The sequence below is a fragment of the Protopterus annectens genome, chromosome 4.part1 (genome assembly GCF_019279795.1).
Source record: "Protopterus annectens isolate FY-2018-M chromosome 4.part1, PAN1.0, whole genome shotgun sequence".
Classification (NCBI taxonomy): Eukaryota; Metazoa; Chordata; order Ceratodontiformes; family Protopteridae; genus Protopterus; species Protopterus annectens.
Window position 1 is genome coordinate 342,122,594 of NC_056734.1, and position 72,089 is coordinate 342,194,682.

The window sequence follows — 72,089 nt, forward strand, 5'->3', positions numbered from 1 at the left end:
AGGAAAAGTGTTAGGGGGGCATGATTAGCAAATGCCAATTGGTCTTCAGTGCACTATCAACATTTAAATGCCAGTATTGCATTTGAGGTCTGAACTGAAACGATTTAGTACTCCATGTTTGACATAATCTGTAGCAGCTGCTTACAACAAATGTAGCAAGCAGTGTGCTACACTTTAAAAGGAAAATATATATTTTTTTCTTTTCAGAAAATCCAGTTCCTGGACTTCAGAAATGAAGTGCTTTAGCACTCTTTGTATGGACTGCAGCTGCTGCTTGCTATAAATGTTCAAATGTACAAGGCCATTGCAAGTTTTTTTCTCCCCAGCTTAGAGATGAGAGGGTGTGCCAGATGTGGAGATAGGAATGGGCACAAGAACAGCTAGCTATACGTCTGATATTGGTAGTTTGTGTCAAAACTGTTTACATTTGCTTGTATTTAAGCCGCACATTTGTGCAGGCTTGCTCTCAGTTTACCAGAGCTGCTTAGTGTTTGGCATTTTTAGCCAGAAGTCTGGAGTGCATCTGAACAGAAATCCAAGTCATCCACTGAAATAATCTAAAATAAGTATAATTTAAGCCTTTATTGGCGGTCTGTTTTATTGAACTGCTGCTTCATTTTATTGTTCTTTTTGTTTTGTTTTTTTTTTTTTTGCTGCTGCAACTGCTTCATTCTGCACTTTGTATCATTGCTACTTCTGCATTAAATAACATAGGCTACATTCAGACTTGCTGAATGTAAACTGCTTGATATCACTTGAGCACTAAAACCAGCCATCTTACATTAGGAAGGCCTCCCTGCACCCTTGTGGCAGAAATGTGTAGCTCAGGACCCAACTGAGTTAGGGATTGCTGGAATAAGGCATTGTGTGGGGCTTTCCTATAAGTAGTTTGTGTTAAATCTGTTCAAAGTTGCTTTTATTTAAGCCTTGCATTTGAGCAAAGCTGCACACCATACAACTGGGTTTAGCATTGCCGTGTAAAGATGCAAACGCCTAGGAAGAACATTTTCCCCTAGATGTCTGCTTATGAAGCTTCCCAGACTCTCCTGCTGCACTGTGAGCAACTCAGTTGTGCACTGAGAAGCATTGTCACAGTTTTCTAACACTAGCTTACTACAGATTAGACACCTTGGTTAATCCTAAAGCAAAACCTGGTCTAACTGGCCCACTCCCTACTATTAAGGTATAATCCTGCTACAATGGATGGTCAGTTTTCCGACATTTCTTGACCAGCCTGATTGATATGGGCTTCCTGAGGTAATGTAGTATTTGCCTTATGTTTGCTGACAACCACTTACTCCTAAATCAAACACATACAATATGTGAGAGATGTATATACACTATGAATTTGGAATCAATTCTCTCACTTAACAAAATGCCAGACATGAAATAGGTTGTCAGCACACATGCTTCACCTTCGGCACATAACAAGCACACAACCCATAAACCAATATACATGGAGGTACTCACTAGAAGCCTACCAAAAGATCTGAGACCTCCCACGAGCAACCATATCACACTTCCTGGAGCATGAACAGATCCCACTACACATAGAAACACACATACAAGTGTCTCAACAAATAAGCCCCTAAGGCAAAACACCTCAAAGCCCAATGTCCTAGTCACAGGCGATTCCATAGTGAGACACACAGATGTCTCCCCTCACCAGGCTGGATAAGGGGAAGGTCACAGTTAGCTGCCTGTCAGGTGCTAGTATCCATCAAATCATGCATGAACTCAAGTCACTAAACAATAATTACTGCTATGACTCAGTACATGTTGGGGTGAATAGCTTGAGACGTACCACTCTGAACTATATGAAGAGGAACAGGACTGAATTCTCTAATTATGTGTCCCAGGCAGGTATATCCCTACCGTTAAGTTGCATTTTACCTTCACCCAGGAGGATGCCACAATACAGGCAAAAATTTGCTTAGCTTTTTGTGTCATTCCAGTTGGATCGAGAACCTGTCAGCCTGGGAAGACATGGTCAATATACCATGCTGCTTTGCTAGAGATGGTCTTCACCTGTCTCCTCAAGGCTTTCGGATACTGGCAAAAATGATTGCCTACCCCATAGTGCCTTTTTTGGGCAATGTCAAAACAACAAAATTCCTGATGTAAAAAAATCCACTCCAGAAAAACTCAAGGTTATGCTGCTTAATGCTAGGAGCCTAAACAGAAAACTGCACTCCCTGGAAGCACTCCTCACCTTGGAAGATGCTGACATCTGTGCAGTCACTGAAATTTGGTACAAACACTCAGAAAGCACCTGTCCCCTGACATACAAGGCTACAAAGCCTGCCACACATTCAGACACCAAAACGAGCATGAAAGAACAAAAGGAAAATGTGTATCCATCATCATTAAATCCAACAACACCTCGAGACTGGTTAAACAGTACAACTATCTTGTCGCTCTTCTTAAGTGCATTAAAAAGACGTTGGAGCTTGGTTGTTTGTTTAAGAAGTTTATTGTATGCAAATACATCAGGATGAATAGCAGGAATGTTAAACTTAAAATATCTAACTGACTGACTACATACTTGCATGCTTACACTCCAGCTTGCACATGCTCAGTACTTACATGCATGTGCTGACTCACTGGAAAGCTTCTTAAAGTTATATCACACACACTGATCTACATCCTCCCTGTTTACTGAGCTATCTCATATAAACAATGACATTTCAATAGGCTTGCAATTATACAGACACTAATAAAGAAAAACAACAGTTGCTGTGTATCTGGAAGTAGGTTTTCAGATGTGACTTGATCTCATGACATAATAGTTAGGAGTGGGTTTAGCAAAGGGGACAGTCACTGGGGAATGTTCTGCTTGTGGAATTTCTGGGATTTTCTCAGCAATGGGGATTGCTAATGGAAGGTCCTCCGGAGCAGGAACATTGGGCAAGTCACTCTGAGAACTAAAGTCTTTGTCACAGGTAAGATGCTGGAACACTGGTTTGGACACGGTTAAATGCTTCCAATTTTGTCTGAATTCCATTCCTTGTGATTCCACAATGCACGATCTTAGCTCTTGACACAAACTTTTCACAAATCCGATGCGATCAAAACCTTTTGATGTCTGCATCCTCACTATTTCCCCTTTTTGTAAAGAACTGAGTGGTTTTCTGCTTTTATTATAGTAAGACTTCCGGGACAAACACTTTTTCAACAGTTGGGCTTTCGCGGCTTGGTTGTTTTTAGCACATGGAACAAATAAATTACTGCTGATTAGTAGTGTGGTTCTGGTTTGTCTCAACATAAATGTCTGGGCGGGTGAACCAATATGTTTATCACGAGGAATGCTTCTGACTGAGATTTAATAAGTTGAGGAAAACATCAGATTTGTAACGTCTGGATTTCGCGAGCAGCTGTTTTGGATTTTGAACTGCATGTTCAGCCAAGCTGTTTGACTGAGGGTATTCAGGACTACTCATAATATGAACAAAGTCCCACGTTTCTGCAAATCTCTTAAACTGCTGACTTGTAAACTGTGCACCATTGTCATAAATAACTCTGTGTGGAATACCATGGACAGAAAAATGTCACTTCGGCTTAGTAATGATAGTATTGGAAGTTAGGTGTGGAAGTAGGTCAATCTAGAACCAATCTGAATAAGAGTCTACTAACACCAAGTAATGTTGACCATTCCACTCAAAGATATCTGTGGCTACAGTCAACTATGGTAGTTCAGAAATCTGGCTTAACTGAAGTGGTTCCTTTTGTTGATGCGGCTTTGTACTATTACATACTGAACAAGATGAAAGCACTTTCTCATCATCTCTTGATATAAAAGGCCAAAATACTAGATCTCTTGCCCTTCTTTTTGTAGAATCAGTGCCTGGGTGGCCATGATGCAAGATCTTAATATACTCTTGGTGCAAGGATTTTGGAACAATCACTTTAGGACCTTTCATGATGATACCATTGTCTAACAAAATCTCATCTCTGTATGGAAAATATGGTTGCACTTCCACTGGTAAACAAGAATGCTTTGAAGGTAATCCTTGACTGATAAATAGGTTTAGCTTCTGGAGAATTGGATCTAAAGTTGTGTGAGTTCTGAGCTCGTCAAGATGTGTGGAAGAAAAATTTCTGACTTCCATGACTTCAAAATCAAGTTGCTCATTGTTATGCTGTTTTCTGCTTTTTTCTGGGTGATCTGGATAAAGTATCAGCAAGATAAATAAGTTTTCCTTTTGTGTAAACAAGATTGAAATTGTACTGTTGCAATTTGAGCATCATACATTGCAGTCTAGCTGGAGCTGTATGCACAGGCGTTCTCAAAATAGTAACGAGGTTGGTGATCAGTTTCAATTTGGATAGGGTGACAATAAATATAATCATGGAACTTCGAACATGCAAACACAACTGCTAAAGCTCTTTTTCAGTCTGGGCTTATTGCATCTCAGTTTGGGTAAGAGTTTTTGATGCATACGCTACTGGTCTACCCTCTTGAAGAATGACTGCAACTAGACCAAACTTAGAAGCATCACAGGAAAGAGTAACTGGTTTGTGGACATCATAGTAGCTGAGAGTTGGTGGGTTGACAATTCTCCATTTCAGGACATTAAATACTCTTTGATGCTATTCTGACCATGACCAAATTACATCTTTGCATGTCAGCTCTCTGAGCGGTGCTGAAAGTTGGCTTAAAGTTGGAATGAATTTGCCTAGATAGTTGACCATGTCAAGAAAACATTGTAGGGCTTGGACATTGTCTGCAGTTGGCATCGCAACAATTGTTGTTTGCTTGGAAGGATCTGGACCTGAACTGGTAAACAAGTGACCAAAATAAGTGACTTCTTGTAACATGAATTTGCACTTCTGAGGATTCAGCCTAAGATTCACTTCACAGACTATTTCCAGATCTTTCTTGAGGTTTCTGTCATGTTCGGCTTCACCATTGCCTCATACTAAAATATCATCTACTATAATAACACAGGGATAGCCTGAAAATATTTGCTCCATCGCACGCTAAAAGACTTCACTGGCAGAATTTATCCCAAATGGCATTCTCAGAAATCTGTATCTTCCAAATGGTGTACCAAATGTGGTTAACAATGAAGATTTTTGGTCAAGCAAAATTTACCAAAAGGAACTCTTTGCATCAAAGACAGAAAAAACAGTGGTATTTGGCATGAGGGCAGCAATCTCTTCGACTGTGCACATTGGATGATGAGGTCTTTTTAATGCTTTGTACAGATCTCTTGGATCAATACATATTCTGATATCATTTGAGCTTTTCTTATGACCTACCACCATGGAGGATACCCACTAAGTAGGTTCTTCTACTGGACAAATTACTCCTAGCTGCACCATTCTGTTTAGCTCAGCTTTGACTCTGTTCTGTTCTGCATAGCTACTGGAACTTTTTCTGTTGGTCTGATCACTGGCTCACCTCTGGATCTAACTTCATAGAGTACACAACTGATAGTTTGCCTAGTTTGTCTGCAAAAATATTAGCATACTCAGAAAAAGTAGTATGGCCAAAATTTGAACTGCTGTCATGCAGGCTTAAATGGTGAACTTCTTTATTAAGTGAAATCAGTCCCATTTTCAAACTGTCTCAGAGGCCTAATAATGACTGCATGTGTCTCTTGACTATGAAAAGCTGCAAATCATAGCTATTCCCAGCAGAGTAACATGAACGCACTTCTAAGCCTTTGGTTTGAATCTTTTCACCACCATAAGCAACAAGCTTCACACATTTTGTCAAATCAAGTTGTTCTGTAGCTTTTACTCTAGCAAATGTCTCTGCTGATGTAACATTGCACTTTGAGCCAGTATCTACTTTGAACTCTACAGGACTCCCATTAATCCAAACAGTCAAAAGATCTCATTCTTTGTCCACAAATCTACTGCATTAACTGTTTCACCAAGCACAGACACACCATCAACATAAAAAGTAGGGTCACAGCTTTCTAATTGATCAATTTGCCTCTTGGAATGCCCTCTTTTAATAAAAGAATGTGCCTTATTTGATTTACAAAACCTTTTGAAATGATTCCACTTATTGCAAAAATAACACTGCTGACCAAAAGCTAAGCACTTTTCTCTTTTGGGTTCATAATTTCCACCACAATTACGACAGTTGATTATGAAGCTAGGTGGGGGCACATGTTTTGACTTTGCTGACTCACCCTTATGCTTCACTGAGCATGCTCTGGAATTTGCTGGAACGACTTAGAGTTTCTCTGGGACTGTTAAACAACCTGCAGTAGCTGCCATGTGCTTTGGGCTGTTTCTTTTAAACACATGCTGCATATTATCAGTATGAGCTTTGTCACTGTACCTTCCACAGCTGTTCTCATTTGTAAGCATATCTCTGTACTTTTCTGTAAGCTCGTATATCTGACAAATCTTAATAGCCTTATTTAACATTAAATCACTGTCTTGAAGCAAAATCTTTCTCACTATGTCATTATTAGTACTGCACACAAGCCTGTCTTTTATCAATTCATCTCTCAAATCACCAAATCTGCATGTTTTAGGCTTGTTTCTCAAGTCAGTTATATATGCTGCAAAAGTTTCACCAGGCTTTTGATTCCTTCTGTAAAATAACTGCCTTTCCATTGTAACATTCATTTGAGAGTTAAACATCTCTCTAAATTTATGTTTTAAACACTCAGGGTCTTCCCTTGTTTCAGCTGGTAGCACTATATGACTGTCTTTCCCCTTCCCTGCAAACACAGCAGACGCATACACAAATGAACACTCTCTTTCAATGGCCTCTGAACCAGCTAAATTAAGCAGAATAAATGCCTTTGTATGTGCATTTTTGTCAGAAAAAAGCATCCTGTATGAAAATATTGCATTCCTGCTCAAACACTCCAATTTTCTGCAATATTGTTATCAAACATAAGCAGTGCAGGTCTGCAAAATCCTTCTGCCATGCCCACAGATAATAGTCAAACACAATGCAAAATGTCCCTTGTAATTATGTATGAACATTCACACACACCAGGTGCTTGTAATAACATTCAAATGCACAATAAGCGTTTCAAAATGCTGTACTCTGCGAAATATGCCTTGAAATAACTGTACTTTGTGAAATATTCTTTTAAACAACTTTACTTTGCAAAATAACTGCACTGTAATATGGCACACACTTGCAAACACTTTGCACATTTCAGATATGTTGAATAGCTTTATTTAATACAAAAAAGTAACACATAGAGAAAAAAATACAGTCATTTTCCCTTTTTTGTACATTTTATGTGATTTGGATATTGTCAAACATTTTCATAATTATTTTGAATATTTTATCAATATGTCACAGTTTTGGACATTTCATTTAATAAGAAATTTATTTTGAGCATTCTGAGTGTTTTGTTTTATATTTATAGCAAAAGAAATCATTTAAGCAAGTTTTAGTACCCAGAATTTGTTTCTGACCTGTTTTGCAAGTTGTTTGAGCAGTAAGGATGATCCACTGTTGTATATTCCTCCAACTTTAACCAGTTGCCTCATGCCTGTAACCCTGGATCCAATTCTGGCACTATCTTGTTCTTCTTATGTGCACAACCCAATATCTTAATTATGAGTAATTTAAACTACCCCACCATCAACTGGGAAAACTACTCATGTACCAACTCATTTGCTCAACATTTTCTGGAATTCATAAATTCCAATGCCTTGGATCAGCTTGTCCACACTCCCACCAGGGGCATCAGTATCCTGGACCTGGTCATTACCAATATGGGTAACTGGTGTTCCAAGTCAGAGGTCAGCTCCTCGCTGGTCAGATCCAACCTCAAGCTAATCACCCTAGACATCCATATACCACCCCCGCCCCCCCATTAAGGAAACCACAATCAAAAACTACTCGAAATCCAACTTCATGCTTCTTAAGACAGAAGTGGCAAACTTCATGACACCCATGCAGATGGAAAATAGAGGTACAACTGCTGAATCTTACACAAATGCACTGTATAAGTACATACACGAGTGCATGGATCATGCCATCCCCAACAGAACCAAGATGCTATCCTCCAAAAAAGGAAGCCAATCTGGTGGTCCCCTGCCATAAACAAACTCTACAACAGAAGGAAGAAGCTGTTGCATAAAAGAGTAAAATCCCAAGATTGGAGGAACTCACTGGTCAGCCTCAGCAAGAAGCTGGGATCCCTCATAAAATCCTCCAAACCAGTTATGAAAATAAAATCACCACTGATTCCAAAGACAACCACAAAGCATTCTACAGCTATGTCAAGAATCTCAATGGCAACACTCAGATCTGCTCTGAGCTACAGCACAATGGCGCTAAATATACAGAACCAACCGATATTGCCAACATCCTGACAGATAGGTTCAGTGCTAACTTCACCCCCCTCTCTCCCCTAAAGGGCCCATCTTGATACCAGAAGAATGCAAAGTCCCTGTAATCATGGATGAACAAGTAAAGACCGCACTCTCCAAAGCCAAGAACACAGCATCGCAGGCTGTGTACTGCATGAACTACAGAACGAACTGGCACCACACCTAAGTACCATGTTCAATCATAGCCTCACATCAGGCTATGTGCCTACTGAATGGTGCACAGTGATGGTTATCCCACTCCACAAAGGGGGTGCCACCACAAACCCCAGAAACTGCTGCCCCATTAGCCTGATGAGCCTGGTCTGCAAGGCCATGGAATGTATCATCTTGGAGCTTATAAACAAAGAAATATGTAACCTCCAAACCCTGGGCCCCACTCAGTTTGGGTTTGTAAAAGGTAGATCATGTCTACTAAACCTGACTGACTTCTTTGAAGCAGTCACCAGAGCCATAGACGAGGGCAAGGTAGTGCACACAACCTATCTTGACCTCACCAAGGCTTTTGATACCATCCCCCACTCTGAAATTATAGATAAACTCACTAAACAGGGCATAAATCTCTATGTCACAAGATGGGTGGCCAACCGGCTCACTGACAGAACCCACACAGTAAAAGTAGCTGACTCCAAGTCCGACTTCAGACCAGTGATGAGTGGAGTACACAGGGTTCGGTCCTGGGTCATCTCCTGTTCGGCATCTACTTCTCTGAAGTGCAGGCCAACACAGAAGGTCTTTGGCTAACAAAGTTTGCAGATGACTGCAAACTGGGAGTCATGATAGAATCACCTAATGATGTAGACATTCTACAAAAGGGCCTCACAGAGGCAGATGTTTGGTGTCAAAGTCATGGCCTCAAGCCTAATGACAAGAAGTGCATTGTCATCCCCTTTGGGAAAAACACAGTACCCATGAACTACCACATAGGTGGTAGCTCACTAAACACTGAAAGTGTGATAAGAGACCTTGGGACACAGGTGGACAGTAGTCTCTCCTTTGATAACCACATCGCAACAGTAGTCAGGAAATCCTTCTACGTGGCACACCTCATCACAAAAGGGTTCTCCTCTAGAAAAAAGGAGGTCATTGTTCCTCTCTACTCATCCCTCATCAGACCCATTATAGAGTATAATGCCCCATTTGGCATGTATCTCACAAGACACCTACAACAATTGGAAAGGCCACAGAAATACCTCACTAAGAGGATTACCAGCCTCAAACAGATGCCATACACAGACTGTCTCAAAAAACTACAGCTCTACTCCGTCGCATATCGCCTACTCAGAGGCAATCTCTGCCTAATATACAAAGCTATGTCAAACCCATAACTGTTGGCCATGCTAAATCTCTCTGAACCACACACTCCAGGGATCTAAACTTTGTCACCACAATAAACAGAACATGCTGGAGGGATAGATTCCTGTCCCAGAGACTTCCCATACTCTGGAACAAACTACCCATTCATGTCAAGCAAAGCTCCTCATTGGCCCTCTTTAAGAAAAATCTTGATGACTGGATGGGAAATAGAAAATTCACCCAGGGGATCACTTCTGTGGCACTGCTCGACAGGGGCACAGGAAAATAATTTTCTTGGGTGGCGAAAGCCAGGGAACCTTTTTGGCTAGTCTTATATAGGCCCCAAGGCTGATAGCCTAGTACTTACCTATGAACCTGTAAGAAGACATAGAGGTTTGAGTATTCTTTTAAGTAGTTTATTGGATACAGATACATCATGATGGATGGCAGGAACATTAAATTTAAATGAACTATGTAACAAACTGACTGACTACATGCCTGCATGTTCACACTTTGGCTGCTCACTCAAAATGGCACTCTAGCTTGCACGTTTTCAATACTTACATGCATGTGCTGACTCACTGGAAAGCTTCTTAAAGGTATATCGCACACACTGATCTACATCTCTGGAGCTACTCCAGGCCCAAATAACTGTAGATAAAGCACCCTACCACATCATCATTAGCTACAGATCCCCACCATGAACCAAGAGAAGCACACTGCCTACCTCGACTTGCTAGAATCACTCCCTATACAGCCAAATGTTTTGGTCATGGGAGATTTCAACTATCCTTCCATTGATTGGGCAACATATATGAGCACAAATGCAATTGTCCTGAGGTTTCTGGAATTTCTTAACTCAAATGGTCTGGAAGGGTAAGTCTACACCCCTACAATGGGCTGGAATGTCATGGACCTGGCAGGGAGCACTGCACTACCCCCTTTGTGTTGCCCTCCCTGGTAAGGTCAGACCATAAACCTGTCCCATTTAAAGTAAAGATCAGACCTGGCACTCATACTGGAGCAAAATAAAACTGAAAAATTTCTCAAAAGCAAACTTTAGCCTACTAAGCGTAGCTATAAAACATTTCAAGCTCCCTGCTAACACAGCCAACAATGACTGGTATGCAGAGGAGTACACAAATGCCCTGTATAGACATTTAAATAATTGTATATGTTCGGCTGTACCTACCAAGATCAAAACCAGGTCCTCCCGAAGAAGCAGGCCACCCTGGTGGACCACATGTATAAATAGGTTATATAACAAAAGGAAAAAACTATTATATAAGAACAAGAGGGAACTTATTCAGCAGGAGAAGAATGCCCTCCACAGCTTGAACAAGCAAATCTGATATCTTGTAAAGTCCTATAAAGCTAATTATGAGGCTGAATTAGTATCTCTAGCTAAAGACAGCCATAAAGCTTTCTTTAGATATGTCCGAAATCTTAAAGGGAATGCCCAGATATGTGCCAAACCTATGGTGGATGGTAACATTCATACTGTATCTAAAGAAATTACCAACATGCTGGCAGAGAGATTTGGTGCAAATTTCACCCTCATGTCCCCACAGCATCCCTGTCACTAGTCCCCTACATAGCATCTCCAAAGACCAGCTCATATCCATCCTTTCCTAGGCCAAAGACATGGCCACTATGGGACCAGATAACATCCCAGGCTGATTATTAAACAATCTAAAGAAGACCTAGTGGAACTGCTTGGTACTCTCTTCAACCATAGCCTGAGCACTGCCTTTGTTCCAGCAGAGTGGAGAACAGCAACAGTAATCCCCTTACACAAAGGGGGCCCATCAACTGACCATGGGAACTATATATCAGTAAGCTTAAACAGCTTTATCTGCAAGACCATGGAAAGAATCATCATGGAACTCATCAACAAGGACATAGGCAACCTCCAAACTCTAGACCTGGCTCAGTTGGGTTTTGCTAAGGGCATATCTTGCTTATTAAACTTGGTGGGCTTCTTCATGAATGTCACCAAAGCCCTGGATGAGGGCAAAGCAGTACATACCGCCTATCTTGACTTAGCCAAGGCTTTTGACACAATCTCCCACTTGGGTATCCTTGAGAAACTTTCCCAGCTGGGGATTAACCCAAATGTCACTAGATGGGTAGCAACTGACTCACTGACTGAATGCATACTGTCAAAGTTGGGGATTCCACCTACGAGTCTATGTTATAACATCAAAGTCTTAAAACTTCGAATGTTATAATATCGAACCCTATGCACCGAACGCTGAAAATAGCGAAGCTGCAGAATATCAAATACTTTCCTAGGGAAAGTATTTGGTGGGCTGTTTCTGCTGCTTTGTTATTTCCTCGACTGTGGAGCGAAGGTTACAGACCAGGTTAAGGTAAGTGTGCAAACGAAGGTGAGTGTGCGATAGGGACCTTAAGGTTAGGGAGCGGGTAAGGGGAGTATGCGATAGGGACTTTAGGGTTAGGGAGTGGGTAAAGTGAGTGTGCGATAGGGACTTTAGGGTTAGGGAGTGGGTAAGATGAGTGTGTGGTAGTTACGGACTTTAGGGTTAGGGTTGGGTGAAGGTAAGTGGATAGCTAGTAGTGTATGTATGGTTTAGTGTAGGGTTTTGTGCAGTGTATGTGTGTGGATTATTTATTTTGGTGTGCTTGTGTTGTGTGTATGTGTGTCGGAACAGCAATTTTTTTTTCCCTGTGAAAAAATTAGCTATTTTCAGTGTTCGCTGTTCTGGTGTTTCAATGGAAATGGTTTGTTATTATAACATTTGAAGTTTTAAGACTTCGATGTTATAATATAAACCCCACCTCCACCAGTAGACCAATTGCTAGTAGTGTACCACTGAGATCTGTGCTGGGCCCTCTACTACTTGGAAGTCCAGGCAAAAGAAGATGGCTTGTGGCTTACCAAGTTCACAGATGACTGCAAACTAGGAGTAATCATTGAGTCCCACCAATGATGTTAACATATTACAAAAAGAGCTAACATGGACAAATGACTGGTGCCAGAGCCACAGACTAAAACGAAATGCAAAAAAGTGCATCAGTATCCCCTTTGGCAAAGAAGTAGCCCTTGCAAATTACATTATAGACAACACTCCCAATAAGAACAAACACAGTGGTGAGACACTTGGGAACACAGGTTGATAGCAATCTAAACTTCAATCACCATGTGTTCATAGTAATAAGGAAAGCCTTCTATGTTGTGCATCTTATAAGAAAGGACATCACTTTCAAGACTAAGTACAATTCTACCTTTTGCATGTACCTCACCAGACACCTGCAGCAACTGGAGAGACCACAGAAGTTTCTAACCAAGTAAATTCAGGGCCTCAAAAACATGACCTACATGGAAAGACTGAAAACATTGTCTGTACTCTGTATCCTACAGGCTGCTAAGAGGTGACCTGTGCCTGACCAACAGAGCAATCTCTGACCCTGCCTAATGGAAATGCTGTATGCCCACAAATCAAATGGGACAAAAGTCACTCACTCCAGGGATCTCAATCTAATCTGTGACATAAACCGAACATGCTGAAGTGATAGATATGTCTCTTAGATATTGCCGCTCCTCTGGAATGCACTCCCACTTCATGTGAAAGTAATGTTCCTCAATGACCCTATTTAAGTGCAACTTTGACAACTGAATGGAAATCCATAAATTCATCCCGGGGTGGCACCTATGTCCATCATGGACATGGGCAGTCAGTGCTGATCAATGATTCACTCTGCTAACAATGACCATCTAACTATGGTCAACTAGAAAACAAGGGTATTACATGACTACGCTTGGGTGGGAGGATGGCATAATGGTTAAGGTGTTTACCTTGCAGACACAAGGTGCAGGGTTTGATTCTCACATGGGTTAATTGGCTAGGTTTAAAATGGCCCACAAGGGCAGTTAGCCTAGTACTAATCTATGAACCTATGAACCTATGAACCCTAGGGCCATTACCCTAGTTACCTCCTATGAACCAATGAACCTATAAATTTCAAAGTGAGAAAATGCAGTTATCATAACTGAATCCTACAAATAATTAGCAAATGAAATGTAAGGTTATTAGCACTATATGAGCTCTGAGCACAAGTCCAAAGGAAAAAAACTGCGTAATAAAAGTCAGTAAGTTCAACTGTTTGCCAAGTAACATGCATTGATATAATACCAGAAATTCTCTGAATTCAATACGAGTATAACCAAGAGTAGAATGATGTTCCACCAATTCAAACCCAACATAGATGGAAAATAAAATCCAAATATACTAAACTCGAATGTTCAATCTAGGTACATATTCCTCGTTAATCCAACAGCCATCAACTCAATAAGTGTCCATAAACCATGACAGTTGTTGAAGTTCAAATATTACAGTCTTGCAGTTTGAAAAATTCCAGTACAAAACAATGTACAAATCTTATAGCAGGGTCCTAAGGAAATACCAGGCAAGGAAACTTACAACCTCTAGAAATAGGCACTTGCTGAAGACACATTAACTGGAAACCCTCAACAGTGGGCCATAGGAAACATGTCATTATAATTTTGACATGCTGATTGTAGTAGTAACATATAGCAGAATAGACAACTTCATAAATACTTTATTATATCAAAGATCGGATCTATCTTACTACGTCGACAAGTCAAAACGCCGACAACAAAATCACCGACACCACATAACCGACATTTCACAAACACGAAACCTCACATGCCCGACACACCATAATCCCGACAAGCAACAAACAAAACAAATCCCCGGTCCAAAAAGCACACACACAACACAAGCACACCAAAATCCTTACAAACCAACACTAAACCTCACATACACAACTACCTACAACCTTAACCCAAACCCTAACCCTAAGGTCCGCCACTATCGCACACTCACCTAACCCGCGCCCTAACCCTAACTCACTTAACCGCCTAACCCACAAACTATCACAGTCGCACACTTACCTAGCCCGCCCTAACCCTAACTCACTTAACCCACCCCTAACCCACAAACTATCACAGTCGCACACTTACCTAGCCCGCCCTAACCCTAACTCACTTAACCCGCCCTAACCCACAAACTATCACAGTCGACACTTACCTAGCCCGCCCTAACCCTAACTCACTTAACCCGCCCCTAACCCACAAACTATCACAGTCGCACACTTACCTTACTCGCACCCTAATGTCCGTCACTACCGCATACATACACAGCCTTTTCCCATGTCGATGTTCTCAGCGTCGGGGTTTTGATCCGTCGGTCTTCTCCGTTTTCGATCTTCTGGCGTCGGTGTTCTCGCTGTCGGCGTTCTGACTTGTCGACGTAGTAAGATAGACCCCAAAGATCATATATGCAGTGCACACATCCCAAAACATACAGTAAGCCAATTCCACATAACAAAGAAATGCAAGATTTATCTGATTAAGTTGAAGAAAGAGCTCAGAGCACTAATGTGAAAAAGAAAAAAAAATGTCTTTAATCTTTAAACATGCAAAGGACTGACATACTGTCCCACCTTTAGAGGCCATTAAATAGTTACCCCAAGGTGAGGTGTGCTCCAAAGCAAACTCCTAAGTTGAAAATAATGCTACCAATTAAGTGTCCTTAAGCCTTGCCTATTTCTTCAGTCTGCAAAAGTAATGCATGTGTTATCCTTTTCATTCAACATATCACTCCAGAAAAAAAACTTTCTCCATCCAGTTGGACCATAGGCTCTCTTGTTGGTCCACTGTATACTCTAGATTGTTCCATATTCTGTCCCAGCATCTGTACTGTCTGGTATCTTACATAACCATTTCCTAACTATCTTCTGCAAGCCACCTGGATTCCAAACTTGCCTTCACTCCACTTATTCCGTACTCTGCATAGAATGAAAAATTACTAGCATCTCGTGTAGTTCTTACACCGTGCTAAGGTGAAGCCTGGCCTGAACATAATACTACATCCATGCTAACTTTTCATGTTGCTAAAGATATGGGAGCCGGAATGAGTTTATACAGTAACTATTAGAAATGTGTGGACCCACATAAATAAGTCCCATAATATGGAGACTGAATGGCTGGAAAAATGGACTTACATGTGTCAAGTATGAGATTGTCATTCCTCAGAATATTCCCTTTCCTCCAAGGTATGATGATCTCTGAGTTGGTATATATAAGGTTGTGAGGTGTGGGAGTGTCTCCCCTGCAAACAACAAGTTTAAACAAGAAGAGCAATGTTCATTCATAATAATGTTCATTCATAATAATGTTCATTCTTCATGCGTCTCCTGCATTTTTGGTCTTCTTTTTTATTTTGGTATTTTGGTACTCAGTGTTACAAGTGCCTACATTTTAATAGGTTCCCTATTATGCATTATTTAAGGAGTCTTAGAATGCCTAACAAAATCTGGAAATCTCAAACCATAGGGTGGGAAGATATTAATTAAAAAAAAAGGAAGCACATTTTCAGTGCCATAATTCAAGCTAATAATTGAAGGCTTAATAATTTCCAGCCACTGATTTTTCTCCCTGAAAAACTTTACCACAGACTAAATGTTACACTCCGTTAGTTTACTGTAGGGCGCACGATATGCCCCCCCCCCCCATATGAATGGCACTCCATTAACACCATCCTGGCAGATGAACATATTCTGTTTAGGGAAAAAATATCCATGATCATCTGTATACCTGACAGTTCTCCAAGCATATAAAATATGTCAGAAATTTTAAAAAGGCATTAACTTGGGTTCTCCAGCCACAGCATGTAATCATCTGTAAATTACCTTGATTAATTACTGGTGAAGTTTATAAGAGTTATCCCCAATAAACAGCACTATATAATATATAAAAGGAGGACATCAGAAGCCAGTGAGAAGAGAAGAGAAGAGAAGAGAAGAGAAGAGAAGAGAAGAGAAGAGAAGAGAAGAGAAGAGAAGAGAAGAGAAGAGATAAACAGTATATCCAGCATGTGCCACTTGTCAGAGGACAGGATAGGGAGAAGACCCCACTAGTAATAACGTGTGCTGCTTGTTAAAGTACTGCTTGTTAAAGTACAGGATAGGGAGCAGACCCCACTAGTAATAACTTGGAGTAGGGGTTGGATGTAGAGTAAGTTACAATATTTTGTAATATTAAAACTTCCTAACTGCCTCCCATTTAAAATCCATTCAGAAGGAATTAAAGGCCTTACTTAAACTCATAAACAAGTCACTCACAAGAGTAGAACTCGCTTGACTCAGCTTCAGAGCATTGAACGATAATTGTAACAAAATTACTCCCATTGTCTACATGCTCTTCAGCCCTATTGAGTATGTTGAGTCAGTCTGGATATCATTTTCTCTAACCACCCAACCTGGCTAAAATTTTGATCTCTGTTACTAATAAAGAAATGGATCTGTAGTTCCCTGAGACTGAAGAATATGTGTTACCATTACAGAAAGTAACAATATTAGCTATTGACAAGGAAGTCTGCCAGTTGGCTTAGAGGGTTAAGGAACTATTAACAAGCTGTTTCCTGTGGTCCAGAAGTGCAAAGTTTGATTCCCACAGCCTCTAATGCCCAACTGTGTGAGTCTGAGCAAGTCACTTAACAAGGCACTGCTCCTCTACTAACTGTGAAAAAAAAGGTCTATGGAGATCACTGCTCTACCCTGGAAAAGAAAGAGAAGTAAATAATAAATGAAATAAATAAATGGGACATAATCCCATTATTGATGAACTCTATAAACAGAATTACCTTGTATGTTCCAAGTTTTCACTGAATAATATTATAACACCCCCACTGGTCACTTGAAAACAGGGGCAGCTCTGTTTGGAATCAGTGCTTGGACAGCCACACATTGGTAACACTAATATCTATTTCCCTTAACTTGTTGTGCTGTTTTGTGATTTTTAAAGTTAGTTATGGGGTTAGTGGTCAGATTACCCAAGAGATTACGCTTGTCTGATAGATGGAGATAAGGCATCCTATTTAATCTGCCATTAAAGAGCATGTCCGATGCTCTCTTGAATGCCTTTGTGGATTCTGTCTCTAACACTCATTCTGGTAGTCTTGTCCATCGATATACAACCATTTATGAAAATAAGTTCTTCAGAAATCCAGGGAACATTTAGTCCTAGCAAGTTAATGTATTTGCCACCTTCTAATCCCTTTATCTTTCCTGTACAGCACAACTTCTTCACAATCCCATGATCTGTGGAACCAATATCATGCCCACTGTTTTTTTCTGGCATCCAGAGAGTAGTACACTCACTGTATGATCATGGCTTTTCTCCCTCCATGTCATTATGTTTTTACTAGAGGATTAAACTCTATGGGAGGCAGATTATCAGCAAATCATAAATGCCAAGAAATGTGTCTTGGACTTGTTTAACATCTGGGTCTCATCCTGCCCCCCTTTTATCTATAGGGTCACTATTACAGCTGAGGTGTTCCTTGCTCTAATCTTGTACAATGAAAATTACAATTTAATTTGTCAATGGGAAGGATATGAACAGTACATCTAGAAGAATAACACAAAATTAACCAAGATCAACCAACCAATGATTTTAAAATACCTAGAAAATCAAATGGCCAGCACATTGTGCTTATCTGATACATTTGAAATCATTTTTTTTACCACTAGTTCAATACACAAAACCATCTTAATATATCACATTTATAATCCATATTTTGTTATTATTATTATTGTTACAAAATGAAAACAAAACAAAGAATCCATCCACCCCATGCTGTTGAGTCACATCTGCCGTCTATAGTGACCTTATGAACCGCTGCCACCATTCATTTTACTATGGCATATACTGAATCCACTGTGGTGCAGCGGTAGCATTGTTGCCTCACAGTAAGAGGTTCTCCCGTTTGATTCTCAGCTGGAGTGCAGGGAGTGCTTTCTGTGTGGAGTCTGCATGTCCTCCCCGCGGTTGGGTGAGCGTTTGAAAGACGTGCATACATGGGCGTGCCTTCATTGAAGGTTGAATGTTGAGCTGGCACCTCAGCATTTCGTCAAAATCTACTGCCAATCATTAGTGGACCGGAGTTCTGCTGTGGCAACCCCTAACTGGGAAAAGCCGAAAGACAACAACATATACTGCACACTCACTGCTTATGCAAAAGAGTTGACTAATACATAAAAAATTAGCACTGTTTTGTAGAACATGATTATATTTGCTTTTCTCATTTTGTGTGTGTGTGTGTGTGTGTGTGTGTGTGTGTGTGTGTGTGTGTGTGTGTGTGTGTGTGTGTGTGTGTGTGTGTGTGTGTGTGTGTGGGCTACCTAACTACACTTTCTGTGAGTACTTGATGGGGTCACACCCCATCTTAAAAAGATGGGGAAAACTTCAGCAGGTGGTAACTGTAATACTGAAAAAGTTGTATATAGGGCCTTGTGTAATGACTGCCCTGGGTAAGACAATGAAACTGAAAAGTAAGATCTCAGGTCATATTTCTGACATCAGACATAAATGCCAGAAGAATACCTTATCCAAACACTTATTAGAACACCCCAGACATTCTGGTTTTAAATTTATCATTCTGGATTGTGTGTAGATGGATGAGCTTGAAGGGAATGTCAGTGTTGTTTTGGAGAAAAAGGAATTATGCTGGCAGTTGAAATTAAATGTATTCAGTATACCAAGACTTAACTGCTATTGCTCTGTTAAGAGTGCATTGAATTTATGTATGCTACCACACAATCTGTGTGACTGAGCTCATCAACAAAGTTTTAAGACCATGTCCTTCTCACAGCCGAGTGATGCTTAAAGACATGCAGGTAGGTGCGTGCATGAATGGGTGTGCCATCCTTGAAGGTTGGGCATTGCGCTGGCAACTCGGCACCATAAACATCCACTGCCAATCATTAGCGGACAGGAGTTCTGCAGTGGTGACCCCCTAAAAGCCGAAAGAGTTTCTCTGTTTTTTGTGTGTACTGATCATATAATGCTTTTTTACTTGAAAGGTGAATGCTTCAGTTCTGTGGTATGGCAGGTGGAATCAAATGCTGAATTTAGCTATATGAATTGTTAAGTGCTGCATTCAGAGTACAAAATAATGATGTAAGAAAGATATATTGATTTGGTACCCAAAAAGTAATGCCTGAAAATTATATGGAGTGCTTCACTGCATGTGTATTAATTCTTGCTTCTAACAGTCTGTTACTAAGACCATAACACTTCCTTTATGAACCTCTGAAAAACATCTGAATGATGTTATTACCAAAGGAAAATAACCAGTTTTATTACCCTGTAGATGGAAAAAAAACTTTGCAGTGGCAAGTTCTCCCTACCCCTTGTGCTTAAGTAACCAACTCCATGATCACACAGATAAGAACAAGGGAGAAATTTTCCAAAAGAAAGGAATCACTGAGAGCTCACACTTAGAAACCACACAGATAGTGATTTCCTATGGAATACCACCATAATGGAATTATAATTTGCTGAGTCGAACTCGCCCATGTGGCCCCTTATCCAGTTTAAGGTTGAAAAAAGCGTACTGAAACAAACTGAACCTCAAATACGCTTGTGCTGGACCCACATATGATCCTAAAAATCAATTTAAATTAAAACAGACGTGTTAATATTTTAAAACACCTTTTTAGTGGAAACTGTATCTTAGGATACAAGACTTTTTATAAAACATACTAAGATTAGACATGCATTTGTTCTGTATAGCAAGTTATTCTTGGTTAATTTGCCTCCAGATGGAAAAAATGTTAGGGTTTAAGTGAAGCCTTTTTACAGGACAAGTACAGTAATGGCTTTGCACTCTATAGCCAAGATGAGAAAATGAGTTTAAAGGAAAAACTAGACCCTTTGATGAGGTCATTTTGCTACAGAAGAAAATGAACAAATGACCACTTGTACAGTCTCAGTACAGTGCGATAACACAAATTATTATGTTATCTGTTTGAAGGGGTGAAGCAAACAACACTGACAGGTCATGATGAAAGGAAATTGCCAGACAAGTGATAACAGCTTTAGGGCAATGCATTAATAGATGTGCAGGTCTGTGTTAAAAAAATATCGCAGCAACTATTATCTTAAATGATTTCAGCACTGTGACTAAATATAACTAAATATTGTGTTTATGTGAAATCCAGAATATAGTTGATAAATAAGTAAACAATGGTTTTGGAACCCAGATAACTGAAAGCAGTGAAACACTTCTGTTAAGCACAACTGACATCAGTTAATGGTGTCTTTTCTGAGTTTGGAAAAGTGACCAATATCAGTGTGCTTTCATTTGTGCTTAACAAACATAGTAAGTAGCTCAAAACATATAAAGTACAGAAACAGAAACTTAAAAGTGCTTTTCCTCTGTGACAATGCCATAAGAAGTATAGTGCCAATACTACAGTCTTTTGGGATTAAAGTTATTTCCTTTAAAATTCATATGTATGCATTTACCTATTTAAAAATAAAGTGAGATAGTGTTATGTAAGGTTTGGTACTGTGTGTACATGAAAATTAGCTGCACTTTCAAGTACTGTTTGAAGGTTCTTGAGTTTAAAGGGCAGATTCCAAACGACTTGCTGTCAGTTAAGTGACATATTCTGGTATACGTCTGCTTTATATATAGGGCTTGCATTAGGTGTAAGTCACTAAAACCAAGAGCAAGTCTTTTGGAATTTGGCCATAAATGTCACACTCAAGTTATGGTGTTAAATAACACTTGTCGTTTTTTACTTTCGTCTACTCTGGAAAACTCATCATGAAATCTTAGCAAGAGTAAACAATGCAGTTGTTTTTGTTAATTACAAGAGCGTTTTAAAATAAAATGTTATATGTTTGTGAATCTGTTTACTACAAACTATGTCTAAATATTTCATTATACACAACTTTTTTTTTACGTCTGGCCATAGTATTTATGAAGTATCATTAGAAACAATCAGTTTAAAAAGTCAACTGTATAGATAAAAAGCTGGATCTGTCCATGAAACCTCTGTGTATTCAAAAGGAATACAGCCTAGCCATATTGCATAACCTTATGTGGTTTTACACAGTGTTATTATAACTGCTTACTTTCAAGGGAAATGGTAGAGGATAATGCATGAATGTGACACTTAGTAAACTGTAAGAGGGAATGCTTGAGAGGAATGATGTTATAACAGCTGTAAAGACAGCATGGCAAAGTGTATTGGTTTTATTCATTAACATGGCAAATTGTACTGGTTTTATTCATTATTCCTCTGTTTTCCTTAAGGATTATGTAAAAGCACAATCTGTCCAAAAGCATCACTGAACTCTTTTTGTCATTCAGTTTTTTAAAACAAACAAGGCAATAATTCCTACAGCATTTGCTTACACAAAATGTTGTTAACTTTTGAAACAGTCTCATACTATGTATGTATAACTATATGGGTCTACTTCATTTGAACGAAAGACCATTTGACCTAAACCCATTTGATCGAAATTTCATTTGATCGAAAACCAATATTCAAGGCAAATAACAGGGATTTGTCCCCCTCCCAAATGTCGTGCGACCCTGGAGTTGGTATTTATAGTTAGGGGGGTGGGGGGGCAGTTTAAAATCTGTATTTTTTTGTTATTTTCTTCTTTTAAAGGAAACTAGGTGGGGGGCTTCACCCCCACACCCCCACACACCCCCTAACTATATATACCAACTCCAGGGTCGCACGACATTGAGGAGGGGGACAAATCCCAGTTTTATGCCTTGAATACTTGTTTTCGATCAAATGAAATTTCGATCAAATGGGTTTAGGTCAAATGGTCTTTTGATCAAATGAAGTAAACCCATATTATATATATATATATATATATATATATATATATATATATATATATATATATATATATTATACTGACAATTAATAATCACTGTATATCTATGGTATATGTGCTGTGATTTAGCATTCTTTGGGTCTGGTTTATGGCTGAGAGGGGAGCTCAGCCTAGCTCATTTTTCTGGCTATCAAATAAATAAATAGACTAAATTAATAACATTTTTTAATAACACAATTTAGCAGTGGAGTAAGGTACTTCATAACCATGTAATAGTTTCACATGTACAATAATCAGGTTTTCTGGGATGCCAGATATGCTGTTCAGTGACAACTTCTCCCTTCCTTACACAAAAACCTTTTGTTACTCTGCCTCCCCTGCCTTAGCTGAAGGCATAACTTATATTGCCAACTAAAAGACCTCCCTTCCCCAAGCAAAGACCAAATACAACCATATACATTGCTATCATTTATTAAAAGGATTAAATACACAAATTTAGCAACCAATTCTTTGTAACAAAATTACATTCAAACACCCAAACTGTAAATTGTATGTATAAATGACATCAAAATTAACTGTTTCCATTTATTGACAGTTGGCGTCCCCCTCTCTCTGCCCTGGCCAAAACTCCCAATAATCTGGGTGGCTTACACAGTGACTTCTCAGATCCATCATAAATCATGACTTTACCTGCCCAGAATAATCTGTGACTCAGAAAAGAAAGAGGGATGGAAGGGGAAAAACAAGACTGTGAAAGGTCTTCACCCAATGTTGATGACAAAAAACTAAGCATTTAATTAAACGTTGCTTTTTAGGGTGGGAGGAAGAGGAAGACCAGGTCGTAGCTGAACACCTGAGTGATCAGACCACACATGATGTTGGGGGATATGGGAAACACTCTATGGTCAACTAAAGCACCTCCCTCCCCTCCACAAAGACCAAATACAGGTGTATTCATTGTGACCATGTATTAAAAGAATCAAATACATAAATTCAGCAAGCAACTGTTTGTAATAAATGTATGTTCAAATACTTAAATTGTGTGTTTAACATCAAAATGAATTGTCCCCATTAATTGTGGTTTGTTGTCCCTCTGCCTGTGCTGACCAACCAACTCTTTGAGTAATGTGTGTGTGTGTGTGTGAGTGTGATGGCTTTTTTTCTGAGAGTCTGCATGGCTATCCAATATGATTTGTAATGATTTCTATGAATACAATGTTTTACTCTATTGACAAAATGAATGTTTGCCACAAGTTTTAATAAGTTTCCCGCCAAAATGTTAAGGGAGACAATCTGGGATGTGGGCTGTCTCATGCACAGTGTCTATGAGTTTCCTCAGAAGCTTCACTCACAGAATTTTCACAGAGAAACTGAAAGCAGTTAGTATAAACATTGACAAGGTTATCACACTAACACACCACAGATTCAGGAAAAATACTCTATTCATAAAATGTGTCAGTTATGATGAGTTTAGATGATGTAGTTTCTTGTAGCAAGTAAATATCTTATTTTAGAAGGCATAGAAAATGAAACATTTATTTAAATGTTTTGAAAATCTACTTAACAGTAGCATAATAATCTGTGTTAAAAACTTGTGTCCCAAACATATACTTTACTATAACTCATTTAATTCATCTGATTGACAAGCATAAATAATCTTATAACTCTATTCTGGAAGAAATGTCATGTGATATATTTTAAAGCAGTAGGTTAGCATGATTGTAAAATCTGGTTGCTAGTGTGTGTTTGCTGTGCATTATTTTGTGTGAAGCGGACAGATTTGTTCTGGGGACGGCAAGTGGGATGGTGCTCTGCAGGGGCATGGCTCGGTGAGATCAGATATATGTGTATATATGTGTGTGTGTGTGTGTGTGTGTGTGTGTGTGTGTGTGTGTGTGTGTGTGTGTGTGTGTGTGTGTGTGTATGTATGTATGTATATATGTGTATGTGTATATGTATGTGTGTGTGTGTGTGTGTGTGTGTGTGTGGGTATGTGTGTGTGTGTATATGTGTGTGTGTATATGTATGTGTATGTGTCTGTGTTTATGTGTGTGATGGCTTTTTTTTTAGGTAATAACGCAGGTGTTTCTGAGAATCTGCATAACTATGCAATATGATTTATAATAATTTTTATGAATACAATATTTTACTCTATTGACAATAATGAGTTTAAGTAAATGCTCATATACAAACAATTCAAGATTTTTTGGAAGCTGTTGATAGAATTCACATGACAGAAAATAGATGCATCTTAATGCATGTAATGTCTGAATCATATTAGCCAAAGTTTTTGATTTAAATGAATGTTAGAACATAATTTTCTCTCCTCTTGATTTCTAACATTAAGATTATTTGAATGCTATTAGAATACAAGTGTTATATATTACATAGATCTATATAATAGTATGAACAGTTTTAAAAAAAAAAAAAAAAAAAAAAGTTTATTTTAGTTTATATGATGCTGTTTTACCAAATGTGTAGTTTTGTCTTGATAGATAATTTTATTGAAAACTGTTAACCTCAGTTAAATATAACTAGTGTTAAATTGATAAGGTGGTAGCTGAGGTACTGCTGCTTAGGGTAGGGGGTTAACTTGAGTAGTAAATACTGCTTTAAGTTGGAGTTTTCAACTCCAGGCGGGATGCAAGGTTTAATCCTTACATTATTTTCACTTGTTCATTGTTATATGTATATAGTTTTGACATCCACAATATATTTTGTACACTCATTGTCACTACAAACAAAATTGAATCCTATACAAAATCCCATAAGAGATTTAATAAATACAGCTATGTTTAAAGGTACACCTAAAAGAGGAGATGTAACATTATTTATCTTGTTATTTGTTATTTCGATCATAAGATTCTTGAGTTTTAAAAATGCCAAATGACATCTTTAAAAGGAATTTCTTTAAACATTAATGGATTGAATAATCCGTGTAAAAGGGCAAGCCTAATAAGATACATTAATCTACACAAGGCCAATCTAGTCTTCCTGCAAGAAACCCATCTCTTGAAAAAGATATTGATAAACTAGCCACTAATAAGTATACAGTATTGGTTAGTTCAGAGCACACTCAGAAAAAAGAGGAGTGGCTATTTTATGGAATAAAAGTATGCCCATTCCTAAAACCATTAAGTCTTATCAGGATGACAAAGGAATGTTTTGTATGGTTACAATACAAATTAATGGGAAGACTTACACTTTAATTAATGTATATTGGATACCTGGAATTGGTATTAATACAGTGAAACATCATATTGATAAGATCATATCATTCTCTGTAGGGGATATTATTTTAGCTGGTGATTTTAATTGTATACTACATGAAAGTGATACTACCACTATAAAGAAAAGAAGAATTACATCTAATGCAAAACATTTAAATGATTTTGCTAATTCTTATCATTTGAATGATATTAATAATCAGATAGAGTCAAAATCATTACCATACACCTTTTTTCTAACAGATACAAAACTTATTCAAAAATAGATAGGGTCTTTATTTCTAACCAGATGGTAACAGATTTAATTAATTCCAAAATCATTTCATGTCCTATATCTGATCATAACTCAATTGTTTTCGAATTCATGATAAAAATACTCATAATGTTCAGATCAAAAGGATACCAGCATACTTAACTCAGCTAAAAGACTATAAAGAATATATACTTTCAGAAGTACAACATTTTCTAGACATAAATAATACTCCTGAAGTCTCCATTGTCTATGTTTGGGATGCCTTAAAATCATATCTATATGGACAAAGTATCAGATGGTATAATAACAAAAGGAAATCTTGGGATAAGGAATTGTTAGATATTCAAAGCAAACTAGACTCTTATAAACATAATAATAAAGAAAATATTATGGACAAGAAAGTTATTGAAGAAATAAACAAACTAAATGAGAAATACAAAGAAATTTTAACTCATAAAGTTAAAATAACTTTAGAGAAATACAAGTTTTGTCTTATTCAATAAGCCCCAAATACTTACATAGACTTAAAAATAAAACAAAAAGATTGAATAAACAAAACCATATCAAAGAAATCTTTTCTCTAAGGAAAAAGAAGAATGTTTCTAGTATACCAGAAATACTGGATGAATTTAGAAATCACTTTCACAAGATTAACCATAACAACATTAACATGGAACCTAAAGATAAAATAATGGAGTTTATAACCACAAACATGAATAAAAAGCTTAATAAACAACAGATTAAACTATTGGACAAGAGTATTTCATATACAGAAGTTATTACACAAATAAATAAGCTTAAATCAAACAAAGCACCGGGTAATGATGGTATTATACCAGAGATATATAAAATCCTTTCTAAAACTACATATTCATTAATACATAAGGTTTTTATTCTGGCCCAAACTGAGTTAATAACCCCCCCCATCTTGGCAATATACATTTATTTCACCAATTTTAAAACCTAATAAAGATCCAACTAGATGTTCTTCATATCGACCCATCTCATTACTTAATGTTGATTATAAAATGTTTATGAGTATTTTGCTGATAGATTGAAGACAATTATCCCCGGCATTATAGACATAGATCAGACGGGCTTCATTGTAAATAGAAATACTTTTGATAATATAAGAAGAACGTTAACATTAATTGATTTTGCAAATAGGAAAAAGAAAGATTTAACACTTATTAGTCTTGATATAGGTTCAGCATTTGATTCAGTAAGTTGGGACTATCTGTTTACCTTACTGAAATGCACAAATTTCTCTGATGCATTTGTAAATTTAATTGAGCATTTATACAAAGGAACGCTGGCTTATATTAAGGTAGGAACATATGTTTCACAAAAAATATCCATTCTTAAAGGTACAAAGCAAGGATGTCCACTTTCTCCACTATTATTCACTTTAGTAATGGAGCCTTGGGCTAATTTGATTAGAAACAGTACTGACATAGAGGGTTTTGAAATAGAAGAAAATACAACATCAAAAATTCAACTTTTGCAGATGATGTTCTAATTACATCAGCAGGATCTAATTCTTCTATGCAGTCTTTATTTGATAAAATGATGAATTTTAAAAGTATTTCTGGTTTAATATTCAATGAAGAAAAACTAAAATACTACCTATATATACACGAAAAATACTCTCATTAGTGATTTTACTAAATATGTACCCAACTCAGGTCAGATAACTTATTTAGGTATAATACTATCTAAAGATATTAAATCTATTATATATAATAACTATAATACCTGTTTTCTTAATATACAAAATCTTTTTAATACCTGGAATAATATGTTTTTACTATGGAGGAGAGACTTACAATTATTAAAATGATAATATTCCCCAAGATTTTATACTTAATACAATCAATAATACTTTCACCTACAAAATTAACTATCAAGAAACTGAATACACTAATGTTAAATTTCTTATGGGCACCTAATAGACCTAGGATTGCATTAAAGAAACATACTAATAGCTGGTCTCAAGGGGGTATTTCTTTTCCAGACTTTAATTTATATATTATCTCTTCTATTATAAAAGTTATTACTTTATTAATAGATCGGTCATATGTCGCAAAATGGAAAGATTATTGGGAGCTAATTAGTATGCACTTCATGAAAATCTCCTTAACACATAAAAATATGATTATAAATAACTCCATGTTGTGGTTGCTAAAGGAATTTTGTACTTCACCTATTACACCTAAACATATGGTCTGTTACCCATTAAATATTATTATTAGTTATCGTAACTTTATATTCATGCACCCTAAGTATAGGGAATGGAATTTTATTGTATTCCCTATAATTTATACTCAGGGTATGCTTATGTCATCTACTTCTGAAGGAGCTCATTTAGCTATAGATAATAATCTAAAGTACTGGTATCAGCTGATATCTGATAATAAAGTTAAAAATCTAGATTTCTTAAAACAAGAATTTGATCTAAGAGAAACTTGCTGGTTAGAGGTTCAGATCTTTAGACAACATCTCATTGATAGAATAGATCTAATGTCTATAACAGTTAAATAATCTATTCCAAAACTGATTGATTACTTGATAATAAATTTACAGCATAAAGTTTCTGATAAAGGTAAACTTTCATATATACATAAAATTATCAGACAAGAAACTTTTACAATGTAGATTCATACTGGAATTATTTCACCTCTATTAATGGGGACCCACCAACTCAACAAGATAAACAATATATATTGGAATCTGCTTATAGAACTACATCTTCCATTGTCTGGAGACTTTATACATGGAAATTTTTACATAGATCTTTTATACACCTTTGATGATGAATAAAATTAATAATAAAGATAATCTATGTAAGAGATGTAATGTAGAAATTAATGCTGACTGGGCTCATATGTTTTATGACTGTATGAAGTTGAAAGAATACTGGAAGTCAATTAATGAATTTTTGCAGGCTCTTTTTACAGATAATTTCATTATTTCTAAGTCTCTTATATTATTCAACACACCTGTACCTCAATGTGTTAAAAAGATTAAGCTTCCCTTGCTATGGTCTATCCTAGCAGTGGCTAGGAAAATAATAACTAGAAATTGGATTTCAGATACACCTCCTTCGTTCAATGAATTTAAAAATGTTATGAAAATAATGTGTCATATGGAAATAAGCACAATTAGAATGAGAACAACTAGAAAAACATCACATTTTATTGTATGGGATAATTTACAAAATTTGTTAAAAAAATTCTAATTTCAATAGCACAGTATTTTAGTTTAATTAATTGATCTGATTGTAGTGGATGTCTTTGTAAATACTTTAGTTGTTTTGTTGAATATTATAATAATACCTATTTTTAATTATTTGTATAAAATTTTTATGATATTTCTCTTATATGTTAAAACAATAAACTTGTTTTGAAAAAAAAGAAAAGTAGGGGGGAAGAAAGGGAAATATGAGGCATGAAAGGCCTTCACCCACCAGTATGTACTGTATGCAGTTCCGCCACCCTTTTCCAAACTAATGAAACGTAATTACTTAACTGAATGGGTTACTGAAGAAAAGAAATTAATTTCTTAAATAAATCCTGAAAATGAAAAGCTAACGGAAATTAAACAAATCCCAACCAAAGTCATTCAAGTGAATGTTGTATGTATGACAGAAATCTGGATCTGGTTTTCCCAGATAAGAGTTATCAGTTACATAGAAACCATTCTACTTAGCTGCAAAGGCTAGTCTAAGGTTCAGAAATCAGCAAGTAACTTCAATAGCCATAGGTTTGGAAGAACCAGTCCATAATACTCCTGGTATGACATGATGACATTGAACACGCAACTCCAAAAATAAAAATAATTATAAATCAGAACTTTAATTAATAAAACATCTTGTAAAAATATTTCATAAAATTGTTTAGCACTTTCATCTAAACACCATTGGACTTCATCAGAATTGATGTTAAGGAGAAGTTCAATTCCTTAAATAGGATGTCAGTAAAATAACTGAATTGATTAATTCATGCAGTACAATTAACTTAAAGTAACAAAACATAGAAATGTGTACCAACCTATTAAAAGACTTAAGTGTATGATTAAAAGTGTTTTTTTTTTAATTTTGGTAATGTTATAATATATAAAAAATAGGAAATACTTATAAATCCTGTTAAAACTCTGTTAAAAATTATAATTTAATAGATCTATAGTTAAGCACTGGTTGTATTAAAATATATTCATTTAAATCTGAAAAATCAATGGCATTCAATGTCAATTGCCAGAACATTCCCCTGCTTTCTAGTTTTGTTTCCCAATCACCCTGACATGGGTTTATGTTTACTTGCTCCAAGACTGAAAAAATAATTTTTTTGCAAGGGTCACTTAATGATAAATGTATAGGGTGTTTTTACAATTCTTGTTCTTGATGTCATATACGTGTTTATATTTTCATTTAAATAGGACATGTCTCAGTATTACCAATATAAAAACCAGAACATCCTAAATATTTAACAGCATACACTACACCTTTACTTGCACAATTTCCTTTCTGCAAATGTAATTTTGATTTCAATGCATTGTCTAAAATCAGGGTTTCTCCTTCCTAAATGTAGGTGCATTGATTACAATGACCACAACTGAACATACCCCCTTTATTAGAATTAATACTATAATCAGAAAATCTACATTGTGCATTTTCAAAAATATTTTTAAGATTATTTGCAGTCTTGTAAATAAAATTCATTCCACTACCCAGTACTTTAAAAATTATGGGATTGGCTATAAAAGTATACCAATTCCTAGCAGTAATATTTCTAATATATCTGGTACCAGTCTTGTACTATACCACCATGACATGTTCAAAGTGTCCATCACATTTTAATTCATGTTGTCTGGGATGTGTGTCAATCCAACCCACAACAAGGGTTTGTACTTAACCCCACACCCTTTTAAAATGTCATTAATAATATATTATATCATTTTTTCATGGTAACCCCTGAATAAAAACATATTAACAATCCTCTCTAATTCAATAACCACAGCTTTGAACTCAGAAGTCATTCTGGTTGCTCTGATCCATTGACCATTCACCACATTCTTCACATTCTTTTTTTTTTTCTTTGATGAAGAAGAGGTGGAAAGTCAAAAAAAATGCAAGTACAAATTACTGAAAGTAGATTTTCTAAAAATCTATGACATAAAAGCATTCTGAGTACATGTAATAAAGGTGACCAAATATTTCACATTGTTGTTGTTTAAATCTGAACTAAATTTAAAAAAATATCTGGTCTTGTTTAAATATTGTAAAAAAAAAAAAAAAAAAAAAAAAAAAAAAAAAAAAAAAAAAAAACCTCTTGACCTCAGTATCAGAACCTTCCCAAAGTATAAAAATGTTGCCCAAAAAAATGCAGTCATTCTGGTTGCTCTGATCCATTGACCATTCACCACATTCTTCACATTCTTTTTTTTTTTTCTTTGATGAAGAAGAGGTGGAAAGTCAAAAAAAATGCAAGTACAAATTACTGAAAGTAGATTTTCTAAAAATCTATGACTTAAAAGCATTCTGAGTACATGTAATAAAGGTGACCAAATATTTCACATTGTTGTTGTTTAAATCTGAACTAAATTAAAAAAATCCCTGGTCTTGTTTAAATATTGTAAAAAAAAAAAACTCTTGACCTCAGTATCAGAACCTTCCCAAAGAATAAAAATGTTGCCCAAAAAATGCAAATATAACTTAATATTCTGAAAAAAACACAGTTTAAAATGTGTTGTTTTTTCCAAGCCACCAGTACTAGGTTGGCATAGACTGGTGCACAAGCAACTTCCGTCATTAACCCTTTAGTTTATTTAAATAATTCATTCTCAGAAAGCACATAAATATTATTTAAAACCAAGGAAATCAAATCAATATTTAAATTAATCTTATCATTTGATAAAAAATCACAATCAAGTAAACTGTCATGAAATAAATATAAACCTTCCTCATACGGAATGGAAGTAAAAAAATCAATAATATCTACAGTAAGAAATTTATTGCAATTACTCCATAAATCACCCTTTAAGCATTCCAAAAAGTCCCAATAATCCTTAACTAAGTGAGGCATCTTTTCATAAATTGGTTTAAGCCATGTATCAACCAAAATAGCCACAGAATAAGCTTTGGGACCTTGTGATACCACAATGGGATGAAATGGTGAATTTGCTATATCTTTATGAACTTTTGGGATGCCAACAATAGATGGTATGGTACGTTTAGAAATCTTTAAAAAGTTAAATAGTTCCAAATTCAAATTATTGTTCAGTAAAAATCTCCCAACCTCAAATCTATGTGGTGGTAAGCAATGTTAACTTGATTCTTAGAAACAGGAATGTACGTTTCAGTATTGTGCAAACTGTTAAGCATTGTACTGGAATAATTATAAGTGTAGAATAATACAATACCACCCCCCTTTATCAGGTTTCATAATTCTTAGGGAGTCACCATGCTAAAGCTCATGCGTAACATCCCTTTCTTTTTTCGAAAGGTTGTAAAAACTGTGATGTCTTTTGGAATGTGTCTCCAAAGCATAAATTTCATCTATCATAGCTTTTTCAAATACATTAATCAAAGGATGCATTGAGGGATGAAAGTGCTTCTTTTTTTAACTGAATGATCTGTTTTAATCATTGCACTCTCTGGTGGTTCTCTGCTGTGACTGAAAAATACACTTAAATTTAATTTTCTTCTGTAAACTTTTAATTCCACCAAAGTATCAATCACATCCATCTTCTTGGGGGGGGGGAGGACAAATTTAAAACCTTTTTGTAACAAAAGAAAATGTTCCTTGGTAAGCACATGACTAGTGTAATTGAATATATTATATCCGTTATAAGTAACTGTTACTCTGTCTCCCTGTAAGGAAGAGGTTAATGCTTCCTTCTCCTGCCTGAACTCTTGGTGGAGTGCTGAGTTTGGGGATGAAAATGACACTGGTCTACATTCAGTCCTGAGCTAACTTTCTGTAGGGACCAACTTGCTAAATGCTCTACATTTGCATAATACAAGAAAGTCCTGAACATCATCTAAATTATAAGAAAAACCCAACTGTGCTCCTTCCCCAATACTGCTGGCCCCATCCAACCCCTCATTAGCATCATACTCATTTTCCAAAATCAAATTATCCATATTCCCTTCAAAATTAAACCTACCAAGCTGTGTAGGATTAACATTGTTGTTTTTGTATTGTGCTTTGTCTATGTCAATTTTCTTTTGCTTTAACATTGCATTTTTGTCCACATTAAACAGAACATTGCTGTAAAGATTTCTGTGTGGATCAAAAATCAAGTCCTGTTGAATGCCCGTATTCAATTTTTCAGTCTCTCCTAAATGTGTAGAATATTATTAGCCTCCTTGTATGTTATCATTAATCCCATCTGCAAACCATTATCATATCTCATACCAAAAGGAAATTTAAACACCTATAAACCCTAAGGCACTATTCGTATCTTAAGGCAATGCTTTAAATATAAATTATCCAACTGCAAACTTTTGATTCTTAACAGTCTTTTCTCAAAAAACCTTAAGTCCTTCAAACATAAATTATGTGGTGAATTTGTTTCTGTAATACTCTGCTAGACTTTGTTTGATTGTTGCCTCTGATCCATTATACATACTCCTAATTAATCTTATAACTGTATCAGAGAATGCAAATTCTTCCATTGCCCTACTCATAAATTCCCAGCTTACTCTGTCAAATGATTTCTTTGCATCTAGACCCATCAACAACAATAGTATTTTCTTACATTCTGCTTCCCTCTGGGTCATCACTGATCATCATTGTTCTATTAAGCTTGTGAAATGTTTGCCTCCCCTCCACAAAACCACTTTAATCCTTATCTATCAATTTTGGCAACACCTTTGCCATTCTTCTAGCTATTATAGATATAAACACTATAATCATGAGTTAAAATTGAAATGGGCCTATATGAAGCCGGGTCTGATGGGTCTTTACTGTCTATAGGTATTATAGCCACCACAGCTTTCTTCCAGGATCTTGGTGCTTTCTCTTTAAAATACTGTTAAACAAAACCTTCCATGTGTTTAGCACTTTTTCCCTCTTATCTTTCAAACTTTCAGAGGAATACAATCTATTCCTGAAGACTTTCCTTGATTGTATGGCCACATTTTTACTCATCTCCTCCTATCTTAACTGTTAATTGTTAAGCCTCATCTACCTCTAACCTTAACAAGAACAATTCATTTTCATATGTAAAACAGATCATTACCATAAAAATTAATTATTAGTCCATCGTGTATCCTATTGAATGAAAGGAAACTCTCGATAGATGGCAGCAATTGAAGTCATGATAAAACTGAGCATCCTAACCATGATACTGTCCACTGAGCAGGATCAAGACCAGGATCCAATCTATTTGGTCTGATTGCTGTTCTGGAGACTGCTCTGCAGATGAAAGAGTGGTGTGTGATCATCAACATGTGTGGTCCTAAAAGGCAAATATAAATGCAATCATGAAATGTAACTGACAAGAACAATTGGTTTCAGCCTTCCTGTGCATTTTATCACCTCTACTGAAAGCTCATCCTTAGCTAAATCAGTCGCTCACCCTGTTCTAAAACAGTGAGAACTATACCCTTTATTAACAATGACCTGGCAAGTCGATGCCTTTTTCAGCATGGCATTGGTGTCTGATGGTAACAAAGGTTGACTATTTGGATGCCGGAATACCAAATACTGAGGCAAAGCTTCACCTAAAATTTTCTGCATTGCAAAGGCCCAGTGAGCTGGACAGGAAGCTAGTGGTTCTGATTTCTGCAGAGAAATCTGATGGCCATTGCTGAACTGATCCATTATCGATTTTCGTTACCAAACTAATATATGCAGTTGTATTACCATTCCATCAGCTTATCATAATGATTGAAGTAACTCACTTATCCTAAAAGCCCTGTTGTAGAGCCATGTAAATAATGTTGCCAGTAATGGTAGGTACTGGAACTGACTTCATTACTCTTTTTATTGCAATCAGCAGCAATGAAGCCCCTATGGGCTTCTTTGAGTTTCTGTGTTGGACATTCGTGTGATGTCATCCTTTGTATAATCTGTTGACTAACCAAAGATGAGCTAAGTTGGGAAGGTGTAAGGATCATGTAGACCAAACTAATGCTGTAATGTGTATATTGGGGGGGGGTGGAGAAGTTTTAAAGGATCCACCCATGCACATCATAATTGATCAAGGTATCTATTGCCCAGCGCCTCTCTTTAATTGGTAAACACAAATAAAAGGTTTTAAATTTAGCTATGGCAGAAGAATAAGACTTCCCTGATTTTTACAGCCCACAAATTGCCCAATAAAGTCAGCATTCTTCTTCTTCAAGGAGCTATATTTGCAAAGGGACTGCTGTGGGAAGGTGCTGATTCTCTGGATCTAGTGCTCAGAACCTGGAAATCTGCAGACAGGATAAGTTGTCGGCTATGGCATTATGAATATCATGCACATGTTTAACAGAGAATGTTAGACTGATTTTTAATCTGAATAATATTAACAACCTTAACACAGACAGAACTCGATTTAAAAAGAAGGATTGAATTAGAAGTATCTGAACAATGCCTTGATTATCAAAATGAAAAATAACTTTCTTGTCCCTAAACTGATCTTGCAAATATAAACTGCAGCCCAGATAGGGAGGATTTCCAAGAATGCAATGTCTTTCCTTACAGCCTCAGGCCAAGAAGATGGCTATTTGGCTAAAACCATTTGACCCTGAATTATACACCCATTCCTGTACTGACCTCTGCATATGTGAAAAACTGTAGGGAATCCAAGGAGACCCAATCAGATTGCCACAGTATAACTCCATTGAACTGTCTTAGGAATGTTTTCCACAAATGTAGATTGTTTTTTACTCTTTTCTGGGATTCAGATGCAATGATGCTTCTTCTGCCCTCCTTTTAAGAGATTAGCCAAGGATCTTGTGAATGCTCTATCTGGGGGATCAGTCTATAGGCAAAATTAGGTAGCCACATAAGTGACATGATCTGACTGAACCTAGCTTTGGAACCAGCCAAAAATTCATCAGTGTCTAACTTTAAACATTGTATTTTATCATTGGGCTGCCTGAACACTTGTGTAAAACATCGATTTGCTGACCTAGAAAAATAATACAATGACTCAGCTCTTCCATTTTATCCTTGGCATGTGGGACCCTCCTCATAGGTTCATAGGTTGGTACTAGGCTATCGGCCCTAGGGCCTATGCAAGCCTAGCCATAACAATTCCCTGGATATTTCTTCCCACAATATTTACTTCTCTGGACCCCTGTCTAGCAGAGCAACTGACATGATCCCTGGGGTGAATTTCTTATCTCCCATCCAATCATCAAGGTTCCTTTTGAAGAGGGCCAATGAGGCACTCTGCTTGACATGTATGGGCAGTCTATTCCAGAGTATGGGGAGTCTCTGGGTCAGGAACCTATCCCTCCAGCATGTTTTGTTCATTGTGATGACAAGGTTTAGATCCCTGGAGCGTGTGCCTCTGAGGGATTGGGATTTATTTAAGTGGAGCATGTCCAACAGCTCAGGGTTTGACATGGCCTTGTATGTTAAGCAGAGATCACCTCTGAGTAGACGATATGTCACAGAGTATAGCTGGAGTTTTTTTAGACGGTCAGCATATGGCATCTGCTTTAGGCCTGTGATTCTTTTAGTGAGGTATTTCTGTGGCCTTTCCAGCTGTTGCAGATATCTTGTGAGGTACATACCAAATGGGACATTATACTCTATAATGGGACTAATGAGGGATGAGTACAATGGGACAATGACCTCGTTTTTTCTGGATGAAAAGCCCTTAGTGATGAGGTGTGCCACATAGAAGAATTTCCTGACTGTTGTGGCGATGTGGTTATCGAAAGTGAGACCAATGTCCACCTGTGTCCCTAAGTCTCTCATCACAATTTCGATGTTTAGTGTCCTGCCACCTATGTGGTAATTCATGGGTACACGTTTTTTTCCAAAGGGGATAACTATACATTTCTTGGCATTAAGCTTGAGCCCATGGCTCTGGCACCAGGCATCTGTTTCTGTAAGGCCCTTTTTTAGAATATCCACATAATTTGGGGATTCAATAATGGCTCCCAGTTTGCAGTCATCTGCAAACTTTGTTAGCCAGAGTCCCTTAGTGTTGGCCTGTACTTCAGAGAAGTAGATGCCAAACAAGAGTGGTCCCAGGACTGAACCCTGAGGTACTCCACTTGTCACTTGTCTGGAGCTGGATTTGGAGTTGGCTACTTTTACAGTCTGGGTTCTGTCAGTAAGCCAGTTGGCAACCCATCGAGTGACATAGGGATTTATGCCCAGCTTAGTAAGTTTATCTATGATTCCAGAGTGGGGGATGGTGTAGAAGGCCTTGGAGGGGTCCAGATAGGCTGTGTGGACTGCCTTACCCTCATCCACAGCTCTGGAGACTGATTTTAAGAAGTCAATCAGATTCAGGAGACAAGAACAGCCCTTCACAAACCCAAACTGGGTGGGGTCCAGTGTTTGAAGGTTGCCAATGTCTCTGTTTATAAGTTCCATGATAATGCGTTCCATGCCCTTGCAGATCAGGCTTGTCAGACTGATGGGACGATAGTTCCCAGGATCCAAGGTGGATCCTCCCTTATAGAGTGGGATAACTGTAGCTGTGCGCCACTCAGTGGGCATGAAGCCTGAGGTGAGGCTATGATTAAACATGACACTTAGGTGGGGTGACAGTTCATTTTTTAGTTCATGTAGTACACAGCCTGGGATGTCATGTGGTCCCATGGATGCTGTATTCTTAGCTTTGGAGAGTACCGTTACTACCTGTGTGGCTGTGATTACCGGAATTTGGCAATCTTTTGGTATTGAGATGGGCCCTTTAGGGGGTGAGAGGGGGGTGAAGTTGGCACTAAATCGATCTGCCACGATATTGGCAATATCCTTGGGATCAGTATATTTAATGCCATTCTGTTGTAGCTCAGAGCAGATCTGAGCATTGCCATTTAGATTCTTGACATAACTATAGAATGCCTTGTGGTTGTCTTTGGAATTTTGGCAATTTTATTTTCGTAACTAGCTTTTGAAGATTTTATGAGGGATCTCAGCTTCTTACTTGAGGCTGGTGAGGGAGTTTTTTGCATCCTGGGATTTTCCTCTTTTCTGTAACAGTTTCTTCCTTCTGTTGTATAGTTTGTTTATAGCAGGGGACCACCAGATTGGCTTCCTTTTTTTGGAGAAGAGCATCTTGGTTCTATTTGGGATGGCACGATTCATGCACGAGTGGATGTGCTCGTACAGTGCCTTAGTGTAGAATTCTGCAGTCGAACTTTCAGATCCCATCTGCATGGGTGTCGTGAAGTTTGTCATTTCTGACTTCAGTAGCATGAAGTTGGCTTTGGAGAAGTTTTTTAAGGAGGTTTCCTTACTGGGGGGTGGGAGTGGGATGTGGATGTCAAGGGTGATTTGCTTATGGTCAGACCTGACCAATGAGGGGGTGACCACTGGTGTGGAGCATCTATCTCCCATGCTGGTAATGATCAAGTCTAGGATATTGGAGCCCCTGGTGGAACAATGGATTAGTTGATCCAGGGCATTGGAATTTATGAATTCCAAGAACCATTGGGAAAAGGAGTTGGTACCCAAGTAGTTTTCCCAGTTAATGTCAGGGTAGTTGAAATCACCCAGTATTAGGGTGTTTGGTTGTATCTTAATATTTTCCAGTATGTTTAGAAAGGTGTAGTGAGAATCTTTGGGCATGGTGGGGGATCTGTAGCAAGTTACAATTTGGATTGCAGTCTTACCTAGTGTTAGTTGCGCCGGGAGAATTTCAGATGCCTTGTGTTGGGCAACTAGCCTGGAGGTGTGAATATCCTTGGTGAATATGGACACTTCTCCACCTTTAGTGTTTCGGTCTTGGTTTTGTGGCCGAAAAGTGTGGTAAGAGTTGTAACCTGGTATTGCAGGGGTGCTCTCTGGAGCCTTGAACCAGGTATCAGTTACTGCACAGATATCAATGTTCTCCATTTTTAGGAGTGCCTCGAGAGAGTGCATTTTAAGGTTTAGACTTCTAGCACTGAGTAACATTACCTTCAGATTTTGCATGCTTGTATCTGTTACGGTGGTGGTTTTATCCTTTGAACCTTGCCTAAAAAAGGCACTATAGGGGTGGCAAGAGCTTTAGACAGTAACCTGAATCCTAGGGGTGACAGGTGCAGACCATCTCTGACAAAGCATCATGGTTTGTCGATCATGTCTTCCCAGGCAGACAAATACTGGATCCCCTTTGAATGACACCAGAAGCTTAGCCAATTGTTGAAGTCAATCATTTTGTCCTTATACTGTGGTATCATTCTGGGTGAAGGCAGGATGCTACTCAGGGCTAGGGTCATACCAGGCTGGGCCACATGATCCAAGAGCTCTTCCATGTCTCTTTTCATGTAGTCCAGGGAGGTACGTCTCAAGTCATTCACTCCAGCATGGACAATGACAGAGTCGTATTTGTACTTGTTGTGGAGTGACTTGAGGGCATGTGTTATGTGGCGGATCCTGGCACCCGACAGGCAGCTGACTGTAATTTTCTCCTTGTTCAGCCTGGTGAGTGGGACATCAGTGTGCCTGACTATAGAGTCACCTATGACTAAAGTGTTGGGTACATTGTCTTGCCTTAGGGGCTGTTGTTAGGTGGCACACTGCTGTTGTGAGTTATGTGTCACTTTGGTTGTAACTGGTGTTTGTTTGCGTTTCAGCTTCGGAGGTCCTTGTTGTTTGGGCAGGTTAATGTTAAGGGCCTCTGCATATGTGGGTTTAGTGTTGCTATGTGTGGGTGTTGATGGTGTGGGTTTTGAAGGGCTATGAGTTGCTAGAGGTGTAGTGCAGGTGTTAACCTTCTCCTCTTGGCTGTCTAGCACATAAGTCAATAAAAATGTCTGTACCTACTCTGGCATGTTACTCACCCTCTCCTACAATGAGGATGTCATCATTGTAATAAATTGTGGTCTGGTTCCTGGCCATTTTCTGCCAGCACCAATGTAAGCTGTGCTAAAGGACTCTAAAATAGCACAAGCAGTGGAACATCCTATTGGCATAGCCCTGTCAAAATACAATCTTGGAAGGACAAGCCAAGTCTTGGCCAGTCTTGTTCACGAATGGGTAACAAACAGTAAAGTCAAAAATAACTTCATGCAACACAGTATAGCAGTGCAGAATAATCTCCTTTATTGCAAAGAACACACATACAGACAAGACAGACTTTATTTGGAAAAAGGATACCAGTTAAATACACCACTTCGGATGATGTGACATACATTATTAATAAGTTCAGTGATCATTGGCTGGGCAAGCTCGATATTAAATTGGCTTTTCATTTTGTGAAGGGAGAAGAGTAAACATGGGAAAAATGTTCTGTGTGTTCATGATATTTTATCTTTTGAATCCATCCTGAAAAGTGGATTCTGATAGTTTAAGTCTACCTCTGATGATCTATTTCCTGTCAGTATAAATATTGCAAACTTAAAAGGTTCTGTAGTCAATGACTGCAACATGTGCCTAATATAGAAAGCCCAGATAAGCAGTCTGCAGATTTTTATTGAGCAAAATAATACAAAGCTATTCAGTTTTAATTGGCCAGTGGCTATAGTTTAACAGATACAAAATATTCTGCCTAAAAAAATAATAATGATGATGATAATGATAATAATAATAATAATAATAATAATAATAATAATAATAATAATAATAGTAATAATAATAATAATATAAAAGAATAAAGTTTCATGTGTTTGGGGAGACAAGACATTGATTGCTTAATCTCCCATGTATAGGTTCATAGGTTCATAGGTAGGTACTAGGCTATCGGCCCTAGGGCCTATACAAGCCCAGCCACAAGGTACCCTGGCTTTTGCCACCCAAGAAAATTATTTTCCTGTGCCCCTATCGAGCAGAGCCACAGAGGTGATCCCCGGGGTGAATTTCCTATTTCCCATCCAATCATCAAGGTTTTTCTTGAAGAGTGCTAATGAGGAGCTTTGTTTGATATAGACAGGTAGTTTATTCCAGAGTATGGGAAGTCTCTGGGACAGGAATCTATCCCTCCGGCATGTTCTGTTTATTGTGGTGACACGGTTTAGGTCCCTAGAGCATGTAGCTCAGAGGGATTGGGATTTCTTTAAGTGCAGCATGTCCAACAGCTCTGGGTTTGACATAGCTTTGTATGTTAGGCAGAGATCACCTCTGAGTAGGCGATATGTGACGGAGTTTTTTGAGATGGTCTGCATAGGGCATCTGTTTGAGGCCGGTAATCCTCTTTGTGAGGTATTTCTGCGGCCTTTCCAGTTGTTGTAGATGTCTTGTGAGGTACATACCAAAAGGGGCGTTGTACTCTATAATGGTTCTAATGAGTGATGAGTAGAGGGGAACAATGACCTCTTTTTTTCTGGATGAGAAACCTTTTGTGATGAGGTGTGCCATGTTGAAGGATTTCCTGACTACTGTGGCGATGTGATTATCAAAGGAGAGATTACTGTCCACCTGTGTCCCAAGGTCACTTATCACACTTTCGGTGTTAAGTATACTACCGCCTATGTTGTAGTTCATGGGTACAGAGTTTTTACCAATGGGGATGACAATGCACTTTTTGGCATTGAGCTTGAGGCCATGGCTTTGACACCAGGCATCTGTCTCAGTGAGGCCCTTTTGTAGGATGTCCACATCATTAGGAGTTTCGATTATGGCTCCTAGTTTGCAGTCATCTGCGAACTTCATTAGCCAAAGACCTTCTGTGTTAGCCTGTACTTCAGAGAAGTAGATACCAAACAGGAGAGGACCCAGGACTGAACCCTGTGGTACTTCACTTGTCACTGGTCTGAAGTCGGATTTGGAGTCTGCTACTTTCTTAGTGTGGGTTCTGTCAGTGAGCCAGTTGGCAACCCATCTTGTGACATAGGGATTTATACCTAGTTTAGTGAGTTTATCTATAATTCCAGAGTGGGGGATGGTGTCGAAAGCCTTGGCAAGATCTAGATAGGTTGTGTGAACCACGTTACCCTTGTCTACGGCTTTGGTGACTGCTTCAAAGAAGTCTATCAAGTTTAGGAGACAAGATCTTCCTTTTACAAACCCGAACTGGGTGGGATCCACAGTTTGGAGATTACCAATGTCTTTGTTTATAAGTTCCATGATGATACGTTCCATGGCCTTGCAGACCAGGCTCGTCAGGCTAATGGGGCGGTAGTTCCCGGGGTCCATGGTGGCTCCCCCTTGTGGAGTGGGATAACCATTGCTGTGTGCCATTCAGCAGGCACAAAGCCTGAGGTGAGGCTATAATTGAACATGGTACTTAGGTGGGGTGCCAGTTCATTCTGTAGTTCATGTAGAACTCAGCCTGGGATGTTGTCTGGTCCCATGGATGCTGTGTTCTTGGCTTTGGAGAGTGTGGTTTTTACCTGTGCAGTCGTGATTACAGGAACTTTGCATTCTTCTGGTATAGAGATGGGCTCTTTAGGGGGTGAGAGGGGGGTAAAAGCACTGAACCTATCTGCCAGGATGTTGGCAATATCAGTTGGGTCTGTATATTTAGTGCCATTGTGCTGTAACTCAGAGCAGATCTGAGTGTTGGCATTGAGATTCTTGACATAGCTATAGAATGCTATAGTGGCGAATGAACCTATGAACCTATGAACCTACCTATGAACCTATGAACCATGTTTACTCTTCTCCCTTCACAAAATGAAAAGCCAATTTAATATCGAGCTTGCCCAGCCAATGATAACTGAACTTATTAATGTATGTTGCATCATCTGAAGTGGTGTATTTAACTGTGGTATCCTTTTTCCAAATAAAGTCATTGATTGATGGCCAAACTGGGGATGAGAGGTGAAAAATTAGGTGAAATTCACTTTCTTCTTTCTTTGGAACTACTTCAATAGGTGAGATCATGAACTGGTCCCAAGGTGAAGTGCTGAAGAGGCCCATCATCCTACCAGCTTGTAAATTCTTCCTGAAGAATATTTAATGCCATGTTGTCTTTCCTGAGGGTAGATTTCTAGTTCTTTACAATCTTATTATTAAAGGAGCATTAGATTTAAATGAAAAGCTAGGTCAAAATCATTGCACCAGCAACACTGCTGTCCTGAGATCTTGATAGGACTCATTTTCATAGGTTAGTACCTCTACATTAATTAGTGAATCTGTTGTCTTGCTGCTATTGTCCCCATAGGGAAGAAAATACTCTTAGACTCGAAGGAAGCCTCTTCCCCAAAAGGACCCTGACTGCTTAATGGGGAAAATCTCATCATGGCTGTGAGCAAAAGGCACTGGTCTGACTTGACTCAACTTGTGCCACCGATTAACAGTGATTAAAAGGTGGGTAAGATTTAGCAGGTCTATATTACATTATCGAAGTTTCAAAACTTCGAATCTGATATGGTCAACACCATATAATCTAAGTTTTGAAACATTGAAAATGTAATAAAACACAACAACCTACAAAACAAACCATTTAGCACTCTAAGCAGGGGGGCAAGCCCCCTTGCACCCGCTGCACCCTCCACTACTTAAATATACCAAAATAGGAAAATCCTCCCTTTCTGCACTGTACAGAGATCTCTGTTAAAAGATTTGAAGTTTCAAGACTTCAATCATATGGTGTCAACCATATCAGATTCAAAGTTTTGAAAAATCGATCTTCTGATATAGACCCTGATTTACCACAGTGCCAACATGTGTGAAAGAAATGGGAAGCAGACTGCAAATGTTTTCCACTGTTAAAGGCCCAACAGGCTTTATGTTCTGAGAAACTGTATTGGTACCCAGGTTGCTGGAAAAAGATCTGTCCAGCATGAACCTTAACCAGATATTGGGGTGCTACTGATCCCACCTTAAGGACTTGTTAACTGCCTTAAATTTCCTGAACCTTTAATCATGACCATACAATACCATCCCCCTGAAAATGTTCAGTATCCCTAATAGTAAGAAATCAAAGGCAAGACCAAATGAAGGTAATGTTCAATAAGGGCATCCATGAATATTACAAAATCTGCTGCCAGTTTTTCTGTGTCTGTCTTTTGCTTGGCAATTTGCCTAGGGTTCCCAATGCAGTCATCAAATCCCTGGAGCCTGATGTTTCTGCTTCCAATAAGCATTGAATCCCACAGATATCATCCAAATCAATGATATCTATGTATTCTCCCTTAAAGATTTCATCTCTAATGAATTTAGGAATGTGAGCTGTTATATTTGTCCTGGTGGATTACCATTTATCATTGAAGAGTCAGGTGTGTTGACTACTGGGGTTACTGGTGACTACAAAATCAGAATTCTGGGTTCTAAATCAGAATTAGTACATGAAGCACCTGTTGTTTGCCCTCTGACCCCTTGATCTGACTGTCCTGAGTTGTTTGAGGAGGGGACGTACACCTGTGGGGTGTTAGAAGAACTCTCTTCCCTTGGAACCACTGGGGAGTCAAACCCTTTAATTAAAACAAAATCAAATAACATAACACTGACAGGATTTGAAGTGACTCCAGATATTCTTGTAGGTGCTCTTTCTGTGTCTGATTCTGTGTAATTACCCCCTCTCTATTCTCCTCACAAAGGAAAGTTTCATTACCTGGCTCCTCTGGGATAGATGCTAAAATGGCAGCTGCTGGCTGAACTTCTGACTGTGGTGTGATTTTGCCACTCATCTGGGGTTAGCATCTGTTCTACTTGGCCAGAGCTGCATCTCACTGGGAGAAATCTAGTTTGGCTGTTGCTTGTCCTCACTTGGTCTCTGATGGGACTTGAATGCTCTTGTATTCTAAATAAAGAAACAGATCTTTAGCCTCCAAGTTATTCTGACCCACTGAGATTTTGGTTAATTAGTTAGGGTTATAGAACTGTGAAAAAGAAACAACAGAATCAGTGGTACGACTAAACTGGACCTAAATTAGAAAACTCACTGTTGAAGAATTAATGTAATGAATTTCCTAAGGGAATGAAATAAGTGCCCACAATAAAGCCGTTATCCTGTAGTGACCATAATTCCCATTAATGAATAATTCGATAAAATTTGAAAACCTTACTGAGATGCAGTTGGGCTGAATGTCAGTACTCTTCTTCATTAATTTATTATCTAACTTTATAATATAGGTATATTTTAGATGGTTGAAGTTAATGCTAATCAGGCTATAAAGGTCAGCATTGGAGGGGAGAGGTATTATATTCAGTTAATTAATTTTTGCTAACGCTTTAATTGAAAGAGGTACCACTATGGGCTACCCTAAACTGAGTTTAGCCAAAAACATTGCTTAAAAACATGACTGCAATAGTTGACCTAACTAGCCTTGATTTATAGCACTAATTCTGATGTAACAGAAAATAATAATGATCACTGTTATTTATTATATTTCTTTTAAAGATCTGTAACTAGTCTGGCATAAAATGATGGCTGATTACTAATAACAATGATCCCATTTTGAATTACAGTATCACTCTTTATTTGTCTAAAAAAACACCATTACTACCTACCCTCATTGCATCACTTTTATTTACTTTTAGGTTCATAGGTTCATACTAGGCTATCTGCCCTAGGGCATTTATAAGCCTAGCCAGAATGTGTTTGGCTTTCGCCACCCATTTTAAATTTATTTTGCTATGCCCTTTTTCGAGGTTAGTATACTGTGCCTCTATCTAACAGTGACACAGAAGTGATACCCAGGGTAAACCTACGATCTCCCATCCACTCATCAAGATTCCTCTTGAAGAGAGTCAATGAGGGACTCTGCCTAACCTGGACTGGGATTTTATTCCAGAGTGAATGGAGCCTCTGGGTTATGAATCTGTCCCTCCAGCATGTCCTATTTATTTCAGTGCTGAGGTTCAAGTCTCGAGCACGTAGCTCGATGGGATTTGGATTTTCTGAGGTGCAGCATGTCCATTAATTCCGGGTTGGACATGGCTTTATACGTCAGGCACAGATCGCCTCTGAACAGGCGGTATGCCACTGAGTAGAGCTGGAGTTTCTTTAACTGGGCAGCATATGGCATCTGTTTGAGCCCTTTGATCCTCTTGGTGAGGTACTTTTGGGGTCTTTCCAGTTGCTGCAGGTGTCTGTAAGGTACATCCCAAAAGGGGCATTGTACTCAATTATGGGCCTGATGAGGGATGAGTAAAGAGGCACGATGACCTCCTGATCTAGATGTGAATCCCTTCATGATTAGGTGGGCTATATAAAATGTTTTTCTAACCACTTTGGCCACGTGGTTGTCAAATGAGAGATTGCTATCAACTTGGGTCCCCAGGTCCCTAATTACTTCTTCTGTACTTAATGGATTACCACCTATGTGGTAATTTGTGGGCACTTTGTTTATGCCAAAGGGGATGACTATACACTTTTTGGCATTTAGCTTGAGGCCATGGCTCTGGCACCAGTTGTCTGTTTCTATGAGGCCCTTTTGGTGGATGCTTGTGTCGGCTGGAGAGTCAATTATGGTGCCCAGTTTGCAGTCATCTGTGAACTTGGTCAGCCACAGTCCTTCCGTGTTGGCCTGTACCTCCGAGAAATATATACCGAACAAGAGAGGTTCCAGGACTGAGCCTTGTGGGACACCACTTGTAACTGGTTTGGAGTCTGACATGGCTCCAGCAATTCTAACCATATGGGTTCTGTCCTTGAGCCAGTTTGCAATCCATCTAGTGACATAGGGGTTTATATTTAAGCTGGTGAGCTTATCTATAATGCCCCAGTGGGGTCTTGTATCGAAGGCTTTTGCGAGGTCCAGGTAGGCTGTGTGGACCACCTTCCCCTCGTCAATGGCCTTGGTGACTGTTTCAAAGAAATCAACCAGGTTTAAGAGGCAGGATCTGCCCTTAACAAAGCCGAACTGGGTAGGATCCAGTGTCTGTAGGTCCCCAATATTTTTATTTATGAGGTCCATGATGATCCTTTCCATAGCTTTGCAGACCAAGCTAGTCAGGCTTATGGGGCAATAGTTTCCAGGAAACATTGAGGCACCACCTTTATGGAGGGGGACCACTGTTGCTGTACGCCACTCTTTGGGCACATATCCTGTAGTAAGGCTGAGATTGAACAGTAGTTTTATGTTTGGGTTTAGCTCTTCTTGGAGTTCATGTAGGATGCAGCCCGGGACACCGTCTGGTCCCATTGATGCTGTGTTTTTTGCTTTGGAGAGGGCGGCTCTTACCTGAGCATCTGAGATGTCAGGGGGGCAGCACTCTGCTGGGATAGATATTTGCCCTTTTGGTGGGGGGGGGGTTTGTGCTGAACCTGTCAGCTAGGATGTTGGCAATGTCTGTGGGTTCGGTGTATTTTTTGTCATTTTGAGCATATCTGGGAATTACCACCCAGGTTCCTAACATAACTAAAGAAAGCCTTGTGATTATCCTTAGTGTCCTGTGCAATTTTTCTCTCGAAGCTGGCCTTAGACAATTTTATGAGTGCCCGTAGTTTTTTGCTAATACTGATCAGTGATGCCTTCCCTTTTTGGGATTTTGCTCTATCATTTAGTAGCTTCCTCCTTCTGTTGTATAGTTTGTTTATGGCTGGGGTCCACCAGACAGGACGTCTGCCTTTGGAGGATTGGTTCTTGGTTTTATTTGGGATTGCATGATCCATGCATTCCTGAAGGTGTTCATAGAATGCGTTTATAAAGGATTCTGCGGTCTGGGCTGTATTTTCCACAGGCCCGGGGGCTTTGAAGGATTCCACCTCAGTTTTGAGGAGTGTGAAATTTGCTTTAGAGAAGTTTTTCACTGTGGTTTTCTGGGCAGGGGGTGGGGTCGGGATGTGAATATCCAGTGAGATTAGTTTATGGTCTGATCTTACCAGTGAGGGATACACTTCTGGTCTGGAGCATAGAGTCCCCATGTTGGTGATGATCAGGTCCAGTATGTTTTCCCCTCTTGTGGGAGTGGTACCAAGTTGTCCCATAGCATCTGAGTTTATAAATTCTAGGAACCTTTGGGCTAGGGTGTTGGAGCTAGAGTAATGCTCCCAGTCTATGTTTGGGTAGTTGAAGTCACCCAATATAATGGTGTTTGGAGAGACCTTCATATTTTCCAGTGTTCTCAGGAAGGCCGAGTGGGGTTCCTGGGTTTGGGAGGGTGGTCTGTAGCAGGCTATAAACTGGAAGGCAGTTTTACCCACTGTTAGTTGCACATGGATAGTCTCTGATGCTTCGTGCTTTGCCACCAACCTGGAGGTGTGGGTATCTTTGATGAATATCGATACTCCCCCTCCTTTTGTGGTTCGGTCCAAATTTTGGGGCCGAAAAACATGGTATGAGGTATAACCTGGTAGTGCTGGGGTGCTCTCGGGAGCCCTGAACCAGGTTTCTGTTACTGCACAGATATCGATGTTCTCCATGCTAAGGAGAGTTTCGAGTGCGTGCATCTTGAGGTTTAGACTTCTGGCGTTGAGTAGCATTACTCTTAATTTCTTATCCCTTGTGATACCTATGGAGGTGGGTTTGTCTTTTGAGCCTTGCCTAAAAAAGGCACTATGGAGGTAGCAATAGCCCTTGCCAATATCCGAAAGCCCAGGGGTGACAGGTGCAAGCCGTCCCTAGCGAAGCATCCTGGCTTGTCGAGCATATCATCCCAAGCTGACAGGCATTGGATCCCCTTTGAATGATACCAGTACTTAAGCCAATTGTTGAAATTGATCATCTTGTCTTCATATTGTGGCATCATTCTTGGTGAGGGTAAGATGCTACTCAAGGTCAGGGTCATACCGCCCTGGGCTACATGCTCAGAGAGCTCCTCTATGTCTCTTTTCATGTAGTCCAGGGAGGTACGTCTCAGGTCATTCACACCAGCATGGACAATGACTGAGTCATATTTGTACTTGCCTTGGAGTGACCTGAGTGCATGTGTTATGTGGCGTATCCTAGCGCCCGACAGGCTGCTCACCATGACCCTCTCCTTGTTCAGCCTGGTGAGCGGGACGTCAGTGTGCCTGATGATAGAGACACCTATTACAAGTGTATCAGGTGTGTTGTTTAGCCTTAAGGGCTGTGACTGTTCGGCACACTGGCTTTGTGAGATATGTGTTGCACGTGTTTTGTTTTGGCGTAGCGGTTGTTTGGGTGTCTGCTTTGGAGGCCTCTGCTGCTTAGGCAGATCTTTATTTAGAGCCTCCGAGTATGTTTTTGTGTGATTATGTGTTTGGTTTGCTGTCGTGGTAGGTCTATGTGAGACTGGAATTGTAGTGAGTGTGGTTTCCTTCTCCTCCTGACTGGTTATGCCAGTACTGAGTTGAGAGAGCTTAGCCTCCAGTTTGGCTATATGGTTGCATCTCTCACATGTGTTGGAATTTGTTGGGAGGAGGAGAGGGTTGTCTGTGTACATGAGGCAGTTGTAACATTGCCTCAAGATTCCCAGATTCACCAGCTGGACCGGAGAGGAGATTGACAACTGACCTTTGACATGCTAGAATAATATTGGGAATTCCTTTATAATTGAAAACAAGGGCCAGTGGGGAGTGAGGGTGTAGTGCTTTTAATTTTTAGTGCTGACTTATATAATTGCTTTAGTGAGCAAGTGCCAGGTAACTTAAGTGCAATGTGTTACAGGTAACTTAAATGCAAAAACGACAAACAGTAACTTTCTTTCAAGTGAAACAAGGAAATAAGTACAGTAAGCAATGCAGATATCACTAGTGATCCACAGAAGCTGAGAAGTCACAGATTAGGTGGAATTAGCATTCCAGGGAAATAACAAGCAAACAAACAACAAGCATATAAACAAAGCTAGATTCAGCAGGCCTGGATCTAGTCTATGCTACAGCAAACAAGGTGTACCAATTTCAGTAAGATACAGTTCAAATATGAAGGCACTATAAACCTTTAACCAGAAATTCCCAGCTCAGAAGGGCAGAGTCCAGCCTCTTCTTCCACAAGAGTGCAGACCACGAACCTTCTTAATGTAAAATAACTGGCCTGAAGCCCAAGTGCTTAAACCAGAACTAATACACTTTAAGAATAACAGACACTGTTTATTGATATATATATATATATATATATATATATATATATATATATATATATATATATATATATATTTAAAATGCACAAGTAAAAACTCCATTACCTTACTATTCACACTGTATTAAAACAATACTCAGTAACTACTGGAAAGGCAATGCCCTGCTACCTGCTAAAATTACAATAGTGAAGGATATGGAATTCCTCAAATTGACAACAAACACCTCAAGAAACCAAGCCAAGAGATGTGAAAGTTTTCCAGAGCACTGCACATCAATGCACTCTTGCTACTGCTAACAAGAAGGAAGGAATTCTCATTAGATTGGGTGTGACATTCCCGACTGCTTTCACTCAAACCAGCTTCCCAGTAAATCTCACTCACCACCTCAGTGGTCAGTCTCACCAAATTATATACCCCAACAGTGTGCCACACTCAGAAGCCACATCCAGAAATGTCTCAAGTCCAACAATAACACAACAACAACAACAACAAATCAACCCCATTCCATCCACAACAGTTCAGAGTTTTTCAACAATAACAAAAAAACACTGTTGTTTTTTTTTTTTTTTTTTAATAAAGGGGTCCATGTCCTCTTTCAATACCAGTACTATTCATTAAAGCCAGAAAGAGGAGGGAGACAATAAATAGAATCAACATGTACCACACACACTCCATAGTGTCTTTTGAAATGACTAACCTTAAAAAAGAACAATATATTCCAGTTGTCCATGACATAGACAGGAGAGTCATCATATGAGATAAGCACACCAATAGAAGACTTTCTGTCCTTACACTTGATCATTTCTTAATGAAATTATGGCTTGCCCAAATGGTCATTGACAACTGTTTTGCCCGACACTGGGAACTGTCAGGAACAGCTGCACAAAAGGAAAGAAGAAACCGGATGGAATCCGATTACCTGAGCGATCAGACCGCACACAATGTTGGGGGATAAGGCAAGCTAGCACCTATCCAATGACATCTCTTTGGTCTCATTAACAATAGTGTTTGCCATGGCAAATGCACTATTCTGCATTCTCACTCCATTATTACTATCTGAGACCAAATCTTCCCCTAGTATTAGTACAGGGACACATGACTAACCAACCACAGCTGCCTCCAGTTTTTGTAGTGATTACCTAAGCTTTCACTGCCTGCATGAACCACAGTTCCCTAAATCTGTTTTTGACTAGTTCTTTCTGATATATTGTTAGTTAGTTTTAATAAGATGATGTTTATCTTTGGTGAGCATTTGCATGCATTTCTAAACTCTATGATGTTTCAGTCCCCACTGTCTTTCTGTCCTTTCCTTGCATTCATATCTTTAATTTCCGGACAGCATCAGCAATAGCATTTTTTTGCATTTTCAGCTAACCTGTGTATTAATATCTGTGGCCTTAGCTGATTACATAATTTTAAACTAACTACTTGGACAGAACAGGGAACTGAATGTGCCATTTCATTCTTTATTCCTTATAGACAACATGTAAATTTGTACTTTGTTAGCATCTTCCAGACCCTTAGCTTCATCCATTTTCTTACAGAGGTGAGACATTTCAGGTAGGTCCTAGGACGTGTCTGATATTTCTGGTTCTGTAATGTTGGCCTTTTTCTTACTTTAATTTATATCCTCAGACAACAAACCCAATTTTGTTTCATCTACCCCACACATCTCTTTCATTTCATCCTTATTTCCTGTACCTATTTTACTTCCACTTCTCCCTGACTCAGTTTAAGGAGCAAACATTTCTGTACAGCCTTAGGAGTTTGCTCCATAATCTAACTATGACACACATTACATATTGACATGAGCTCTACCTGAAAATTAATGCAACTTTCTCAATTACTGGTATATTTGGTAAAGCAGGCTTATTGAAAATTAAAGTACTAGTACAATCAACTAATTTGTTTATAAGCCAGAAGTGATAAAATCTTGGCTTCTTCTTTCATCGTCAACAGAAAACAAAAGCCATGTCATGTAAAACTCTCTTTAGAACATGGAAACATATTTTACTCATAAATCACTCATACTCATAAATATATAAATAAAAAAAATACATACATACATACATACATAAAAACTCATAAATGTAAATACACCTCCATTAAGTGGACTTTGTTTATTCAAATACATCTACTATGCAACTATAGTTTAGTCAAGGGCAATACAGCCAGTGTGATTATGTGCTGGTATGCTTCAGTATGAAATAGCTACTAGGTACGCAGGTGCGGGATACAGAAAATGCTTTATGTAAACCAGTTGTCTAGCAATATGTCACTGACATGCAGGGATACAACTGCTTGTTAACTGGAGAGTTCTCCAGAAATTCAAGAATTATTACATATTAACTCATTCAACCCTATAACATCTTTCTGTAGACTTCCAGTTCACACCTATACCTCCTTATGGCATCCAGCATTTTTTTTAGTTCTGGCTTCTTTAATTAATTTACTTACAAGCTAATAATAAACACTATCGGAAAGGGCAAGGAGATATTAAAAAATGACACTGAGGTTGTTAGTGTAGGATGTCCTGCTGTAGAAAAAATAATCTTTGCTTACAACTTATTATTCATATTTTCATATTTATGTTCATATTTTCATAACTGAGAGACCTTCATTTTATTGAGGTATATGGTATGAAACAGTAATGTGGAAGACAGGACAATTCACTGAAAATGCTGGTTTATATCACAACTATACTGGAAATATTGCTAGTTGTTTGTTAGTAATTATGAAAATAAGCAGTTTATGCCCTTATGTACTTAATACTTCAAGAAAAGGGGACTTACAAGCTGTTACATGACATTAGGTGAAACCTTAGATGTTGAAGAAAAGCATCTTTTATATTTGCACTGTAAGTTGCATATCTTGAGAGATACACGAAATTATTTGTATTGCTAATTATACAATTAAATATATGTTTTCATATCTCTGTAAATATCTCAGTAAACTTGCACTTATAGCAGAATTTTATGTTGTCATGTGAAAGCTTATGTCTAGTTAACAAAAACATTCTAAGAATATATGTCTAGGCTGTATAATTTTTCAAGATATGAAAATTTGTGAAAGTTAAGAAAAACTATAATTTCGGGGCTGTGTGTAAATAATATGCCTAACTGATAAAATTGCTATTTGTACAGTTTTAATAGCTTTTATTCACAAAATATTTGCATTTGTTTATGTTATGCTTTTTAAGTTTATTTTTCAGAAAGTGCTCTGGAATGTACATTTCATAATTGATTCCAAATGAACTTGCTACTGGATCTATATTAACTTGATTATTTATTTTATCTAATTCATCTATTGTTATCTTTTTTTCAATTCTTTATTCATTAATTCAGTGAATTTTTTAACTTGCCAATCTTTTTGGAGTTCTCTACTTCCATTCCTTCTCTTCTATGTATTATACCACTGTTTTCATAATTTGCATTTTATTGTTTTTATTTTCACAGTTTTTATTCCTCAAATGTCTTATTACATTATTTTTTTATTTTTTACTATCTTCCTAAATATGCTATATTTTCTTTTTTGTATAAACTTTTTTAAACTATAAACTTTTAATTCTTTCTTTATATTTTCATATATTACATTTACTTTTTCATAGAATTCTGTCTTCCTATATTTTAAATGTTCAAAAACTCTATCATATACATCCACATATTCCTCTTTCTCGTATTTCCCAACTTAAATAACTTCCTTTATACTTTTTCTTATATACTATCCACCACTCAGTCCAATGTTTGTAGATGGTATCATTGGTAAATGTTCTTTCCATAATTGTGTGGCTATGTCCTCTCCATTACCTTTTATATTCCATCCTTTTTCATTTATTTTTTTTATTCCTTTTCATATCTTAATGCATTCTTTGTTATCTTCAATGTATGTCCATATTGCTAGATGATCTGAAAATCCTGTCCTTACTACTTTTTCTTCTTCTATTGTTTTATCCCTTTTGATATTATAAAATAACCAATCTCTGTTTTACACATATTTTTTTCATATGTCCTTCATTTTTCTTTCCATAATGTTCTTTCCATACTGTATTACTCCCTTCATTACTTGTGTATCTTTTTCCTTATTCTTTTTTCTTTTTCTTAAATCACAGTTAAAATCTCCAATTATTATTATGTTCATGTTCACTATAACATAATCTCATACTTGCTGAAATAAACGTTCTCTGTCTTTAACTATTATACAGCTGTTATAATCCTTTATCTAATAACCAGGACAGTCAATATACCCATTCTTACAAAATTTTGTCTAATATTTTAACAGTTCTCCTGCATAAAATTGCAATTCTAGAACAATGTTCAATCCCCAAATTCCATATTATGTGCCCATTCCATCCCCAAATTCCATATTATGTGCCCAGTTCCATAGGTTTTCTGTCTGTAATCTTTCTTCTTTTGTTATAAAGCTAATATCTTTTAATATAAAATGTTTATAACATTCAATAATTCCTATTCGCCTTATTATTTTTATAAGACCATTCACATTTACTGATAATACTCTAAAGTTATTCCTTCTTTTACTCTAAATTTATTCCATCTTTTATTTTATAATTTGTCAAGTATTGTTTATTTTTACCTTCACTTTCTTTTTTTCTTTCTTCTTTCTGTCTTTTACATTTATACTTTAAAACTTTTTTATATCTTTAACTTGTTTTACCTAAATTAGTCTTTTTTTTTACCACAGTCCAATTTATTCATCTTCATCGCTAAATTCTGAATTTTCTTCTACACCTCTATCCAGTTCTTTCTAACTCCTTTCTCTTTTGTCAATCCTATTTTTCTTTTTGCTTTATCTTATACTTTTCTTTTCCTGCCTCTTTACTTCCTTCAACTTTATCTTCATCTTCTTTGTCTATTTTTGTACAATCCATTGCTAAATTCCTTTTTGTTTACATTTGTAACATTCCAACTCACAATTTTTTGTCCCACATCTCATCTTTCCACAAAATGCCCTTCCATTCCACATAAATACATGTTCTTATTTGCCCCAGTACTTTACTGAACCTCTGTTCCCCTTCAACATTTATAACAATTGGTATATGTATAATATTATCATTTTCCATTTTCAAAATGACATTGCTGTTCCATCCCCAGTCCATAAAACACCATCATCATAATTTTTTACAATGCCCAACACTTCTTTTTAAGGCCTCTTTTTCTATCTCAGTTCAAAATTGTATATGTATCTTTTTCTTTGTCTCTCTAAATGCAGTTTTTATAACATACTCATTCCATGGATTTTCATTTTTCTGTTTTTCAAATCCACTAATAATGTTCTCCATACCTTCCACAGTTTCAAATATAATGTCACAAAAAGTTTCTGTTTATAAGAATAAATGACCTTGCCTTCCACATCACCACAACAGTCAGGAAATCCTTCTATGTGGCACACCTCATCACTAAGGGCTTTTCATCCAGAAAAAAGGAGGTCATTGTCCTACTGTACTTATCCCTCATTAGACCCATTATAGAATACAATGCCCCGTTTGGTATGTACCTCTCAAGACATCTGCAACAACTGGAAAGGCCGCAGAAATACCATACTAAAAGAATCACAGGCCTAAAGCAGATGCCCTATGCTGACAGCCTTAAAAAACTCCAGCTATACTCTGTCACATATCATCTACTCAGAGGCGATATCTGCTTAACATACAAGGCCATGTCAAACCCAGAGCTGTTGGACATGCTACACTTAAAGAAATCCCAATCCCTCAGAGCCACATGCTCCAGGGATCTAAACCTTGTCATCACAATAAACAAAACATGCTGGAGGGATAGGTTCCTGACCCGGAGACTCCCCAGACTATGGAATAGATTGCCCATACATGTCAAGCAGAGTGCCTCTTTGGCCCTCTTCAAAAGGAACCTTGACGATTGGATGGGAGAAAGGAAATTCACCCCAGGGATCATGTCAGTCACCCTGCTAGACATGGGTCCAGGGAAGTAAATAGTGTGGGAAGAAATATCCAGGGAATTGTTATGGCTAGGCTTGTATAGGCCCTAGGGCTGATAGCCTAGTACCAACCTATGAACCTATGAACCTATGCCTTTTGAATTGCAATCCCAGAGGTAAAGCAATAATGTGCCATACCTTGTACCTGTTCACTGCAACTTCACATTTATTTTGTAGTCTTACCTCCAATTTTCTTTTATTTAAATTCTCCAGTTCATTTATCTTCTCTCTCAATGTATTGGCCACTGTCTCAGAATAGGGTTTTTTCTTTTCTTTTTCTTTATTGCCTTCTTCAGCTTTCACTTCCTCCTCTTTGGTTATTTCATCCACTATATTTCCCTACAATACTTCACCGACATTCTCGGACTCACTTTGGTTTATCATTTTATTCAGTATATCATCCTGCAACCTTCCCAATTGAAGGGTTGTGACAACACACTCTGTGACTTCATCTCTCAACTTTTCATATAAATTTTGCTGGAACAAAACCTCTGAATCCACTAACACATTATCACCTGTGACAGTCTTTGCCTCTACTCCCTCACTTCTGGATACCATGATGTGCATTGTCCTCCCAGCTGCCACTGCACTAGGGCAGAAACAAGCACTCAATCACTGGCAGTACTCATCATGATTACCATAGTGCATAGGGGAAGTTCCCTGATGCCCTGGCCAAATTTCCCCTAGTAGTATAAATGCCACCTTGGGTCACACCTGAAAAGAGGCTAATAGTCTGGTGGGACTAACCCGGTAAACAAAGGATAAACAAATAAGTAAAATACACTACATATAGGTTATTTGCAATCATTATGGCAATGTAGTAGCTTTTGCAAAGAAACACCCACTTTTGTGAAATGTGTACAGTTGGTGAACTTAACCCTTAAGAATGTACGCATAATAGCATGTGAAAACATAAATGCTCATGTCATTTCAAAGCTGTACAGGTATTATCAACAAACTCAAATATGAGCAAGCAAATTAGAAGTATTACAAGATATTTAAGACAAGAATTGTGCAACACAGCTATTTTTATTAAAGTTTAAAAATATAAATGGGTTTTATGCATGGGTATCCTTATGTGAGCACTCAGTTTCTTTAAAAGAGTGAAAAAAAGGAGATAGGAAAGAATGGAAAAGGTGCAACATAAAGAAGGAAACACAGGGGGAACATATCAAGAGGGTTGTCTTGGCGGAGGTAGGAGATGAGGGGATTTTATATTTTTGGTAGGAGGTAGATTCCCCCATTTTTCATTTTTTTATGTAAGAGGGTAGTTTGGGTAGGGAGAGGGTTAGATGGTGTTGGAGGAGGTGAAGAGTAGTTGGTCACAAGATATCACCCAGTCCACAGGACTTCAAGCATTTCCTCTGCCTTCTAGTGCTAAATTAGAGGACCGTGATGTTGACGGGTTAGAGGCGTGTGGTTGCATGGTGGTTAGTGCCAACTAAGGCAATGATTATTGAAGCCACTGAAGCATCCTGGACTAGCTGAAGATATTTCTGCACTACCTACTGTACAACATCCACAACCAAATCCTGAAGCCCACAGTCTGGAAGGCTTGCAAGGCTGACCCATAGTAGGGTGCCTACAGGACTGGTGTCACCACTGTGATCCTGTGAGGCATCCATGGATGGGCAGAGGGTGAATGCTTCCTGACCTAAGAGTGACATGGTGGACTGCTCCTAGGAATTCCGGAACCACAGTAAAATGAACAAAAATAGGAGTGAAAGAAAAACAGAATGAAAGGCAAAGTAATGCATAATTAAAATAAGGAAAAAGGGATGAATCAATAAATTGTGACAATAAATGGACTCATAATGTCATTCATTGGTGTATTTTGATAAACAGCAATGTTTTATATTTATTAAATCTTTATTGAGAAAAAAAATCTTTAAAATGGTATTGGAAACATGAACAATAAGTATTAAGTGGTGTTGGTTTTTACATTTGCAGATAACTGATAATAATAAGGTATGCTGGTGTAACATAGGAAGTGGTAATACATATGAAATTTCTGGCTAGTATGGATTGTGCTGCATTTGTGTACTGAAAACACTTCTTTTATTACCTTTGTATATGAAAAAAACTTAATTTATTACTTAGTTTTTTTGGAATGGAAATAATTTTTCTTTGCATACTCATAAGCATCATCAGTCAGCCTCTTCAGTCATCTTTCTTCCTGAAATCTCCTCTTCTGCTGCATGTCTCTTACACTGGTTTACTTGGTGTGCTTATTTATGTACACATATCTACTTAGCCTTGTTATACACTTTCTTTTATTAAGCAGGAAAGCAGAAAAGCACACATTTTCATAAATTAATTTAAATTTAGCCATCTGAACTAATAAGTATATCATCTTCATTGCATGTTGAACAAGAAGGACAGCACAACTTCCTTCAAGTTGTTAGATTTTTGAGACTGTATAGCCTGACTGTTTGGGGATGGGTACTTTCTGCAACCCTTGCATACTTTTCCATTGAAGTTTCTGATTTCCACTCTGCCTTGTATAATTTATTTGCGGTTTTAAGCAATATCATGTGAAATTGCTTTAAGCAAAATATTTTTTCATTGCCTCAAAGAGAGAAGCTGTACAGACTTGTAAAAATGTAACAATTGAAAGAAAGTCATCACATCCTTAGAGTTCACCTTGCAGTAAACAAAACATATTTACTGTTGTAGATGGATGCACTAAAACAATTATGTCAATATGTGCTCTGATAATTCACTGCTTAAAATTTAAGCATATAGATGGGTTACTAGAAAGAAAGGTATACATAAATAAACAGTGCATTTATCAGCGTACTTTGTGATGGTCATTCACTTATTACTTTAACCCCCCCCCCGTCCCCATCTCCATTCTGCCTAGGGCATACTGTCAGAGTTCAACCATCTTGTATGTGCAGTTAATAATCTGGAAGAAATGAATGTCATACATAATTATCTAAGCAGTTCGGAAGGCCACAAAGAACTACACTAAGGAGAATCTCAAAAGAACAGGCATTTTTAAATGTACATAGTTAATGTATCAGTAAACAGAAGGAAAATGTTTTCCATTGATTTGATTGTCAGATGCAGTTGAGTCATATGAATAGATCTGACATGTGCCATTTATCAATGGAAATTCATGACAGCTGTAGTGAGAGGTGTATGGGGAAGTAATACTGGTGGCAATGTGAAAGACAAAGGTTTGCAAGAATTCTTTTTCTTTTTTTGCATTTCCAGAGAAAGATAAACAAATAGTATATTATTTGAAGTGACTATAGGCTGATGTGCATCATTTCTATTAATGTGCCATGCTGTCAGTATGCATGCTAGTTTACTGTGGTAATTGTGACTGTCAATTATGAATCAAAAACAATAGCAGTGTATATGCAAAGAAATGGTAGGGGCATGATTTTTGTAGTCTGTTGGAAATGGCACAGGATGGCAGTGTCACGGTAAGTACTTGCAGTAGTACTATCCATTTACGGATGAAGTTAACAGAAGATAATTTTAACTGTGTGATGTTTTGATTTGCATTATGTGTATATGAATATGGGTGTTGTGTCACCTGTCACTAAAAATGTTCTTGTAGTTAGAGCTTTGATTTATTTGTGATGGAAACAGGCATGTTTGTACCGGCATGTTTTTTGGCTGATGAGTGGATCAGGCTTCAGTGTATTACTTTTGCATGTTACCTTAGGTACATGAAATAAGCAGCAGTAGGGATCCACACAGGGAAAGGACAATTTTAGCCATGAGAAGAGTTGCATGTTCATGGCTGCCCTTTGGAGACATTGCAAACACATATTTTGGAAAATGGGTACCCAAACAAGCTGGGAGGGCAAAGTCCTGGAGCCAAGTATTTGTTGATATAATTGCTTTAGTGGAATGAACTCCACATTAACATAGTGCAAGAAGAATGTCAATGATATGGTAGAACGTGCCAGATCAAAGACAAGGCAGAATGCAATTGCTCATATCACTACTGGGGAGGGAGCCTCAAGCACTTATTCCTTTCACACCTGATGAGGAGTACCTCTTTTCCATTCATGAAAATGACTGTGACATAGATGATGATGGCACAGTCATAATCAGAGGTGGTGTGGACACTGCCCAATACCCATGTCAGCAGTATCCACAGAAATCCATTTTGGAAGGTTAGTTTGATCTCCATAACATATTTATATAAAGTGAGAAACTGGTCTGGCTAAATGTGAACCTCACACTTCTGCACGTCATGACATTGAACAGAATGTGCATGGTATGTGTCCTCTAGACCTCTTTACAAAGCATACATTTGTGTACTCCACTGTCTGAGTAATAATATAAGCAATTAATTTTTCACAGGGTTAGCATCAGAAATGATCAGTTCTACTATTCCAGTAAATTTAGAAGATATGTGTATCAGAATGGCTGATGATGATGATGATAACATAGTTATATGTGTGAGACAGCCTGAGGAAAGTGGTATACCCTTGCCAGGTTTAATGGCAGGGGCACACATAATACAGTAGGTACATAACTCTGAAGGAAGTTACGCTGGATCACAAAGTGAGGTAGATAAGGGCATTACTCTACAGGCCAAACAGGGATAGAACCAATGTACCTCAACACCAATGTCCACGCAACCACGGGAACACCTTCTAGATGATGGTACAAACTCAGCAGTAACACTATCCTTGTGACACTTGTTCAAAGGGAATGCCAGTTACAGGCACACATCACAGCTACCTCAAGAAACATGTAAATCATTGACTGCCCAGCAGCAAATTTGTTGTGGTATTGTCCAGGCTCACTCCATTGCTATAGAGAGTCAGCTTAAAATGGTCAGACTTCTTCAGCACATAAGTGATCATTTACAGACCTATACGCAAATGTTAGAGAGCAGAGGCAATGTCATGGTCACACTCATGCACGGTGTAATGGCACACATAACAGCCATCTCCACCTTCATGCATTTACTAGTCAGGACCTACCACAAATCATAGTCACTGATGGACAGGGGGCAAGGACGAGTACTGTAAGGAAATGTGAGGCATAGCTCATTGCACTACCATTGTGTTTCTCAGCAAAGCAGTGAAAATACTGGAGTTGACCAAACAGATCAGATTTCATGCAGGCCACCTGAGCCTCACACCAAATCACAGATCTTGTGTAAGTTTGTAAACATTGAATTGGGATAATATCACTCTAGAAAAGAGTGCAAACTGGAAGCTTATGCAATGAAATGAGGTCCACATCAAAATTCACAATATTGCTATTACAAGTTAAGTATGTGTGTTTTGCAGCTGATGATTTTTTGTATAAAAGCAGTTATGATTTACAGAATATGTACTTTCAGAGCTTACCTTTCCACATTGTGACACAGTTATCCTTAAAGCTTAAAAAGAAACCTTGAACTGTGTAGTGGAATGCAGATCTGGGAATCCATTAAAGGGGAGATGAAGCCCTACCACCAGAAAGGAAGGGAATACATGCTACCCAAGCTCAAGTACTAGAAATCAAGGCTTCTGATACATTTGGCATGAAGGGATCTCAACTGCCATACCTGAAGGCTAACAAACAAGATAAAAACAAACAGCATACATAGGCTAATATCACTGTTCAATGCACAGACTACTGCCAATTTTCCTGTAGCTCAGCAAATGCCTCCTGTTGCACAACATCCAGTAGAGGCATGTCTGCTGCCCGGATCTCCACGGTCTTATTCTCCCACTCAGTCATATTCTAGTCAGGGGCAGTCACAGAGAAGGCATGGTCCAGATAGACAAAATGATAGCAGATCTGAATGGCGGCAGAGATAGGGTCCTGACAGGGAATATTACAGACAGTACCAAAACTATAATAGGGAACAGTCCAGAAACAGACCTAATACTCCATACAATGAATGGATGAGAGAAAAAAATATGACAGTCACATGATGAGGGCATGCAGCACAGGTAGCACAAGTGAAGTCACTGTTCCAAGATTCCTGGAACCAAAAATCTTCACTGCCTCCTGGTTCTCATTCTCCTAGGATTTGGGCACCGAGCAGTCTTAATCACACTGACAAAAGTACTTCCAATAACAAGAGACTAGTTTTGTTTGTCACCGGTCAGGATGCCAATGTGAATGATTCTGATATGTGTACTGATTTGAAAGAGGTATGCATGGTAAAGTTAAATGAAAACACAGTCTCAAAAGATGACCTTTTCACTGGAGGCTCCTAAAGCTTCTACTGCTTGTAGTGCTGATACTGCCATATTACAATGGATAAGCAAATTCCACTTGGACAACTTAATCCTCAAAGGATGTACAGGTAGGGTTTACTTTGAAGTAACTGTGGAAAATAGCGTAAAGCATGATGCCTAAATAGACTCAGGAGCTGAAGTAACTCTAAATTCCAGGGGCATCTATAATAAGCTAAAGATTTAAAGAGGCTGAAAATCCTTCCTGATGGCCTGCACGTTATAGGCTACATGGGGTGGGGGGGTGGCAGTCAACCTTAGTGAAAGTATGGCTAAAGGACAAATTTGGGAAAATGGAAGCAAGCCATCCAGCCCATGCCAGTAATAAACCAGGAAATGATTTCTTAATTGGTAATGATCTGTTTAAAATCATCACCATTATCATAAACCCCATTTTCCCATTTTCTACATGGGTCCTGGGTGCTGTGTTAACTGTTGCCACCTCTCTTGATTCAATGCCACATTTCTGCCATCTTTGACACGCATGCCTAATTGTCAAAGATCTTTTCTCACACAATCCATCCACTTCTTTGCTGGACACCCTCATTTCCTCTTGCCTTCTTCCTATCTATCACAAATCTTCTTCACCAGATTGTCTTCTGCTATTCTGCACATGTGCCTGAACTACTGTAATCTGTTCTCTTTGATTTTTTTCTGCAATTGCAGCTTCTCTGGCTTCTGCTCTTATGTCCTTATGTCCTCATTTCTTCATCTGCACCGCACTGTGCATCCTACTACCCTTCTGAGCCACTTCATTTCCATCACTTCTAGTTTCCTCATTGCTCTGCCTTTACTTCCCAGGTTTCTGTACCATACAGTAGCACTGGTTTCACCACTGTCTTGTACACCATACTTCTGAGCTTCTTTGATATTCTTCTGTTATATACTACACCTGACACTCTATGCCAGTTGGCTGCAGCCCCTCTGATTCTAGCCTTGACCTCTTAATTCAGACTTCCTTTCCCCACAGCCACCCCTCCCAGATACTTGAAGCTGTTAACTTGTTATTCTATCAGCTTCTCCTGATTTCCCCAGTTTGCTGTGATTATCACTGTCTTATCTGTGCTTAGTTTCATCCCATGTGCCTTCAGTTTTGCATTCCATTCTCCTATCCTTTGCTGATGTTATAGCTCAGAGTCTGCCTGTAAGGTCACATCATTTGCATACATCAACTTTGTTGATCTGTCCCCTCTAACCTGTTTGATAATGTAATCCATCACCAGTATGAACAGCAGTGGCAAAGAGTTGAACCATGATGCATATCCACTCCCACTGGAAACCCCTCTGTGAGAATGAATACTATTCATACGTCAGTCATTGGATCTTTGTACATAGCCTTCACTAATTATACCAATGTTTCTGGGGCTTCCAACCAACAAAGAACTACCCAAATCAACTTTCTTGGGTCTTGCCATATGCTTTTTCCAAGTCTAGGAATGCCCAGTTGGATTCTTTCCTCATCTCTTCTCAACTATCTGTCTCACTGCAAACATTGGGTCAGTTGTGCTATATTCTGATCTGAATCCAAACTGCTCAACTCCCATTTTACTTTCTACTACTCTGAGTAATCAATTATTGATCACCCTATCCAGAACTTTCATGCAGTGTGACAGGAGTTTGATACCTCTGTACTGTCCATGGTTGTGGATGCCCCCCTTTGTTCTTGTACACTGGCAAGTGCATGCTTATTTTCCAGTCATCTGGAATATGTCTTTCTCTCCACACTGCTATGAGTAACCTCAGGAGCCATTTCTCCCCCTATCTCACCCAGCATCTTTATCATATCTGCTGTGACCTCATCTGAGCCTGCTGCTTTCCCTGACTTCATTTTCCTTAGTGCTATTCTTTCTTCTTCTAGGGTGTGCATCTCTTCTTCTCTCTTCATAGGGGCAGTACATCTTCTGCAGGGTTTTCTTCATTCAGAAGCTGTTGGACATACTCATTCATCTGCCATAGTCCTTCCATCTGCCTTTGATGTCCTGTGGACTGGTGAGCAGGTTGTTGCTGGCATCCCTTATGAAGGGTGTCTGACTATTTTCTTTATCTTTCTGTCTTTGCCTTGCAAACTCATATAGGTTCTTTGTGTCTCTTAGTGAGTCACTTTCCAGAAGTGTGATGCCCTGTTCTCTCCAATTGCAACTCCTTTCATGGCTTCTTTGTTAGACAACCAGCATTCCTTCCTATCCTAGACCATCTTTTCTATATCCCACTTTTTTCCTACACTCCTTTCTTTTGATGACTTCCTGGACTTTTGCATTCCACCACCAGCTATTCTTATGTATTTTATTTCCATACTTGGCTTGGCCACATATCTATTATGTAGTCCTCACACATGCTGTTTTGAGGTACTGCCATTTTTGTTCAGCTCCACCTATTTCCTCCTCTTCTTGGGGTACAAGAGCCCTGAGTTATTCCTTGAACTGCTGTACTTTCTCTCCAGTCAGCTTTAGGTCCCCAGTCTGATCTCTGTTGACCTTAGACCCTTCTCTGATTACTGCTTGCAGTGGATAATGCTAACCAGTTGTTTGTGGTGTGGGTTAACTATTTCACTTGGGATGACTTTGCATTCATTGATTCTATCCCAATGCCCTTTCCTTGCCTGGAGGAAATCTACCTAAGCTGCATGTTGGCCACTCTTGTATGTGATCTTGTGACTGTGTCTCTTTCTGAAACATATATTGGCTACAATCAAACCATTTGCCAGACAGATATCTGGAATGGCCTCCTCTTCATTCCTCTGTTGCCTTACCAATGTGGAACGAGGCAGTCCTCATATCCTGTTCTGTCTGTCCAGATATGTTCATTCAAGTCACCCATTATCAATATCAATTTGTGTTGTCCAACTTTATCTAGTAGGTCCTGCCACTGCTTTCTAAATGTGCTGTTCTCATCACATTCACAACCCTGTTGTGGAGCATAGGCTGGGATAATGAATACTGCTCTATTATTGAATGGAGTCTGATTGCCATGAGTCTGTCACTAATTCTGATGAAATATCTCCCTGCCTTCTGAAGCCTCTCTCTCACCACATTTCCCACACCATGTCTTGTCTGTTCTCCTCCTGAGTAGTAGACTCTGGCTCCTAAGCCAAGGGGCTTTGTTATCCTCCCTCTCTTCCATCTTGTCTCTTAGACACATAGGATGCCCGGCCTCCTCCATACCATCATGTCATCAACCTCCAAGCTCCACCATGTCAGTGAAGTAGTTAAGTGTAGCAATTCTTAGTTCATGTTTGGCAGGTTGATTGGTTTTACTTCCAGCATTCGCTCAACAGAGCTATCCCAAGTAACTCAGGCTGGACAACTGGACACCAGTCAGTAGCTTATTGACCCAGGGCTGCTGGGCTTTATAGCGGGTACACAGTGGCCATTAGGAACACATATAGCCCTCCTACTGTTAGCTTGAGTCCCTAGCATAGGTCAGGTAGGCTAGATCCTCCAAAAAATACCCATGCCTATTTGGCTACATTAGTCAACATGACTGAATCACATAGAGCCATATTTTACACCATTGAGTGGCTACCCCTGCCATAGAGTGCAGTCTGTATTCCATGTTCCCATCTTGAGGATACTGCACACCACAGTAGATGCCCAAAGCAGTTGGGCTATACAACTCTTCCCACTACAGGGCATCATGTAGAGTCTGTGCTGCTGCTCATAGCTCCATTCATTGGTGAGTTTGAGATGGAAACACTCAGCATGCTTTTCAGAGGTGAGAGAAACTCCAGCGAGACACAGGAAGAATGTGCAAACACCAAACAGGCATTGGCCGGAGGTCAGGATCAAATCGTGTACCTTGTGCATGGGAGGTGAAGATCTTAGTCATTATGCCAACTGATCTGTTTAAAATATTTATGCCTGTAATTGATTATTTTCATGAAGTATTGTGGTCATATATGAATAAGCCCATTCCCTTTGGAAAGAGTTGAAAATTCCATACACAAGCAGAATCATGCTATCTAGAAAAAAATGATGCTATGATTAAAGTGTTTGTTAGATGTGCTGTATCAGTACTTGGAAACTCTGAGGATCTGACTCATGGAAACAGAGGACACGTGGTATGTATGTCATGGAAAGATGCAATAAAATCTGAGGTAAATGCTGGAGGTTTGATATTCTTTGCTATTGAAGTTTTATTTGTCTTTCGGCTTTTCCCGGTTAGGGGTCGCCACAGCGGAACTCCGGTCCGCTAATGATTGGCAGTAGATTTTCATGAATGCCAACGTGCCAGCTCGACCAACCTTCAATGAAGGCACACCCTTACGCATGTCTTTCGAATGCCACCCAACCACGGGGAGGACATGCAGACTCCACACAGAAGGCACTCCCCGCACTCCAGCCGAGAATCGAATGGGAGAACCTCTTGCTGTGAGACAACAATGCTACCGCTGCACCACCATGGCAGTTAAACCCTATTATTTCCTAAAGTCATCCAAACACTGACACATCAGGGCCACATGCTGAACACTCTACTTCCTATTTGGAAAATGTAAAGGAAAGGAAAGGAAAGTTCATTAGGCCATGAATCATTTCTTTACAAAATGTGGTCAGACAAAAATTAACTCAGAAGATTTGCAGTTGCCTAAATCTCTTTTATGCTTGAGATATGAGAAGTGTCATAGGAATAAAGTGTGTTATGGAATGCTAAAGGGACAAAGGCCTGATCTGAGATTCATTAAAAATGTCAACGTTGCTAAAAGGTATTCCAAATCATGATGGAAATTTAAAGAATATATGAATTTGTGCTTTAAACCTGTGGACAGAGGAAAAGACATTGTAGCAGCTTGTTCAGTTGATTGGGGTGGGGCTATACTCACCCCTGTGCATAGGGTATAGGGTTAGATATCCTGGTGAAAGTATGCGTGTGTGTGTGTGTGTGTGTGTGTGTGTGTGTGTGTGTGTGTGTGTGTGTGTGTGTGTGTGTGTGTGTGTGTGTGTGTGTGTGTGTGTGTGTGCGTATGTGTGTGTGTGTGTGTGTGTGTGTGTGTGTGTGTGTGTGTGTGTGTGTGTGTGTGTGTGTATCTGAGTAATGACATTATATAGTCATGTACAAAAGGGGATCTGGGACCCATGAATGTGAATTAGCAAGCTCTTAATTCAGGACAGGCAATGTCACATATATGACAATATGTGGCTGAAACGACTACATCAATCCCAGCCAATATCATAGAATTCTCGTCAAGTATTAAAATTAAGAAATGCCAAGAAATGCCTAATGAAACAGCACTGTTCGTGCTTAGCATACTTTTGAAGGACATGGCAATAAAAATTATACTCTACACTCTACTTAAATACCAGCTGCAGGTTAATGCAGCTCTTGTTTCAAAACCAGCATCAGATCTCATTGCTGTAGAAACTCACTTGGAACCAAGTGCAATAACAGAGGTATCTTTCTATGATTTGGGATTAGTTGTTCCTGTTATTGGTGAATTACCAGAAAGTAACATGAAGAATGATGAAATAAAGGGTGAAGTACAATCTCTGACAAATGCTTTAACCATACTGCAGGTACTCTGTCTCATTTATAAAAGGTAAATATACTCATGTGAAGGTAATGCTGATTACCTTGTGCTGTCAAAGGTAATGAGAGAACTACACCATTTTAGGGAAGTGATCACCATTGACCTTCATCATGTGGCTGACAGACAGAAGACAAACTGGAGCTTGGCAATAGCGTGTCTTTTCCAGATTTCCAGAATCAGACTGAGTAAGCTATTCAGACATGCAGCTGTCAGACAGAAAAAGAGAATGAAGCAGTGCATGAGATGTTTAGTGAGTTTGCAGCTGTATTTGCAAAAGATGCTTATGACTATGGAGTAACTGACCCTTATCCTTCTCGAATGCCAACTGATCCTTGTAAGAGCCCAGAGTATATATGTCTGCACAGGAATCCACTGGAATCTTATGATTATATCCATGAAATTCTGGACACCATGTATATAGCTCTCCCAAATGGCCTGTTCTAAAATGCACAGGTAAGTAAAAGTTCAGTACAGATTGCAGAAAGCTAAATCAACGTGCTTTTATCTCTCTTGTCTATAACATACCAGGCCCAAAGCTTGGGTAGGGCTTGGAGTTCTAAATAGTTCACAATAATAGCTATATCAAATGGATTCTGGACCCTGAAGCTCCATCCCCAAGAACAGCATAAACTGGTTTTCACCTTTGTTAGAACACAGTACATCTGGAATAAGTGTCATTTTGGTTATCAGAACTTACCCGCATATTTCAATATCTTCCTGCAAAAGGCCATGATTGATGCAGAAAGATGAGGGAATCTGATTTACATGAATGATATACTAATCAAAAGTAACATTTTTGAGGAATTTTTTGCTAGATGACCTACGTGTTAAACTGGCTAAAGAATGCCAGGGCTAAATTGTCCCTCACTAAAAGTCAATGGTTTGAAAGAAGGTTAAATACCAAGGACATGAAATTGAACCAAATGGGCTATGACATAAAAACAACAAAATAGAGGCCATCCAACATATCAACCCTCCAAAACACCTGACAGGTCAAAGAGGCTCCTTCGTGTTTTTTGGAGTTAGCAGATAGGAAAAGGATCCCTAAATCCTCCTCAGCTACATTGCTTTCAGAATTACAAACCATAAACTGGAGTGCCCTATACAGTTGTACTGAGACTACTTCTGCCCTACTGACTTTTTATTATCTACTTACCCCTATACAGGACAAGCTCTAGTCCATTAATGACTTAAAAAAACAAAAACATATATAACTCAAAGAAAGAAAGGCAAAAAGACCTTTCAAACTTGGCCAAATACAGTGAATTTGAAAAACTAGAACACGAGACATGAATCAACACTAATTATGTCAAACCTTATTACTGTAGGAAGATGCATGCAGTTTACTTAGGGCATACAAAATGTTTCTGCAATGCTGAGAAAACAATAGGCAACACTATTATTTTTGCTAAGCAAGAAAAATGCCTCACTCATCAGGAATCTCATCAAAGACTTTTATGACAGCATCCATTTTCAGACATCATCCCCTAATCCTCTGTTCAGCTATATACCTGTTAATGCACCCAGCTTAGCTCTACATAAAGTTATACAGTATGTCCTTCTTCTACTTCAGAACTGTAGAAAAACTACCAGTAGGAATAAATATCATCAGTAAGGCTGCTTTCCATCAAATTCACCCCAGTATTTTCAAATTTGTCTTCACTCTACTTTGTGCATCCCTTGCCTACATTTTCAACTTAATTCTCACTACCAAAATGATCCCTTATTGTTCTAAGCATCCTCTTCCCCATTGCCTGCTAAAGTGTTTTTTTTCCACCCTTGGCAAATGATTCAGTCAACTGCAACCTTCTGCCATCTAACCAAAATACTTGTAAAAAATGTAAAAGCTGTCCATGGTCAAATGCTGGAACATATCATCAAATATGACATACTTACCAATAAGCAGCATGGATTGCATCCTAGCAATAATGCAATCACAGCCTTTTACACAGTCTCTGATCATAGCTTTTCCAACATGGTGAATGGGAGGTTTACTGGTGCCATTTTTCAGGACTTGAAAAAGGCATTGGATGCTGTTTACCATAACTTCTTATTAAACAAGCTTGAAAGTCCAGGCTTGCCAGCTTTGAAATCTCCCAATGGATTTAGTCCACCTATCTAACTAATCATACTTTTCATCTACTTGGCTCTGATAACTCCTCACTGACAAGCATAATCAGCAAAGGAGTTCCTCAAGGATCAGCCCTTGATCCACTTCTGTTCACCAGCCACATATATGGACACCCTTACCGATCCTGGTGGAAACCTCTTGCCCTCAGCCACACTTTAAAAGTATTTCAGAGTCACCTACAATCAAAGCCTCTACTTCAAGCACCATACAGACTTCACAATAAATGCTGTTCTATTCCAGCTTAAAGCCTCTTATAAAATCCCCAGCCTACTATCTTTTGAAGCTAGACGTGCAATTATCTTAAATATACTTCTATCAAGATTAGAATATGATTTCTGAATAATTTCATTCTCTTCTTTCCACAATTTTATCCAATCTCAAATAACTGAAAATAAAATACACATATTTATCTGTTGCCTCTCCATATCTCTCAAGCTCTTAGAGTAAGAAATATGGCAAAGTCTGAAAAAACAGGGGAACAAAATCCCAAAGGATCAGCATATTTTAAATATTGCTCTTATAAACTTCAAAATTAGAGATTTTATGAGGAATAGACCAAAAATATGAGTCAAAACTCTAGGCAGTTGAAGGTATTCGCCGCTCCACAGATCATCATTGCCACTTTCCAGAAAACTAGTTTGCTTCCCAAGTTTCTTAGTTAAAACTCTTCCTCTTAAGCTCTTTGCTAAGAAGTGCTATCCACTTCTTCTCAAGAAACTAATTATCAAAGGTCAGACCTACTCATTGCAGAATAATGCCTGCACGCAGCTTCTCTGGCCGTCGCGCACATTATAGTCCTGTAAAAGCATCTTCTCAAAAATAGCTCCTGCCTCCTGGAACAACCTTCTAGAAGATATCCAAAATATCAGCTGAGGGAATATTTTCAGGAACTCTCTTAAGCAGTGCTTCAGAAATTAATATAAATGCAAACAACTTTGTGACACAGTTTAATCCATAAACATTTTCACTCATTCTTTTTCCATCGCTTTATCCAGTATTAGCTTTTCCATTCTCTGTATGGAGTAAGCTTAGCGATTACTCAGTTAGATGTTACTTTCCATTTTTCATATTTCTTTCTAATGGCTCTGTAAATATTGTTTTAGTATGTACTGTTTAAAGTGAAACTGTTTCTTTATACGCCTGCAATCAAGTGATAGTGTGGAATGTTTATTTTTATAGATAATAAGTAAAATGCCTTCGAGTTAAGCCTCAATACATTAAGATTTCTTTCGTCCCCAGAAGAGCTGATTTCATATAATGGTAAAATATGATATTATTCAGAAAGTTCAATTAAAACACTTCAAACAAGTAACAACAAAGTATATTTAAAAAAAAAAGCTTGATTTGTTCACTTAGTAAACAGAACTTCGCTAAGAACTTTGATTACACCATTAATTTTTCTGTCAGCGGAATCACATTTCGTTTGCAATGAAGTTGCATTTTAATGATGCTCAGCAGCTTCTTACATATTCTAAGAACAAGTCTCTTTCTTATTCTGATAGCATATTCAGCATTTCAAAAGAACTGTATGCTTTCTTGTCAAGTGGGATTTAAACAATGTTCCTAATCAAGCTGTTCCTAGAACAGTACATTCAGTATTCTTATGTTCTGTCTGCATTTTTTCATAATAAGCAGTGCTGCCTAAAATATTGCTTTAACTATCTGAAACAATGTAATTCATTTAGCATCTGTTTTCAGTCAAGTCTACCTACTAAGGGAAGGAAACAAAAAATTTAAGGCTTAATCAGCTTCTACCACCATGATTTTAACAGGAGTTATCTTGTCAGAGATAAATCCGGGCTCTGAAGGACCTTTACTATATTCTTAGTGCAGGTATTTTCTTTGGCTTTGTGTTGCATTAAACACAATTATTTGTTATTAGTAATTTTGGAAGACTGTATTTTTTCAGTTGATGTGGCTTGTTCAAATTTGTACAGTTTGAGTTGAAGCCCTAAGTATGAACCAGGCAATTTATGTTCAGTCAGTGGCATAGACAGTGGAAAGATAGGGCAGGGAGGATGGGAATACATGGCTGGCACTGGCTCACCCATTTTGGCTGGAGGGTGGCAGTTTTGCCATAGCATGCAGGAGTGCATGGTTATCACCTGTGGCAGTGATCTTTCTCAGCCCACTCTGAGAAGCAGTGTGCTACATATGAGGGTGATTGCCTGTGTGGCAGAACTGAAGATTTCTCTGGAGAGCAGCTATGGGGTAAATCACAATCTCTTGACAAGAGGGTTACACATAGGGGTGGTGATCTAGTGCTTAGCATGTGAATGACAGCACTCTCCTGAGTTTGCTCAAATCTCCTGTGAAATAAATAGATCAATAGAGTTGGTGTTGTTCAATGGCTAGTGGAATATTGAGATAAAAAAAAATAATGAAAATAAAGGATTTGGTTTGCAAATGGAGTGGGAATGCACTAAACCCAGCCCCAAAGGTTGTAGGATATTAGCAGCTTGCAGCCTTTACACCCTGTGTTATATAATAATACATCTGATTG